Source organism: Citrus clementina, unplaced genomic scaffold (assembly GCF_000493195.1).
Source record: "Citrus clementina cultivar Clemenules unplaced genomic scaffold, Citrus_clementina_v1.0 scaffold_8, whole genome shotgun sequence".
Lineage (NCBI taxonomy): Eukaryota > Viridiplantae > Streptophyta > Magnoliopsida > Sapindales > Rutaceae > Citrus > Citrus x clementina.
Window position 1 is genome coordinate 17,138,617 of NW_006262022.1, and position 71,392 is coordinate 17,210,008.

The window sequence follows — 71,392 nt, forward strand, 5'->3', positions numbered from 1 at the left end:
ATTCTTGTTGTTGTTAATAATAATAATAATCATCTTCATCCATTTTAAAAATATAATTATATTTATAATTATAATAAATTAATAATAATTATTATTATTATAATTATAATCCATTTAATAATTTTTATATTTTTAATTAAATCAAGGTTAGTTTGAGAATTTAAAATTATAGAGGGTAAATTGGTACTTTAAGGGTTTTAATAAAATAAAACAGAGGGTAAGGGATTAAATGAAATTTTATAATATAAAATTTATAAATAAATTGTAAATAAGTAGGAATATAAGGGGCTAAAAGATAGTTTACAGGGCAGCCCGTAGGTTACGTTAATTTTTTGTTTTAAATTATTTTGTTAATCTCGAGGTCAAGGTCCGTTGCGCGTGGGCCTTTATTTGCAGGTCCTTACCACTTTGTGACCCCACACAAGTTTGTCTCCCCCGTTAACTCCCTTATATGGCGCCGGCGTTTATAATATGGGCCCAGCTACGGTGCAATCGTGTCATTGTTGCATCACGCTGTCAGATTTATTTGAATGAATGAATCCATTGAGATTCATTGGCTGGGTGTGATACGGTACACCGTTGCACTATCATTTTCTCCTACATCGTAAATTACGCCTGTATAATGATGGGACCCGTTAGTGTCTGCAGTGTCCAGCATAAATTACGCTAAGCGTAACTTAGACGGCTTGCCCTTAAATAGGATGGTTCCTCAGTTCTCACCCCTTCAATTAATTTTCTTGATTCAAAACCTAAAATGTCTATGAAATCTGTGTTGTGGGAGGAGGATGGAAGTTTGGTTTACTTCAAGGGCCCTCTTGCATCAGGGGCGAAGCTAGAGGATGTGAAGGTTGGAACTGAAGGCGGCAAGTTGCTTATAACAAGCACGGTGGCAAGTTTACGTCCTCTCTCTTCATCTCCCTTGATCATATCAAAGGAAGGAGACGGCAAGATGATCTCGATGAAATTCAACTTGCCGGCAGGGGTGAACCCGAATGGCTTCGAGACTTCAATGGATGATGATGCCGGGGTTGTAACAGTCACTTTTAAGAAACTCGTGCCCGCTCTTTCATGTGCTGCGGAAAGGCCCTTCAACTTCGACAATTCTCCCATGGGCTGGGACGAGCCTGTTAATGAAGAAAGCAAGGGCGTCGTCCACTTCAAGGCCAATCTCGCGGGTGGGACGAAGAGGGAGGATCTGATCGTGGGAATTCTAGGCGGCAAGATGCTCATAATAGGCCAGCAGCTGCAGGAGAACGAGGGAGGAGGCGACTGCAGTCTTGGCAAGAACTGTAAGAGCTTCATATTGCCACCTGCTGTGAACCCGAATGGCTTCGAGACTTCGATGGATGATGCCGGGGTTCTGACTGTCACTTTTAAAGAACTGAAGCCAGAGAAAAAGAAGAAGAAGAAGAAGTTGGTGTCAAAATTAAAGTGGTTCGGATGTTTGGCTCAAGGTTGTCTCCTGGCAGGTTCCAAGCTCGCTTTTGATGAGGTGGTTGGCGACGACAACTGAGTAATAATTAAGCTGAGTGTTTTGTTTGTCTGTTTGAAAAGTGAGAATAAAATCTGGACTATTAGTGGAGAACTCCAGAGCAGATGTTCAGTTCTAATTTACTATGTTGTATTTCTTTTTCTTTTTCTTTTCTTTCTTTTAATAATAATTAAAAAAAAGAGCTCTGTTTACAGCTTTTTTTTTCCCTCTCTCTCTCTTTTTTTAACCAGTAATTTTAGTAGTTTTAAATTGAATTATCTATGTTAATTTTTTTTTTCAATGGATTTTTTATTCCTTATATAATGATATGATGTAATTTACATAATCACATAGTCACACCAAGCAAACAAAGTGTATTTTACCTAAAACAAAGTGTATTGTGGGGCTTAGCCCCACAAGGAAGATAAGAATCTATAATCACATGGTCACATGATTTCAATTGCATAGGCCACATGGGGGAACTTAGAATGAGATGGCGACGATGTTGTCCATAAGCAGATCCAACGGCTAGAAGCAACTGTAGTATAATAACATAATTACACCATAATTTTACCCTCATATTTATTATGCATACATAGAATTCCAAAAAATCGTATTTGTAAATGATTTGAGTACATGAACGATGATTCCCCAATTCTTTACATTCCAATTGAAGATTAGCAGCCAGTTCTATGTTTGCTGATAAGTGATTTTGGTGTTTTCGATGTTTAATTTAATTATCTTTTTTGACAAAATTTGCAATGAAACGCTCATGACTATTCACACACCCCACCTGCCAAAATATAGTGAAGCAGAACTCAAGACACAGTGACTTTGATTTAAAAGCACAGTTACAATAGTCACTAGCAATCTCGTAAGAACAAGGCAATTCATAAAATGCTGTTGGGTGAACAAAGGAATGTGAAGCAACAATGAACTAGAGTTTAACTAATAACCAAAATATTCGCCGGCTCAACTGTTAGCCTAATGACTGTTTAGGATAGTTTGATAGAGCAGCGTACAACATCAAACTCTTCTTAAACAGAGAACTTCAGTAATATACCAGCTACATTTTCTAGAAATTTAGGTCTCAATGATGAAAAATTAACTCAACATCCCCTGCTTAGTAACCATAGTTCGAGCCATAGACAGAGCCGTAGCCTCCAGCATGGCCTGCATGTCCTGGATTAGAAGGGGGTGATCCATACATTGATGCATATGGGTTATAACCTTGGTCTGCAGACGCACCCATTTGTGCCTGTGATGGAGCTGCAGCTTCAGCCATGAAATTCTGCCATAAGATAAAAAGAGTACTATCAGCTTAAAATCCAAAAAGCGTGAGCACAAGAACGCTATAAAGGCTACATGAAAAACAGCAGTCATAATATTCACACTGAAAAGAAGATAATATCTCTATATTGTTCATTTTGATATATCTTCATATCAGACCATAACGAAATGTCGTGAGAGTGTGGGAAAACACGCTGAATGTGTGTCCATTAAGAAATATAAATTTCACTCAGCCAACAACTAAAGGAAGAAAAAAAAAGGATTACAATAAGTGCTAAATTGTGCTTCAGTCCTAAGGATCAAATGTCATCAAACTGTCAGCCTCTGATAGGTTAAAAATAGACTGCAGCAATCCCAAAGGAAAACTAAAGAGCAGCTACCAGGCCGAACCAGATCTAAAGCACTCCCAAAACCTCTTGCAACACTTTTTAAGAGGTTGTACCAGTTAAACCAACTAGCACTCACAACGGGTAATTCCTATTTCTAGTATACGGAACTGTTATGTGTAATAGGTGTCCAATTACACTCCCATCAACGTACAACTCAAAGAATGTAAATATTCCCATACATTGAGCATTAACTTTTCCAAATCCTATTTCCAGACGTAGCAGAATTAGAACATATAGCTGGGTAAAAGACTTCTCGAGGATAATGAAAATTAGATTTAAGAAGGATATGTAGTGGACGCACTACAAACTGAAAATTCACACGCAATATGATACACAGGAAAAACAAAATAAGCCACTAACAGACATAAAAAGCAGAATATCCAGTTCAGAGTTTTTTTTGGAAAATAATTTAACAGAGAAACAGATATAGTAAAATCAGTTCAAATTCAAGACAAGGAACATTGCCTGAATTAGCTGCTGAGCAGTCTGGACTTGAGAAGCAGTTCCACTAATTTCAACTGTCATCTCCCCTGGAACGCCTCTGGTCTCTTGTATTGTCACAGTTGCTCCACTTGAACGTCGAATGTAGCTTATACTTGCACCAGCTGTCCCAATAACAGCATCAGCATAAGAAAGTGGAATTTGCATTTGCTGAGTGACCTGAATAATCACATGAAAACCACCATTCAGATGTCTGGAAAAATTAAAAGAAAAAGTTTATTGGGTTGGCCCAAGATTATGATTATATAAACCGCAAATGCAGCCAAAGATAAGTTTCATCTAGGCTGCAGTCAACTGGCAGCATAGTATTTAAATTATAATGCATAATGCATTGAAGAATTACAAATAAACCGCAAATGCAGCCAACGATAAGTTTTATCTAGGCTGCAGTGAACTTGCAGCGTAGTGTTTACATTATAATGCATAATGCATTGAAGAATTACAACCAAATGCATTTTTGATTAACAGAACCCTGAAAGAGAGTATACTAAAACAAATAAAATAAAATAAAATAAAGTAAGCAGTATACAGCAGATCACATCCTATAATTTCAATGTAAAAATCCAGCGATAATTAGCATGACATATTCATACCCAGGCGGTAATAACAAGCCAAGGCACCACATTTTGGAAATCAAAGGGGCCCTCGGTTCAACTATCGATCACCTCTTCGATTCATAAGCTTATATGTTCTCATTTGTTCTTAGGCTTGCCTGCTATATTTGGTTTGCAGGGACTCATTTATAAAATTGGGGAAAGAGTGCTATTCTCTTAACTAAAGAAGGAATCAATATTCTCCTTCAAAAAGATAAGACAGAGAGATTGCACAGAATTATTATTCAGTGTTTATACTAAATAAAAAGAAATATAACCTGTGTTATCATGGATGGTGTCGACTGGGCATTTGAGGATCCATGGACATTCACGGGGGCTTCTCTTCCATAGGCAGATATTCCCTGATGAGGCTGTTTCTCCATAGGAGGTGGCAAGTCAGCAGGAGGATAGTAACTCTCGGCTTGCCGTGGAGGTGGCATGTACTGAGGATTATGTCCATAACCCGGGCCTCCACTAGGGGGAAGACCCTGAGGTGGACCCCATGACTGAGGAGGTGGAATGTGATCCATTTGAGGATTCGGCATTTGCATCTGGTTGGAAAAAATAGCAATTTAGAATTTCACTATGTTATATGATAAAGTTGGTCTTGTTAGTTACTTCGGAGCAATTGTCACGGTATTACACTTACATGCATTTCAAATAATGGTATTATACTGCGGTCAACCAAAAACTTCCTAAGATGAGATCCAATTAGCTCCATAGCTTTGTGAACACCAGATGCATCTCCTACCACTTCAACAACCCTATCATCTTGAAGGGCAAAGACTGGGAGGTCTTCTGCAGCAATTCATTTTAACAAGTCTTAAAATATACACAGCATACCATCAGGAATACATAAAGCACATAGACGTATTAATGAATAATTATAAGAACTTTATCATATGAGGTTCTCAAGGAATGTCTTTGAGATAGCAAGCGATGGTCGATGAGAACTACAAAATCCTAGGATAAGGTGGTGGATTAATCAAAACCTTAAATTTGGATGTAATAGCAGTAGACAATTGATTAGATGTTAACAATGATTTAATGGGCTCCAAAAGGCAAAAGAACGGCAACCACATCTAAAAAACATGTATCTGATAATCAAACATAGAACCTTCTGGAACATCACAGCAGTAAGCTTATTCTGCTCAATTTTAGGAGAGATTTTCCCACCAGATTGATGAAATAAGATGAACATAATGAGAGAAGATGACAAAATAGAACCAACAGTAACTTCTAGTCAGAAGTAAGAATGAGGTTGAAGAATACCTGCTCCAAGGACTCTAACTATGCAATTAGATGCTTCTTGGATAGATTTGACTGTTCCTCCTTGTTTACCAATTAAACTTCCAGCTTGTGAAGCTGGGACTAACAGCTTTGTTGAGACCTTGCCTCCAGTTCCAGAAGGAGCATGAGACGAATCACTGTCCAAACCGTCAACAATGCGTTTGTGCACCCTCAAAAGGCCATCCATAGCAGGAGGAAGAGAAGACTCAGGTTCCTCCTTGGCTGATATCATCACCTATTCATAACCGGAAAACAGTAACATCAGCATAAACATTAAAGCACGAATTTCGTGTCTTAATTCCTAGAACCTTAAATAAAACAAGAACCCACCAAAACAAAAAAATAACTAAAGAAACGTCGGGTAATCAAACTCTTTGCTTACAGAAACAAAAAATAAACACTTAAAAGAAAATTACAAATCACCTAAGACTCCACTTTCTTGTCTGTGTAACAAATATAACAATTTGTTTGCCAAGAAATCATGCAGCAGTAAATTAACTCCTCACCAGCTTATTGTTGTAACAATGATCCAATGGAATTCCTAATCTATTGAATTTTATGTGTTACATCCCCTATAATTTCAAAAATTACTGGTAGCTAGGTTTTACCAACTCATGACATCTTCTTGCCATCACAGTCACTAAACAAAATATAAATTTGTTGCCACATTGTGAATAATTATTTTTTTTCATTTTTTCCTTAACCTGATATACTTTATCAACACATTAAGCCTAAGTTCATAGGTTTTCTTTTCGTTTTCTTTTTTAAATGAGCTGATAAATAAAGATTTGAGATTCTACTCAGTTAAAAAACACAAATGACACGTACAAAAGTTACTGTATGTCTTTCAATATAACTGCTTAATTGAGTTAGATGATTTTAGGGGTTCATAATTTAAACACAAGTAGGCCTCTTCAAAAGAAATTTTAAGATTAACAGTGATCTTATGTGCTCTTTTAAAGCTTATTTTTAATAGGTTCTCTTGTGATTTTTACAATCTGCGGCAAGACATCAATCATCCAGGTTCTGAAGTTACCAGAGACAGCGGAGGGCTTCTTGGTACGGTTGTAGATTTTTATTCAACTCAGCTTTTCAGCACTTTGTAATGCTCAATGCTGATCCCTGCAATCTGGATCTTTGGTCCTTCAAGTTTGGAATCTTATTTTGATTTGTTGCCTTAAAAAGAGGCGAATAGAACCTGCACAGACTAATGTTTGTTATTGCAGTAAAGGGAATTTTATTTTTCTTTTACGGATTGCTAGTTACTACAGAAGACACTCCCTTCTTGTCCTCTTTATTAGTTATATTTTGTTTCAAGAGTAATTGTCTGATACGGTTCTGTCTCAAAAAGTAACATTTTCCATTTTTCCTTATTTCAAGAGAAATTGCAAAATGTTACATAACAATGCGATTAATCTGCCGCATAACATCCTCCTCCATAACAGGACATTAACAAATTAACCAAGCTACCAGTTAATGTATAAATCATTCTAAAACTTTAGACAGAATGGAAGTTGTAGCTCACCTAACAACCAAACATCTGCTTGATTGCATGAAAGTCTTCCAATCACATCCAACTGATTAGAGGTACATTTTTTCCTCTCTTCATGAACTTCTCCATGAAGGATTACCTAATTTTCCTTTTGTTTTGTTCTTTAACTTGGATTAGAAATGAATTTCTGAAACCTTTTAGCTTTGACAAGGAGACAACCATTCAGTAGTTTTACTTTTATGTCTTTCCCATATTTCAAATAATGATAAACATTTCAAACTAAATCTACTGCATATAGGGAGTTTTCTCAATTATGAGAGACCATAAAACTTTCAACAATTTCCTTTCGCATTTCTCACGTATGTTCATTCAAGCCATTTCTACATCAATCTAGCACTAAACGACTGAAATTTTTTGAGCGTAATATGTTATTTTCACATTAAAGGTCAAACCAACAAACAACCTAACATGTCTTTTAAAAAATTCAAAAGACAAATATACATACACAATTAAAATCCATATGTTTAAGAGTGATGTTGAATTTTTTTTTTTAAAAAAAACTCCAATTGTGACCAGTAGGAAAACCAAAAAAGTAGTAGGAGCTAGCTCATAGAAAAGAGGGTATCAGCCAACAAAAAATTAGAGTAAGCAGGTCTAGCTTACTCGCATATCAGCTATTTCTACATAAACTGCATGAAGGAAATTAATTATGAAAACTTACAGCTCTTTCTGTCGTCCCTGGAGGACCGTCAAGTATCTTAATTCGAGCTCTTGTCTCCTCAACTATTTTCTTGATGAATTCTCCTTTGCGGCCAATTATACTACCAACTTTTTGTGCAGGAACCAACATCCGAAACACACTCTCTCCAGGCCATCCAGGCCACTTTTTTTCAGTGCTTCCAACTGCCAAATTCACCTCATTTTCTTGTTTTTCTTGAAGCTGTGAGTCCTCAGGTACTATATCCTCTGGTACTTGATCATCAGGTACATGATCCTCAGGTACATGATCCTCAGGTACATGATCCTCAGGGACTTGATCCTCAGTTAGTTGATCCTCAGTTACTTGTTCCTTGGTTACTTGACTCTCAGGTACTTGCTCCTGGGGCACTTGCTCCTGAGGTACTTCGGGTACTTCATATTCAGGCACTTCATACCCAGGAACTTGATTTTCAACTTCTTGATTCTCAGGTATTTGCTCCAAGTCATGGTTCCCGTCATGTTCAACAAATCCCTGATCAGCTTCAGCCATAATTTCCCCACTGTAACAAAACATAGATTCAAAAATTATTTCAAAAAGAAAATGCATTAACAATTAGTATATTTGAACTCCGGCCATCAAATATTCTTAGTCACCGGAAGCAACAATACATATGCCCAACAAACAGAACTCAGGATTCCAACTGGACAATATTCACTTCTCCTAACCTTCACTAACTTAAGAAAATAAACTACGCATAGCATCGCAGAAAAATAGAATCTACAAACAATTCAAAAAGTAATAATCCCAAAAAAAATTAACAGAAAGGAAAACAACAGAGCACCGCACTAACCTGGAATTAACATGTTTGAGCTGGAGTACCTTAGGGTTTGAAATAGTAACACAATAAACCAGCACATAAGCATATAAACCCTAAAACTACAAAGACATTATGACTATAAAATAATTTAAAAAATCACAAAATAGCAAGAACCCATTAATGGGTCAAACATAAAAACACCCAAATCACTTAAAAAGATATTCAATTTAAAACTACACACAATAATTACCGGACCCACATGTAATAAACCCTAAAATAAAACTATAGAAGAACACTTACATAAGTTAGCGAGGAGCTAATACTTGTACGATAAAATCTGTTGGCCTCAGAGATTCTGGAAGTGATCTTCTGAGGAACAAGTAATCGGTTTATTTATTATTATTATTATTATTTTCTCTTTTGGTTTTTGGAGGGTTTTTAGGTTTTTGAGCGAGAGATGAGAAGAGCGGAGGGGAAGTGAAATATACTTGCGTCGTGTGATATGAATTGAGGCGATTTGGATTTGATTTTGTGGTCCTGTGAAGTAATCTTATTTACAAGTTGACCCCTATTTAATGCTTAATTACTACAATGCCCTTTTAATTGGGTGGGCTTAACTTGGTTGTGTGGTCCAAGTAATGTGGGCTCCCTGAGACCACGAGTTAGGGATGGGGCTTTGATGGGTTTTTGGCATCTAACAACCCCAATTACCTTTTTTTTTCCCCCCCAAATTAGGATCCAATTACGGTACAACCGTGATACTGTATCACAGTTTTTGTCTATATCTGGATAAGCCGTTGGATTAAATGTGAGTCCATCTAACGGTTGAAAATAGAAATCGAATAAGTGAGGTAACGACCGACAACTGTTGAAGGCGGTAAACTTGCATTGGATAACAACGGTTGTATTTTAGAATTTCGAAAACAAATTAGGGTTCAATTGATTTGTGTTGATGTGGAAATCAATCGAAGGAGATAGGTACTTGTTGGGGAGAAAACATTTGATGAATCGTATATGAACATGGGTTGTGAAACATTGTAATCCAATCGTTCATTTGTTTTTGAATCGATCGCCTGTTGAGTTTATACCTAGTGTGCAGAGAACGAAATTGAAAGGTGAAAATCGCAATTTCAGTTGCAAAGGGAGGAGGGGAAGTCCTGGATGAATGTCACCGTTGCGAAATGGTGCCTGAGCGTTGCGAAATCGAGGGTGAATTTGTGATGGTAGCAGGAGCTGCGACGCATAGGGAGCGATAGTGAAAGCTTACGAAACAGGCATATCTGTAGACATAGTTAATATAAATTTATTGTTGTGCCATTCAAAGCAGACGTAGCAGGTAATTGGTGTAAATAAACTTGTAATTTGTTGTGAAAGAGTTGATAATGGAAATTGGCTTCCGAGAGCAAAAAGGTTTGCAGCAAATGATTGAGTGAATGCGAGATTTGTAATAACAAATTAATGTTTAATTTGATTACAGCAATGGAGGCAGAGGGGGATCGCAAGCGGAAAGGTTGCGATGGAAACAATTGCAATGGAGGTACAGAAGGCAATCCACTAATTGCTTGTAATAGTAATTATGGATTCATAAGCTATTTGTAAGTATTTATGCTGCATGAAAAAATAATGTTTGGAATATGAGGATGCAATTAAAGTAATATGAAATGACTTGAGTTATTTTTAGTGGTGAAACCGTCCGGCAAATGAAGGAAAAAAATGCAAGTGCGCGCATTACAAAAGAGGTGTGTGAAATTTTAATAAGATATTGTAAATGGTAGTAAGAGAGATGTGAGAATAAGGTTTATGTCGTTGTGTTACAATGAACTGCCTTGTAGGTTCGAAGGAAGATAGCGACAACATTTAAAAGTTTGCCTCCGGAGAGAAAATGGAAGTACAAAGTTCAAGTCGAACAACCAAGAAAAGGGGAAGCGAGGAACAATTTCTTCACACGATGTGCCCCAGATAGATTAGCTGCAGCTGTTTCGAATTTGTCTGACGAATAAAGAGCAGCAGTTTGTGAAATGGGTTTGGGGAGTCTGCTGAACTTGAACAGTGGTAGGCTGAAAAGGAAGCTATGCAGATGGTTAGTAGAGAGGATTGATATAGCTAGGTGTGTTCTAGTTTTGAATGGCATCGATGTAGAGCTTAGCGCTAATAGTTTTAGGCAGATAATGGGATTAAAGGATAGGGGGATGCCTATTGTATTAGAGGGTGAGAATACAAAAGTGGAATCAGATTTAAAATTGTTACGTGCATCATCCAGAGGAATTAACATCAAGGACTTGGAGGAAATATTGAGTAATTTAACGGCAGCCGACGATAGATTCAAAGTGATTTTTATGTTGTTTGCTCTGTGTACAGTCTTATGTCCCCTTGGTGGAGTACATATAAGTTCTGGTTTCTTGTTTTCGTTAAAGGACGCGAAGAGCATACAAAAGAGGAATTGGGCCACATTTTGTTTTCATAGATTTATTCAAGGCATTACTAGGTATAAAGAAGAGAATTTGGCATACATAGGAGGATGTCTTCTATATTTGGAGGTAATATTGCAGCATGGAATGATTGACTGTTAAAATTTACCGCAGGTAAAAACAATATTCGTTGTATTAAGAGAATATATGTAAATGACCAAAAATAACCGACATGTTCACGTCATGTAATTGGAAAACTGTAGTTGTTATTGTTTCATTGATAAGAATCTTTGGTAACAATGTCAAAGAATAACTGCATGATGAGTGGCACTGTTAATGCAGCTGTTCAGCAAAGGACATATTGGGTGGAGAAACATTATTGAATAATCTGAAGAATTTATGCGTACTTGGTTAACTTTGGAATTGAAAATATGTTTCGAAAACTGTATGCTTAAATAAACGAGTTTGTGGTTGAAATGTGTATTGGCAATAATGTGTTTTCCTTTTTTCAGATGTTGTACTTGAATTCAATATTGTATGCAAAAGTAAGGAGGGATAGGTCGATGTGTCCGCTGGCTGTGTGGATCACAGACGAGATAAAACGGTTAATGAAATGGATAGAGCATAAAGGAGGTTATGGCAGCACTGAGGTAAATTATTACAAAAGTTGAAGGATGATACGTAATAAGTGCGAATAAGTTAATGGAAAATTACTTTATTTAAAGGGACTACGTGGTACAATTAGCAGGAGCGATGGTCCATTTTATTAAACTTGATGGTTACATATAAAATTGTTTGTGCGGGCCGAAAATAGATTTGTACTTATTACTTTGTTTTAGCAGATACAGGTATCAACTGCAGCAATGAAATGTGATAATAGATGTGAGGATGGATCAAGTAAGGCTGCAGAAGAGGAAAATTGTGATGTGGAAAGTGGAGACACGGAAACTGTCTCAGGAATGAAAAAGGCGAATATGATTAGTTATTTAGAAATTCCGGCGTTAATGTCAAAATCGCATGGAGGATCATCTGATATGTCTATGAAGAAGCAGAGAGTGTACCGCAGTCCCCAGTGCAATAAGGAAATGGAGAAGGACTCCAGTGAGAGAATCGATTGCGAGAAAGCATGCAATTGCTGCCTCAATTATGAGCCCTCTTGCAGTGGAACTAGTGGCCGTGTAGATACACATAACGAAATCAATGGAAAAGAAGATAGTAAGAGTAAAGAAGATATGGATTGTGTACATCTGCGACATAGTGATATCGAGACCTGGATGCCTGCAGTATGTGTTGAGAAGTTACACCGTAATGAGCAAAATAAGGTGGTTTTTATGTAAGAAATGCAAAATTTTTGTAAATGAATCGATATGATTAGTTCGTTTATCATTAACGTGGTGTGTGTTTTGTTTGATTACTTGCGAATGATTTGCCGGACCAGTTATTGCAGGGGTGTGTTGGTAGGCTACAATCTGGTATGCGAAGTAAACGGCTGGCAGATGTGCATGTGTGTAATGGAAAGTGTGGCGGGAGAGTGCATGGTGAGTTGGAAGTGTTTAAGAATTATCCTGAAAGATCACATTATCGAGTCGGACCTTATCTTATGCCAAGGCCTTTTGATATGGATGCGGAGAGTTGATAACATTCTGCATGGATGAAAATCTTAACAAAGGGTGAGATAATTGGAAATTTTACCCAACCGCGACCGTGATGTAGGAAAAAAGTGTAAATCTTGGATTCTTTAGTAGCTTAAAATGTAGATAGGACAAAGTTGACGGATGATTCAGTTATAGCACTAATGCCTGTCGAGGTTGCTTTTAATGTGGCAGGGAGATGCTTTTCCAAACAAAGTTGAATGAGATAACTCGAAACGATATTATGTCTCTAACTCCCAGAAGTATGATAAATTTGAAGGTGGAGATATAACTCGTTCACAATGCTGCATTGATGTTGGTGTTAATAATTTATTGTTTTGAATATCAGTTGTCATAAAAAAGTGTACACTGAGGTTTTACTTAGTGGCCATGTAAAAGTCTAAGTTTGGTGAACATTTCATTTTCAGATTGTTTGCGCATTTTCGGAATGGCTTTCAGCACAGGGGAGGGAGAAGGTTGGCGACAGTACGTTCAGCCTTTTCCTGTCAGCTTTTAATGGCGTAAGTCGTTTCTGCGACTCTGTGATGTTGATAGTTTCTTTTAATAACAGCTGAACACATAACTGCGAGTGTAGCAAAATGTATTGTATGTGTCCAGGTGTAGAAGTTCGTGACAAAATATATGAAAATTTTTTTCCTAACTTCATATGAAACATTATTTTTCTAACTGTGTACTCATTGTATGTTATAGAAAGTTTAGTTCGTCCATTATAACATAGATGGAGGATAAATCAAACAGTTGCAGGATTGTGTTGATGGCCAGTGCACGCATCTTATGTTTCCATCTGCTCACTTTTTGAATGGTAAATTTGTTGTGGCGAATTTTGGTTGTTGTAAAAAGGTGGGCATAATACTTTTGTTACGTGTAGGCATGGGTACACTTAGTGGTTTGTTGTTCCGTAACTCGTATTCCTTGTTATTGTGCAAACCTGTGTAGATATTTGTCCCGGTCAGCAACAGGTTTGTGCATTGGTACGTCTTGGTTGTAATTATTGATGAAACGCGAGTCGAGGTGTGGGATCCACTCCCTAGTGCAACGACTTCAGATTTGGCCATTGAAGAATGTAAACACGTGGTGAGTTATGTTTTGTTAATTGCAAGGGTAGTTACGTATTACCGGGGAAAATTATTAAAGCAATTATTGTTCTTAGGGAATGACGACTTATGCCACATAGTTGTGCAAAAGTGCACACTGAAACCTTTGTAGTGATTCTTGTATTGCAGTTACGATCAATTGAGATATTGTTGCATCAAGGGGCGACAACCCGTATCTCCGCTGCATTAAACATCAGGGATTTCGCGATTGAGTTTTGTACAAGAGAGCCAAGTATAGTAAATGAACATGATGGTGCGCTATATGTTATGTTGATGATAGAGAGGCATCAAATGTGGTCATGCCTTATTGAGACAGAGGTAATGTTTTCCATTTGTTATTTTCGATAGTTATATGTGTCAATCTTTGATACTAGTACTGTGCACTTGTTATTATACATGTGCTATGCACTGAAAATAATGTGTGTATTGAACATGTTTAGATCAAGTTTCATTCCGATTGTGAGAGGGCACGCATTGTGGTCGACCTTATCACCTACAGCTTTAACAACTTAAAGGATAAAGTTCGCGCAAGCGCTCAGAAGCATCAACAGGATCTCGATGATGCAACGCATTGTGTGAATAAGGCTATTGCGGAAAGGCGGTTGTGGCAGCTTAGGAAGTCCAGCCGTATGAGCCACGGTCGGAGGCATTAGCTACCTATGCATAGTTACCTGTCTGTTTATTGCATTATCTGCTTACATGTATACGCTTTCTGACATTCAATTCCATTTGATGGGTGTGTTTACGACAGTACAACTTTTCTTGCACCCTCACAGATTTTGCATATCGATTATGTTTGGTTATATGTTGTAACGTTGAAATGATTTGTCGTTTAAACTGAAACTTTTTTCATGTATTGGTGGTTTATGTAATGCAATAATAGGTTTCATATCAATAATTGTAAATGGAAACATTCGAAAGGCCTGGGTCGTCGCTGTCGATTGCGCATATGTGCTGTCAGAAATTAGCTGTTTTGTTCCTTGATGGCCGTGCTTTCTTAAATCAATTGATCACGAATGCCATCCACAAACATACAGTGGACCTTCTTACGACTTCACATCCATCCCATTATGGTATTTATTGGGAAACAATGTTAAGCGCTATTGGTAGATTAAGTGGTAATTAATCAATATTTGATCGGAAATGGAACATATTACCATTCAATATGTGACAGTAGTCTGGTATTATGCAACCAAAATTAATGGATAGTGTATCTTTACACCTGAGCTTTGGCTGTATACAAGTAACTAGAGGTAGGGTCCTCTACCCAACTAATTTGTGTTACATGTACTGATAGTCACCAAAAGTGGTGGGCGCATATGATGAGGTTCCAATGTTGTTTAATTGACTTGGGAGGGTGCTTCTGTTCAGGCCTGGTTTGTTGAGTCACTGTCCCAGGTGGGTGGACGTTGGTTCTGCCATGCAGGTACATCAGGCATGAATGGTAGATTATGCTGACTGCTTTGTTGCGCCGTGACAACGTTCCTCGAGTCCGTTGGTTGTTGTAATATGGGGGATGTACTTGATCCACATACCCCATTTCTTGGTTGAACGTTGCTATCGCAACCCAAGTCCACGGTTTGTGCTGTTGAGTCATTGAACCGTTGTTCTGTCTCACCTTTTTACTTGCACTTTCGAACATTGTGGCCTCGTCCACCACATCTGCTGCACTTTCCCTTTTGCCCCTGTGTGTTCTTTTGTCTTTTAACCAAGCATTTTGTCAAAATAACCTCCGGGTTTCGCACCACTGTTTCTGTGCTATGGAAAGCTTCCCTTGTCGATTGCTCTCCCTGAGACATTGCCTCTAATCTTAACATCAAATTATGAATATCTGATATTGCTTCATTGTATGCGGCAACACTGGATGCAGCATATCGAAGAAAACTCCCGTATGATGCATAAATCATGCTTACGCGAGCTTCCTGTGTCATGTAATGCAAACACTGTAAACTTGTCTCCGATGGAGACTGAACTGCATACTTTGCAGTCATACTCCATCGAGACAAAATCATTGCAGGTGGAATTTCTGTGATATTTTCAGCTTTCATCACAATAAAACAGTGCGAACATGGAATTCCAAGTGTCTCCAAGCACTTGCAGCTGCAGGATAAAGTTTTTGTCGTTTCATTTACCACTACTTGGAAATGTTTTCCAGAAACACCAAATTGTCTAACTCTGTATGTAGTACAGCCTATATCTCGGTCACATAGTACTGCAGTAAGCATCCCTTCCTTCTCAATCTCTTCTCGAACCAAACGAAATATGGCACGCGTGTACTTCTCGGCTGCCTGCTGTTCATACACCTTCAGGTGGGTTATTAGTACCGGACAGCCCTCACAACTGTTAAAGTCATCCTTTCCCTCCCCCTCTCTGTGCCTATCCATAACTCGATCCATTTGTTTAACAAATTCAACCAATCAAAGCCTTCTATTCACAGAGTGGTTTAAATATGCATTCATTCCCTCTAATCTCTGAGTGCTCCTCATTCCACCGAAAAACTTACCTCGCAAATATGCATCAGCCCACATATGTCTGTCATCATACATCTTCTGAACCCAATCATTCATCCCTACGTGGTGTGTGTCTACTATGTGTTTCCATTTTTCATTAAATTCATCCTCCGTATATCCATTCAGCATACACCGCCGAAATTCTCTAGTGAAATCAGTGTTGTTTACATTGGTCTGTGCATTCCGAGCCAAATGCCAGCAGCATAATCGGTGGCACGCTTGTGGAAAAATCTTGCTAATTGCATTTCGCATTGCTCTGTCCCCATCTGTAATGACTGTCTTCGGCTGCTTGTTATTCATTGCCAATATAAATGATTCTAATAGCCATGTGTATGTGTGTTCAATTTCATCCGCTAATAAAGCAAATCCGAACACTATTGTCCGCCTATGATGATTGATCCCCAAAATAACGACAAAAGGTTTCTGATACGCATTTGTTTTGTACGTTGCGTCGAATGCTATTACATCCCCAAACAATGCATAATCAGCACAAGATCCCCCGTCGCACCAAAACAAGTCCCCTAGTCGATTTGAGCTTGTAACTGTAAAGTTATAAAAGAAAGACGGATCGGAGCTCTTCTTCCCATCTAGATATGATAGGCATGTAACTGCATCTGACTCTTTTAATTCCTGCCGTCTCTTCGAATAGAGCCTATTTTGCATATCCCTCCTATTATACCCAACTTTGTCGTAACCCCCAGATCTATGCACCATGAACTCGTGTATCTGATAGGGTTTTACACCCACTTGCTGAAGTGACGATGCCGCTACCAAGTCTAGTTTTGTTACTCTTCTATGGGACCGTATGTGATGCACAAGCTTTGGGGGGGTTAGTTCGTGATTGTGGTTGCCCTGGAAATAGCTGCATGTCCATCGCCTCGTTTGTTCGTTGAAATTTATGCGAAATTGTGCCCTACAACCTGTTCGTGTCATGGGCCTTGCTTCCCTTATCCTTCTTTTGTTTTCGAGGTGCTTTCGATGTCTGAACCCCTCTTGACTACACACCCATGCAATATGAGTGATTTTCCTTGAACGTTTCTTCGTTTATTGTGTTTTCGTATGCCAAATCCTTTTGTGCGCGCGTATTCCCGGAAACATATTTCAACTTCCTCTTCACTGCCGAATTCCTTTTCTAACATTGGCGGAATGGTTGTCCCGTTATTCGAACCTGCAGCTACGGATTGGGGGAATTGTCTGTCATTGTTGATGTTGATGCATTCTGCAGTGGTCACCTGGTCCACGGTAAGGTGGGGGTCGTCTTCCGAGGGTCCTTCACCTTCATCGTCAGTTCTGACCGGACTGGAATTCGCTGTATTAAAGTCGTCTTCGCCGTATATGTCTGCAGTAATCAGCGAACTGAAATAGTCCCCAGCTTCCGTTTCTTTGTATGATTCAGACATGGTATTCTGTCTCACTAAAACAAAACACTCATGACATATTTCTTTCAGCGCCCTCTGTACGTAACGACAGGAAGTCATCCCCGATTCAACATTCCAATAACGTTGCATCTTCTCGGAAGGTTCCTGTCACTTATTTTTCCCTCCAAGGTATAACGAGATCCCTGGTTCTCCCGCCCTTTTATGTATGTTTAAAAAGTTTAAATGCTACTGTTACAGTTACGCGATTTTGACTACTTCATTGGTGTATCGCGAGGTTATTTACTAATTGGTCGTAGTTGACCTGAAATTAAATTATCCATTCATATGAAAGGCTCATTATTGTCGTAACCTATATATCCAATGCAAACGGGCCCCGCATTGGCCCCGTTTGCAACATGTCGTTTGCAGAATGAACATGAATCTCTCTAAAATTTCAGTGTGCCAGTTACCAACTTCAACTTTTCACAACTCGAGTACCCAATGGTAATGTATCCAACCTTTTGGGAAGACTCACATTTCAATTGCAATTCAGGATTCCTTTTACACTCATGTTCATTATATCTTCAAATAAAATTATCCGTTGACATATTTGCATTTGCATATGGGGTAAACCAACCTTCACCAACGCTACTGCAATTGCTTCATTGATATTACACTGCTGGACACCCCCTTCATTAACAATCTTTATTTGTAATCGACTGAACGGATCAAAGTTTGTTTTCAATTAATGTGTAACATTTTACCTGCACCGATCAGTGTGATTTAACTTCCAACGTATTTTCAGCTTACTACGTCCTTCCAAATGCACATTACGTATTTCACTAACACAGTAGCTGCACGGACATGTTGACTGTTTTAATCAGAGATTCGCATATGGTTGCTTTCAGTAAGATGTGACGGTGTGCGTGGCGTGCACCATTTACGTGGAGAGGTAACCCTAAAAGGGTTCCACTTCGTCATATTTTGTTATCTTGTCTGACTCCAGTTTTGTTTAACCTTTTTACCTGATGCATCATACACCGAAAATAGAGAAAATTGTTAATTCGTTCTGTTGTAAAATACATAAACCCACTTGATATGTTTGGTTTTTTTGGTGATATATGTTGCCTTAGGGAGTCCATGGAGAGCAATATAGTTGCCAACCGACATATTACATGAGATGATATGCAACTTAGTATTAACCACACAAATGTGTATCAGTTCAAGAAAACAATTTACACAGACCATGACAAAAGCAGTGCAGGTACCACACAAAGGGACAACTTTATATTGTCTATATATAAATGGAGTGCTTCGGGTCCGGTCCTACGAACCTACTACACAAACAGAGTAACAACCAACGCAAAGATTGACTACATAATTACAACTGTATAGCCACTATCGGCCGAACTCCCACTGTCGTTATCCTCGTTCGTTGCGAAATCTTCGTCCTCGGTCGGATTACATAAATGTCGTTCCTATGTAAATGGACAGATAAGCATCACAAACATTATGAACTTCCCAAAAAATGTTGATAATAGTGATCATGCAGATATATGCTTAATTAACTATGACCAGTGCGTTGATGAAGGAAATTTTTAATACATTATAAAAATAAAGACCACAACCTGACTATTCGATGGGGCCACGGGTGGTAATGTTCTTACAACCTTGCAGGTCCGCTTCCCATGGCTGTCTCCACTGCATATGCTGCACCTGTAAATTCGCTTGGACCCACCACCGTCGCGCCTTTTTCCCGTCGGTTGTTGACCTTTCGTGGCGATACCTTCTTCTAGTTTGTGCTCCCGGCCGACACATACGCTGGGGACTTGGTCTCCTACCCCCAAAATTCTTGTGGGGGTATCAAATGTCGCCACTTGTGATTCCTCTCCATCAAACATTACAACAAGACGGACATTGTACTCGCCATTGGTGATGCACTGTCTAATAATATTCTTAAGTGATTCGTCTCCATTGACTTCCACGACATGACCACCCCACGGAAGGACTGCTTTGGGGTGGAATCTATGAATCTTTGGAGACTCCTTCTTCTGGAGCACCAGCGCTGCAATGTTGCACAGACGTTCAACAGTATATGTCGTTGGCCTAACTGTTTGAATCATCATGCCCGACCCCATGTACTCGAGGACGAAAGTAAAGAGAGGACCCTCTGCCGGTGTGGAATCGGTCATACTGTTGTTTCCGTAAATACTATAAAACCCGGTTGAGTACGATTTTTGTGGTTTGAAACGTTGCTATGCAGTAATCGAAACAAATGATGACTTTTTCTGGCAAACACAATATATTTTGCTTTCCACTAGTACCCCCCGGCCGGTTACACACACACTTCATAAATGACGGGCCCCTTTGTGCAATTACGGCTGCAGGGACAGTTTTCGTAAATACCATAAATGATTGGTCCAGTCCTCGAACTATTGACAATTTCGTTATTTTTCGTTTTACTCCATGTTTTTCATTTCCCCACAATTGATGTGGTTTTGGTATTTACTTAAACTTGAGAAAGCGTTATTAGAAGTTTATGTATTACTATTTATGTGTTCATTTTCTGTTAGAATGAACATCACATATAATAAATTTCTAACAACTTACTATAAAATGTAAAAATAATTTTACTCATAATTAATAATTTACTTTATAATTGTCAATAGTGATGTAATTACTGTTCACAATTTAATTATTAATTGTACATTATAAACAAGTTAATAAAAATCTTTAATTATTTATTAATAATACATTAATTAGTTATAATGCATTTAATTCTTGGAAATTATTAATAACAAATTAATTTTTACAAAAAAATTTAATTTTATATGAAAATATAATTATAATTATAATTATTAAAAAAGTTCAATAGTTTTAAATTTTTTAAACTGGAGGCTTTTTTCATTATTTATAAGTATGGGTGCCAATTGATACTATAGGATTTCAATAAAATATTATTCAGTATAAGTAGTTGAACGAAATATGACCATTCAAATTGTTTATAGTAGTGTGGAATAAAAAGAAATACATTAGATAACAGGGTCGTGCATGATATTTCATAGGCCGACCATTACCTACATTAAATGTAACTTTATTGGAAATATCTCTTCTTAATTATGATTCCCAGGGGAGGGGAAAGGTTGTAACGGTCGGGGTGTACGATGCTTCGCCCAGAAGTCTCCCACACAGTTACCGAGCACTGATAACACTTCAACCAAGATTGACCGATTTGGGGGTAATTGCTTGCATCGCGACTGCGACTGTCACATCGGCAATGACAAATAAATGACAGTAGTAGATCCTTCCGTCCTACTAAATCTTCGAAGTAATTAAAGCATGGATTGTGGATTTCGGGGAGGGCAACAGTTGAGGGATGATGTCGTTGTCATTGGCGTGTACAAACACTGACAACGAAGTACTTTCCAGTGATTTGCTGACCAATACAGTCATCGGGTTTCAATAAAATAATTGACAGTGCATTGGGTGTCGCACCTGTCAATCTCGGAGACATGTGATAGTATATTCAAATCTTGCAGCAGTTATTTAATGCTTTTGGGCAATGGAGAAGGTGCGTGGAAATTTCCCAGGGGTATACCAGCTGCACAAACGGCGCATACATTAAATCGTTGTTCGTCTTCGCCTATTTTGCATTTATTGTCATTAATATGGGTGCCACGTTGTAGCTATTGGTCAAATTAATTGACAGCAACTGCACGCCTATAAGGGATGAGTGGAATAATTTGTTGTGCATCCCCTCGGTTGACTTAAAGTTACCGTTTCTTTTATTACCGTTGGGGACCATATGATAACATTCCGTAAAGCACCTTCACCACTTATATATTGCTTTTCCTTCTTTATACGATCTTGCTTGAGATATCTTCATGGGAATTTCGATTTAAGAAGAATAAATGGCATCATGTGCGAGTATTTACACCAGCAATGGGAGTGGGAGCCGGGGTAAATGGATTCAACTAAAAAATTGATACTGCAACTGTCATGAGCGTCGACGAGCTGCAATACGCATCTCAGAGTCACCTAAGAACCCAAGGCGCCTTTTATTTTGCTGTGACACATGTAAGTTCTTTCAGTGGTGGACGCTGGATAATGAGGAGTGGGCCAGTGTGCGTGACTACGTTCATGATAGGACAACAGAGTTTCGTTTGCGTCCGTGGCACATTGCGTCGTGGTTTATTGGGATCATCGTGGCAAACCTTTTGGCAAGAGGAGTGGTTGTGATGTACTTTTGGTGGTATTTAAGGAGGACCTAGTAAGCTGATAAGTCCCCGCCAATGTGCAATTGTTTATGCTTTTAAATTTTGTTGTTTGAAATAGTAAAGTATGTGCTATTATACATTGCCACATGTAAAGTGCATTAACCGATATGTAATCGAACAGATTGTGAAACTGGGGATTAAATCATCTGCATAATTGTGTTTTGGTTATGGCGTTGTTACAGGTTGTTTTGTGTTTCATTTAGCATTGTTTGTAACCATTAGGATTCCGACAAAGGGAATGTCATTCAAAAGTGGGGTCAGCTAACTTAAGTCAATTGTTATCGCACAAAGGTATAAAACAAGGCGCGTGAACTATAAAAAGTAAAACATAGATGCTACCCCTTATCCATAATAGCCAAAGAACATCTGAGATATAAAAAAGCCCCCACCAGAGTTGAACAGCAGCAAAACAGCATTAGAACACTGAGAGACGTTGATAAGAGGTAGCATCTACTATCAATGCCTTCAAGACGGAGATTTGCTAGTGTAGCCGATTGTAAATTGCCCGGGCTAAAACGAACATAATCGACGCCTCATTTAGCTCGACATTAAAATTAAAATTTGATAGAACCCCCTCCCACGTGATGAACACATCAAGAAATGAGGACGTGAACATAATCTGGTACGTTCGAGAAGTTGCATTAATGGCAATGTGCAAATGCATGATGTTGCGCTTATCTGCTTCGTACCTGCAGATAATTCGAAATTTATTATTTAGGATTGACAGAACATGTCCCCAGACCTAAGAAATACCAAGATTGTCGTCTCATATTCCAGGACTGAGGCAGGCATTTACAAGTTTTCATGGCAGTCGTTGGATAAACAAACCGAATAAAGCGTTTGTGTATGTAAGGTTAAGGGTAATTACACCGTAATATTAGGACCATGCGAGTCGCTGATGGATTTTAAGAATATTATCGACGATTGTAAATAACAAACATTTATATGAAAGAAAATAACCATGGAAATATAGTAAAAACACAGCACACACTTCCATCGCAACGTTAAATCGGAAACTTATATATCAATCAGTAGTCTGCCGAACCTGATATCATTGTTTTCTTCTGGAGAACGAACGAGCGAGGTGACGTCCCTCCGCGGGGGAAAAAGTGGTGATAATGTATTGAGCACCACGGATGAAAACCTGAGGGGAAGTTGTTTACTTTAACGACCATGCTGTAACGGCTTTTTATATTAATGTTACGGTCCACATGGGTCAATTAAAATCGTACATGTGGCACAGTGGCCCAAGACGAACAAAGGAGTAGAGTTTCAATTGAAGTAATAAGTCCCGGGGAAAAAAATTTTTGGTTACGCAACAATAAGAAGTGCAATAACAAATGTGATTAAACCACCGATGTTCCTTTCGCATAGGGTTTGAAAACAGATGAAACAAATATTGTTAATATTCCATAGGTATTGCAAAGGAGACTTAGCTGTTATCATCCCCACGCGACCACATAGTTGGATTTACGGTATTTATTGGGAGATATGCACACTGCTTTTGTCAATAATATATAATGAGCGGAGAACGAAGTCCATTCGATATTGAGTTATCGCATAGGTTTATAACTATGTATACACACATATATATAAAGAGTCGGGTTCGGGATGTATGTCTGTGTTTGGTACATGACATGATGCACAGCCTTTAAATTAGACATTTTTACGGATAAAGGTACGGTCCAACTGCGGTACCGCGCTACTGTTGCATTCAGACGTTCGATGCACATTCATTGCTGGGATCCACTAACAGGCAACAGCTGAATGCAACTGTGACCAGGGGTGACTTTAAGTATACGCGAGCAAGGCGATTGTCTCTGGCCCTATATTTTTTGAAGGCCTCATTTTTTTTTTGTATTTCTTAATTGTTCTTTAATTAATAAATATCTTTTTTTTTATTAAAAATTATGTATTGTAGAAAACCCTATTAGACATCTTTATAATTAACAGTTATACCATAACTAAGAATTATTTTTTATTTATTTATAGAAAATCAATATTTGGTAACCTTAATGTTCCATAGAGATAATAGGGAAAATTGTTTAGTCATTAATTCATGCATTATTAGTTTTTCTATAAAAAAATTTACATTTTTTACCTTTTAACTTTCCTAAGAAAAGGCCAAAAATATGACTTTTAATATTCATTTTAATTCCTTGTAGTATAAAAAATCAATAGATAAATAGATTTCTTACTCTTTTTTTTTTTAACAAAGAGAATTATAACATTCATTGATTCATTTTAAAAAGAAAAATTTTTTTTTCTTAAAATACAAAGTGCATATCTAATATTTAATAATCAATTTATCATCTCAATTTTCTGCTATTCTAAATACAAAAATATTCTATTTGACAAAATATTGTTTTAATTATTTGTTTGTTTACTTTTGTAATAATGTTAATGAAAGTAAAAAAGATATCTTCTTGCTTTTTCTTTAAGTTTGGTTTTTGAAAATTTTTAAGATCGTTTTTATTACTATTAAAATTCAAGAGTTAAAAGTCGAATAAATTTTTTAATATTTTATATTTCTTTGAGTATTGAAATGACAAAATAAAAAAGGCCCTACAAAAACTTTTTGCCTAAGGCCCCATATACTCAAAAGCCGGCCCTGATTGTGACACGGTACCACACTTCGCCCACATATTTATCCCATTTTGAAAATAAAAACATCTTAAACTTTTATGTCGTCTTTCCTTCATCCGATGATTGGAACCACAAGTGAACTAAAGCTGCCCCCATGGAATTTGTATAACAAACATTGAAGGTACAACACCATCAACCAATAACTTAGTGCATAACCGGAACTCATTTATTTGGTAAAGTCGATGCGGTCTTGAGCTTCAACTTTAAATAACAGGTTTCATACGGTCGAAGGGGTACACGGTACCCCTTCTTATTGGGAAACTACTATGCTGTGACTCTTGCTTGCAGAAGAGTCATCCATTATTTATATTTGAATGATAAACCTTACGTCAGTATTATGAAATTTTTAAAACATTGTCATTTGCTGGGAGACATCTACGGTGCAACGGTAAAATTTGTTATTAATATTGAAAAATAAAATTTTGTTAAATAATTAATTTAGTTTATTATTCATAAAAAAAATTTTACTGTTTCTACAAATTGTGTAATATGGTTGGTTAATTTATATATTGTTACAAACAGTATAAATTCTATAATATCACATATGCTTCATTAAAATTTTAAATAACAATAATCTTTTTATTTTATATTACATTGCTATTTATGTATTTCAAAGAATAAAAAACATTGTATGTATTACAATGTGTTTTAAGTTATTGCCATAATCCTGTCACAGAAAATAATAGTACAGTTACTCAATTGACATAGGAAACAAATGAAGAAAAAACCAAATTTTTGTATGAAGCCGTTCATTATTTAGTTCTTTTGAAATCATTAATGATGTGAGTGTTACAAACCAAAGAGAATAAATCCGAGGCGTTGAAACAAGTTTTCAGTTACATATAATGGGCAACTCATATATAGACAAAATGACGGGTACCATGGAGCAGGTGCAAGGTACAAGACCCGTTATGGTTTACTTGAATTGTAATGATTTCATATTAATATGGATTAAATTATTAAGCGTCGATCAATTAAATAAGGTATGAAATATTAACTTTAGTAGTCATAAATTATACATTGTCGAATATTATACAAAGCGTGGATCATGAAAACTTTGTTATTGAACGTAACATTGTCAAAGAACGATTTCAAATCGGGTCAATCCATACTGGTTCATCACAACAAACACATGTAACCTCCGCCATGGATGGATCCGTCAAAACTTATATTATACTGAAGGCCAATTTAACGGCCGCACAATCTAACGTTACCAATGCCATTTATAGCAGCCACTGTTGTTACTTACAATAATATGTTCAGAAAATGTGGGGTACATCAAGAGGCAATCGGAGAGGGTTAATATGGTCAACGTCATTTGGACGTTCACAAATGCACTTGCTAGTGTCCCCCCAGGCGGAGTACAACCCATAGGGATGCTTTATATAGGCCCTTTGAAAATAACATCTTTCGGATTGCGACCCAAAAGAAAAATGACTCCTAAACTTGAGCCCAATTTTACACACAGTGAAGTCATTTCCTTGATTATGTTGTTATTACTAATCCGAACGACAGACTGCACACGGAAAGGTCGATATGGGAGCACTACACGAAGCTTCGTTAGCGATGAATGGATGTGGCAAGTATGCAGTCAGATGATGGTGCTGACAACCAAAAGAACCAATAAATGTCAAAGTGGCGGCAACATCAACCGACTTCGCGCCACTCCCAGAGTTCAGGTGTAATTAATTGCTTTGATATCATTCAACTTTTTTACGTGATTCGGACATACGTGCCACCAACGAAATTTCCACCTTAAGTCTGCTGCCTTAAATTCATTCATTAAGTAGGAGTGCTACAAATCTTCAAATGCAGATGACATGAGGCATACCAAATAGGCGTGGAAGATAAACCATGTCGCTTCGAGCGCATAAACCAGGTAAAAAGCATAGCACAATATCTGTTTCATGTAATTTACAACTTGTGAAAATGAATGAATTTGTTTATGCTTCAACAGAATTATTTAACAATCTCACCTTAGCTTGTATTCCACCCAAATGTACAAACAATTTGCGACACCGAAGCATCTCGCCATGTCGCAATGCTTTTGGTCATGTAGTAGTTATAACATGATTCATAAATTGAATGTTAATGCATGCCATCCACGGGTGGTAATGTGCAGGAGAGTTGAGAATGACCGGCCAAATTTACGACGATCCACTAAAGTTATGGAAGACGAATGGCGAGCCGAAGTGAAGGATACAAAAAAGAAAAAGAAATTGACATTCACGGGATCTACCAACGAACGTCTATCCTCCAACTGGTCCCCTGAATATATTCGCAGTCGCAAAAGAACTCATACACGGGGGACGATATTGGATGACAAGGGTGTAGCAATCACAAGAAAAGTGTCCAAACAACTATTTCCTACCAACAACACCGAAACAGCACATGTTAGAGATGATAAACCAATGGATATATTACTAAATAAACGCTGGCCAATAGGGTGCTACTCCGATGACGAATGCGACAGGTTGGCAGACATCAATGACGACCGACACCTATTAGAAGGTTACACATCCGAAAATGAAAAGGAGACTTTCTATACATTCACAGCTAACCAACCGGACTGCCAAGATGTCGGGGACACATTCGTAATTGACCACAGTGAACATCATAAACTCATTTTCTATATTGGACAGAAATTTAAACATGTCACAGCGTTTAGACAGGCACTTCAGGTGTCCGCAATTCGTGAAGGGTTTAACTTGTGCGTTATAGAAAATCGAACTGATGTTGTTAGTTGTGAGTGTTCTCATCTGTGCTGTGACTGGCAAATAAAGGCAGCGAGAGTTGTAAATGGAAATACCTTTGTCGTAACAGATTTCTCACCCTAACACAAATGTCCCTGACGTGGCCCAATATTCCAACCTCGATCGAAATGGATTTCGACCATGTTTCTTCATCGGTGGAAACAAGAACCAACTATCAGTACAATTGCACCGACGCATGAGATTGAAGCTACCTTCGACTGTAAATGCCCAGAATGGAAGGTGCTCTGTGCAGCAAATAGAGCCAAACAACTTCTAGGGATTGATCACGAAGACGGTTATGCAATGGTAAACCAGTTCAAACAAGAAATGGAAACAATCGATAGGAACAACATCGTGCTTGTCGACACCGAAATACTGCCATCGGATGGCGGAGAGAGATTCAAGCGGATGTTTGTGTGCTATGAACGAGCCTCTTATGCCTTCAAGGTGCATTGTCGACGTCTGCTGGCCGTCGATGGATGGAAAATGAACAATCCATATAATAATGTCATGCTAGTCGCAGCTGCACTTGATGGAAATAATGGGATATTGCCTGTAGCATTCTGCGAAGTTGAAATTGAAGACCTGGATTCTTGGGTTTATTTTTTGAAGAACATTAACAATGCTTTGCGTTTAGAATCTGGTACGGGTCTATGCATACTGGCCGATGGAGATAACGATGTTGAATATGCTGTTGAAGAATACCTCGCTCATGCCACGTACAGACAATGCTGCCACCGGATCTTCACCGAAATGGTCAATAAATTCCCCAAGGCAGTTGTTCACCACTTATTCTGGGCTGCTTGCCGCAGCACGAGTGCATTAGCTTTCTTTAAATACATGGAGTTGATATGTGTTCAAAGCAAAGAATGCCATGATTGGTTAGAGAAATCAAATTGGAAAAGGTGGGCGCTTTTTTGCGTGCCTGAATGGGTAAAGTGCACTTGTATTACACTAACAATTACCGAAAAACTTCGCAATTACTGTCAGCCATATTTGGAAATGAACATTGCAAGAAAATTCGAGGCAATTGCACGGTTAACATCAGAACTATTTGAACAAAGACGAATGGTCGTATGGAACTGGAACCGGGAGAAAGTACCACCAAAAGTTCGAGATGTAATTAACGATCGTTGTATTGATGGTAAGCGGCTCAGCGTCGTTCAGGACCATGGCACACTGCTGAAAGTTACTGATAGTCTTTCCTCCTCTTATGACCTAAACATGGAAGCAATGACATGCACTTGTGGATTATGGCAAATCTCAGGTATTCCCTGTCCTCATGCTTGCATCGGAATACATTACATCAATGGAAACGTTGAAGATTATGTCGACGAGTTATTGTCTGTTCAAAATTTTCTGTCCACTTATGCGCCGGGCATGATGCAACTACCCAAAGAAAATGCTTGGAAGTGGCATTCAGGTCACAATTTGCATCCACCCATGACTGTCGCTCTTCAACCTCTCACACTTCAGCCGCCCAATGACATCACGTCAAACAAAGATTTACAACACACGCTTCATCACTACTACTCTACTACGGACAACCTACAGGTTAATGTTTTTCTTACACTAATTGTATGTTGCTTTCCATAACTCATCATCGAGACAATTACATATGCACTTTCAATTCACTTTATTTAACTGCTAACACTGGACACAGGAAACTACCTTTACCAACTCTAGTCAAGAGGATGGCATGTGTATTATGATATCCACCAGCAGCGATGATAGTATAAGTAAGCATTTAAAATCTTTCCTTATGCCCTATGATAAACGAATTTAACATTTGTATTTCTTAATTAACTATGACCCTAAATATTACAGTTTTTTGTTTTCATCCACATGTTCAGTTAAAATTTCGCTCTCTGCACATAACCCATTTGGCTTATAAACTCCTTCCACCAATTTCTCTGCATTTCTTCTAATTGTGTGTAATAACAAACTTTTAATACCAAATAGACTATTGATGTATTTGCCTGTTTTATTCCGATATGTTGTTCATTACCCACACTTTAACCTGTCTCTACCCCTAATTTTTATATCAATAATGTTTGTTTCTTTCTCTGCGGTCGCTCTTCTACATGGGATGCAAGGTTGTGACATTCTGATAAATAATTGTCATTGTCAATGGATTTTGTCGCTATCCATTAGTTACTGTTACTGCATAATCTTGGCTTAATTCTGATTTCAGTTTATCTATTTTCATTGGTTACAGTTCTAACACACCACTTTCTCTTTATCCTTTATGTTATCCACTAGTCTCGTAAGTAGTTTCCAATTTACTAATTAGTCGTAACTTTGGCAATTGCATTTCTCTGCAGGCCTCTGATGTCGCCACTTTATCGGGTACAAGACCTCAACATCAAATATTGCCCATTAGGCCTCACCCACATTGCACTATAGTATTATCTTTTTGATAGTTTCTCATCCGATACTTCTGACTCACAGTGTGCCGTTGGGGAAGACTGTTATTCTACCAATTCCGCAGTATTAATCAACTTTTGATATCCACTACCATTGATGTTTTTGAGACTACGTCTTTCGCCTGTGTGATTGTCCCATAATAGTTTGTTTCTTTTGTGGTGCCTTGGTTTGTAAAATAATGTCAAACAACGTCCCCTGATGGGAAACATCGCCATTACTCACTAATGCCCCTTATCTGTTCTTACTACTAGAACCTTTTAATTCATTGTCGTTTTTGCAATGTTTTTCCATCGTAATCTCATATGTAGTTGGCAAATGCACTGATACCCATTATTTCGCCAGTCTATATTCTCTCTCATTTATCTTACAACCACCATTAACATAAACACGTCTCTCCTATGGGTTTGACAACCATGTATCAGCTCTCTTCAGCTGTCGCAAATACTTATTACATCAGAAATTTCTGGATATGTATTACAAGATAACGTAATTTATCTGCTCTACACCTTCCACTCAACACTCGCTTTATTCTTCCGCAAATACTGCCTATGGGTTATACCAGAACAATAACATGATATCCATTTCTTGCAACAGATTATCATCCCCTCCAAATGCCAAACAGTTCACCACAAATTTGTCAATAGCCCTTACATCACCTTCCTTCTATTCCGCACACCCATCCCATTCCGCAAGCACTTTTACTGCCACTACTTCCGCCGTGTACCCCAGGATCATTTGATTGACCAACAACTCCCATGTAAGCCCAATAATGTTTTTGTTTCACTTTCAAAACAATCATAAATTTACACGGTCAAACAACATCACTATACAGGCCCAATATTAGTTCGACTCGTAGGTTCTTCATCTGCAATCTTCTGAATTGCTCTACAACTACGAGCCACAACTAATAATTCCTGCAAATATAAATCACAACTCACTATCAAATCCCCTGACAGTTCTTCCGGGAAATCTCTTTCTCTAGGCATGCTCCCTTATCTGACAGTGGTTCCATAGATTCTAGGACAAGCCAGGGACATACTGATTGATTGGAGCGAATCCTATCTGCTTCCATTCATTATCCCGTTCATCCAACCATCCGCTTAAATTTTAGCAGAAGGAATCTATCTCTTATCCCTAGGTAGACATAGCAACAGTAAAACAATATTAATATATAACTTACCATGTCAACCATATACATCCACAAACACCATGTATTCATTCTACAACTTTCCTCACACATCAAAGCCTCGAAAGTGCTTCCACGATATTACTGATCTTCATTACAGTTCTTCTTGTAACTGAATATTAACCCTGTTTGTAATTAATAAGCAGATCCACCAAACAATAAACAATTCTTACACCAATTTGTACCAACTCACAGATGCTCCATTGCATGAAGGCACACATACGAACCCTCACTAAATTAATACTCATTACCATTATTGCCATACACTCATCTCACCTACAAACACTTCTAAGCTAACCAATACTGCCGAACTTTTTCATTCACTACTTCCCTGTCATTTCAGCATTCACACAATCGATCAACTGACAAAAAATTTACATAATTCAGCATTCTTGCATTCTAACAAATTAAAATTGCTCAAATTTCATTAAAGAACTACACCAAATCAAAACATCCAAGCCCTATCCAACTACTGAACTAATGGACTACACCCGAACTTAATCAATTCCCTGCATGCACTTTGTCCCTGCATTGCATTTGCCCTGGGGCCAAATTGTGTTCGGATCAATTTCTTTCCTTTCCCCAGTCATAAATATATCACTCTCGTCTTTCCTCTGTTTCTGTACATTCAGTAACACCACAATACATAGCATTCCACCTATATAGTTCCTCCCTTTTCCAAATAACAACTCCAATATTAACCGTTCAATGAAACATTTTTTCAATTTTTTGCATCTCTAGTAACTATAAAATTGATAATTGTATAATACATCTACACACCGAACAGATTACACACACACGTCCCAAATTTTTTTTTAAATACTACGAAATTACATGCCTCATTCAAACCTCATTAAATGTTCAAACTTACAGATTTTGCCATTTTTCCCATCTCTGATGCATTCATCACATAACAAGCCACCAAATGTATATAATTACACATCTGCAACATGCACAGCCTGTCAATTTTCACTCTTTCAGATAAAAAAACTCAAACCACTGCAGATCACTGGACTATCAACATATGTTCCTATGTTTAACCTCTATATACATCTTTTAATTACTTCCAATATCATACTAATTAACATTATGGCTTACCATGTGCTTATCCCATTGCTCAAACCCCTTTGATTATTTCAAATCCAACTTTTCTTCGCCACCATTTTCCCCCTCCCAACCAAATCTTTTTTACCAATAATCCATGACGCAATATCCAATTTACACTCAATCATAAATCTATAACCTACATCACCAGACCAACCAAATACTTTTCTCAGATTTCGTCCACATTTACAAACTTCCCATAAAATGACAATATCGCTGCAACGCCTACAAACAAAACCTACTTCAGTGATCCACACTTATATGAAATAACAATAATCCTTCCACTCACACAAACCCCAATTTCATATTATTCCGTCAATCGTCAAAATAAAACAAATTACCTCGTCTTCACCCAAAAATCCTTATATCTCCTCTACACTTTACGCAATCTATATTCCACCTTTTCCCAGAACACAAATCTTCATTTTTCATTATCTTTTGTTTCATGTACGATCGATAACTGGAACCCCTTTAATCCAAATAATATTATTTCCTATTTTTTCACGGAATTTTGTTCTTTCCCTCACGTCCATTACTTAACGATTATTTTACCTTTTCCTTACCGCCTTCCCCGGTTTCACTGAACACAAATATTGGTTAATTTTAACCGTTAGATGCACTAACTTTTCATCCAACGGCTTCTCCGAATACAGACAAAAACCGTTATACGGTATCACGGTTGCACGATAGGCGACTCCCCCAAATTATTTTCGAAAACCAAAAGCATTTCCATTGCTGAGGACGGTAAAAAACACACATTTCTTAGACAAACTACTATAAAAAATTCTAATCAAACTCTGACAATAGAAAAAAATGTTTATGTAAAATGCATTCAATAATGCATTTAATAGACATCTAAAATGGATGAGAATATGAATGAGCGAATTTACGTTGTAATGCTCGTAATTTTTTTTTAATTTTAGACAACGCCATTTTTTATTAATATATAAAAACTTATGGCTTATCATAGGATGTGCTTATACAACATTAATTATTATAATGAAAAATGTTATTAAGACTCTTTACAAGTAACACCAATTGCAGCGTAGATAGACTTGAGTGATGAAGCGCTTTAGGCCATGGCACTTAAGTTTTGATAGTTGCAAGTTGCTACTAGATTTAGTAGCAATATGGAGCTGTGGAATTATCCTCAATATCTTGAGGGCAATGAAAAGACACGGTGAGGAGTTCCAACTTCTACTTATCTAGAGCTTGGGCAAGGGCTTCTTGCTCACAAACGACAGATGGAATCTCTGTATGCAAGTAATGGTCCATTTGCAAATGAGCGAAATACTAAGGAAACCAAAATATCCAAGCAAGAAAATCAGCAGAATTTCTTTCTAATTAGCCATTCAAATATAATCAGCACCGTGCAGTAAGCTGAAAGCATACAGATTTCAATGATAGACAATATGATAACAGAGACGATATGATCTCTATAGCTCTGGGAAAGGATGTAATTAGAGAGAAGCAGACAAATGCCACTACCCCATGTTGCCATATCATTTCAGAGGACTTCCTCTTTACTCTTTCGCTCCAATGTCCAATGTAGCAGAACTTATGAAAGAAAAATACCTATCAACCTCCTAGTTATCACTACTTTTGCATACTGTAAGAGAAGATTTTGAACAAAACTACAACAAGGAAACATCAACATTGCTCCCATCTTTCTGGTCAATCATTGTCTTTGGTGGCAGCCTCTGAAGCTGGAGCTGGAGCTGGAGCTGGAGCAGAAGCAGTCATCAGAGAATCGAATTTTTCGGATTTCCCCAACACTATTTCAATCTGCAAGTCATTACCCATTATAAGAAAAGTTATGAGAAATTTTTACGTCGTTAATACGTTTGCTAGCATATTGACCAACAGTATACTCAAACCTACCTTGGCCTTCTGAATAAATCGTCCTTTGTTCTCATCTTTCATGCCCACGGTAGATGTTAAGACTTCTGTTTTATGTATATCAAGAAGAGTTAACGAATTAGCCACCCTTAGATAAATTAAAGACAATGCTGAGCATTAAGCGGGGAGGATTCTTACTCTTCTCAGTAGCCAGTCCATTGTTCTTCAAAATCTCGGCAATGGTGACAACAGTAGTAATTGCTGTAAAAAGACATTAAAGTGTCAATTAATTACTTGGTTTCGAGGTGTAAACTCATGAACTAAAACTCAAACTGGCATGATAATTTTATCAAGCATTGGAAGTTTCAACTATTAATTAACAATCACAGGAATGTTTTACGTCTAAGTTTTCAGCCTAGAGAATCATCTCCTGTATTTCCTTCTTTGGTCCTGACACAAATCCCCTTTCAAATCTTTGGAATTATACAAGGGCATGGACCTAGTATCTAATGCCTTCAAAACTTTCCAGTTTATCTTAAATCCATAACTGACTGTGACTAAACTTTAAACTAAAAAGTTTAGTCACAGTCAATTAAGTTGAATGAAGTGTCAATCGATCTCTAAGTCGCAACATCATCAATCACCATATTGAGAGACTGAAAGTTTAGGCAGCAAAAATATGAAGATCACTATACATTAGATATTTTGGATTCCTAGCTTCTGCTTGGCTTGTCAACTAGAGGCATACGTTAATGAATCTCTTCACAGGGCATAACTTCATCCACTTCGCGGCAACATCAAACATAACTCCTAGTTTCAGCATGTCCAAACAATAACAATAAACGCCTACAGTTATAGCCCTTTAAATTAATCCCCATCAGATCTCCAGTCCACTGTAACTATTTCAAGTACAAGGTAACTTCAGTAATGTGCTTTCTTGTTATACAGGGAACTAAATTATGCAAATAGAATTCAGATATAAATCTATTTTGTCGCTGATGCAGAGAAACTAAACACCTCGAATGTGATGTGAATAATGAAAGAAAGATGAATTTGAAGAAACATACCCATACCCAATGCAGAAAGCTCGACCTCATCGTGCTGTTGTATGTACCTCTACATCAAAAGGACAACACGAGAAAACATTGCAACAATCAGGCCATGTACAAATGATATACGATTTTCCTAAAACAAATCAAAGTTTATGCACAATGCCTCGTAGAAACAGATCAAATGAAATGAAGCAATGCAAATTCCTTTTCTTAACAACAGAATGATGGCAGTAAATCAAAATCTTTTATGATTTTAGGAGATCTACAATATCTCTTAAAGAAGAAAGGAAAAAAACTACACGTTACAAAGAAAAAAGATCAAATGTCGCACATCAACGCACAGAACACATAAAAGAAAATCAACTGGAGAACAAAAATGACTTAAACACAAACATTACTACTTATTATATAGATCCAACGACACTAAACTTTATACATCAAAATGATAGAACCCAGATCACCAATAGGTTTTGCAACACAAAATAATTCATAAAAAAACAAAAAAATAGATCAAATCATTCTACAATGAAAAGAATCATAAAGAAGAAAAACCCAGATGAGAGACGTTATATATACCTTAGCAAGATTAACATAGAAGAAGAGGGGCTTCTTGGTGTTAGAGACTTGGATTCTGTTCTTCTTGTGAGACTCAATGCTTCCAGTTGTTGTGGTTTTTGTTGTTGTTGTTGCTGCTACTGCCGCTGCTGCCGCCACTGGTGCTTCTCCTGCCATTCTTGTTCACTTTTCTTTTCAATTCTTGTTGTGTTGCGTTTGTACAGAGAGAGCAGGAAAATGGTGGGATGGAGCCTCAAGGCAAAAGGCCAAAAGGATATGTAGAGGAAATCGTTATGCAAGGTTGGTTATGTACAGAGCGCGAGTGTGGGTTCTTAGACCAATGGGGTTTTTACACGTGGCTTGTTTTCGTTGATTGTTGAAACGGTAAGAGCAAATGACGGGTCGATCTTTCGATTTTAGTCTTTCTTTTAGATGGATTGACGGTTGCGCCCCTTGAGAATTAAGATTTATTCATCCTAGTCCTCCGAGTGAGGATCTTTATTTTTTCCTTTTCTTCTCTTTTCTTTTCTTTTATTTTCAGACGTTTTGATAACACTTTCACATTTTGTAACACTCATAAAAAATTAGAATAAGATTTTGTCCTTAAATTGCAAAAACTTTAGGTTTATGTTTATGCTTTAGAATTCAAACGAGTTGACATTGGATTTGAAATTAATCATTCAATAAATAAATATTACGATTAATGTTTATGATCAAACTATAAGATTGTATTTGTATGTTTATGATCAAACTATAGGATTGTATTTGTGGATGTCAATTAATTTAGTTGGTAAAAATTTGTTGTTTGGAAATAAGAGGTCTAGAGTTCGTAGGTTATAACTAAAAAAAAAAAAAAGAGTATTATGATATTAGTCTTAAAATAGAAATGAAAAAAAGGTGCCCTTGATTTTATTTTGCACCAATTATTTTCATTTTACGAGAATATAAAATAATAAAATATATTTGGTGGCACTTTTTTTTGGTTTGCACGAAAATGAATTATATTCAATTTACACTTTTTCTTCACAAAATTATTGCTTTCAAATATTTGAGTTTGGAAAGGTTTCACATCTTATTGTAATTATTATAGAAAAAGGTGTAGTCCCTTATCAAAAGAATAATAGTTGTTTGTTTTTCTCTATTTGAACGATCGCATTTAAAAAAATATTATACGTATTTATAATTTTATAACATAATTTCAAAATAAGTTATTTTATTAAAATGATCCCACAAGCATTAGATTTTTCAAACAAATAACCAAATACTTTTATAATTTTCATTTATAGATATTAATTTTAAAATAAACTATCAAACGAGGTATCAATTTTACTAAACACTAATTATTCTTATATTATAAAATAACAATAATGTTATGTTCATTTAATTGGATACTTAGTTTTATATATTAACTAATGTGATGAATAAAGTGTCACTATTTGATTCGCTCAGTGATAGATAATTATTAACCCTCATTATTTTTAATTTAAAATTATGAAATTCTTCTAATCACGTATCAGCTAGCATATAAAACCAAGTATTTTAAAAAAGTATAGCATCACTCAAATAAAAAAATGCGCCCTCCCGTACCAAGGGTATTTTTGTCAACCAAATTTAAAATCAAACAGATTGAAATGCATGTGATACCTCTCTAGATTTAAACAACAGCACCGATATTCAGCCCACAATAAGCACCACAATAAGCACCGAACGGTGCGTTTTGTGTGCAATATAAAAGGCTACTGTTTGAACAAACACATTACACGCGCATCTCAGGCATGCATCACTCTCACTCTCATTCACATCAAATCCACTCCTCATTCAAGCTAGAAATCTGAACAGCTAATTCTCCCAAGGCATTTTTTGTTTTACTCATGGACTCTTCCTCACGGTGTGAAATCCGTCGGCTCTCTCTCACGGTATATCATTCTCTTAGTTGTGTGAGGAATTGAGTTGCATCTTGGCGACTGACTTCACTCATTGTCGATTGCGGCAATCAATTTCTGCAGGTATACATTGGATGCGAGCAACTATGGTCAGTGCCATATGAAGGACTTATTGAGAAGCTAGGCCCTTTCCTCACTCTCTTCTTAAGGCTAGATCTGCCTTATTGCATTAACAGCTTCAAGAATTGTAACGGCAACGTTGAGAACCCCGTGGAACCTACCAGAAGGTTGGCGGACTTTGAGCGTATGCTATTTCTTCGTTAGTGACAGTCTAATTGTCTTCTTCATTTATTTTATATGAAACTATAAATTATGGATAATGCAGCTTCTTCTCTTTCAGCAGCCTCTAATCGTAGGCCAGCTGAAGACCTTCATTAACTGGAATTTTTTTGTGCTAATAATTAATTTGTGACATCTTAATTGCTATTATGTTAATTTATATTGACTAGCTGTTAAAACTTGGGGTTAGGAGTTATAGAATGTTGTTTAATTGTCTAGTAATTACGGATGATTATGCAACAAAACATGATCTAGAGCATGTTCAACAGGCATAGAATTTTATAAGTTTGATTTGCAAGTCTAGCCTCAGGCAGGATGCAGCAAACATTCATGTGTATTACAAAGTTAATAGTAAGCACGAAATAAATAAATATATGCTGCAGATTCAGCTGGTATATATTAAATTTGTGTTCACAATTTCTATCATTAGTTAGTTTAGTTTTGTAAGGTTGTGCTGAATTATTTGTATTTTGTTACTTTCATTTTGTCAATGTGAATTATTTCAATTTTGTAGAAATAAAGAATATGGAAAAGGACATCGAAGTTGAAGAGTTGGAGAAAATTGAGGAGGACGATGAGCCAATAATTGGGATGTCATTCGATAGTGATGCTGATTTGTTTATTTACTTCAAAGAGTACGGTAAAAGAAAAGGGTTTCCGGTTTTGAGGAGAACTAGTAGAAAGGATAGTGATGGGATTCTTAGAAATGTGACTTTTGCTTGTGGGAGAAGTGGTGAGACAAGAAGCAAATCTGTGAATATTTTAAAGCCCCAACCTAATGCAAAAACAAGCTGCAATGCTAGATTGGGAGCTGGTTTAGGGGATGATGGAAAGTGGACAATTCGAAACTTAAATCTTGAACGCAACCATGTGCTGTTCACTCCAACCAAATCCAAGTATTTTCGGTGCAATCGTAGCCTCAATACATATGTAAAAAAAAAGCTTGATGTAAATGATCGAGCATGAATCAGATTGTGTAAAAATTATCAATCACTTGTTATTGAGGCTGGCGGTCATGAAAATGTGACATTCATAGAAAGAGATTGTAGAAATCATCTTCAGAAATAAAGAAGATTACGTCTTGGAAATGGAGATGCTGCTGCTCTTCAAAACTATTTTATGAAAGTGCAAGCAGAAGATAATATGTTTTACTTTAGTATGCAAGTAGATGATGAGGGACGATTAAAAAATATTTTTTGGGCCGAGCTAAGGAATAGGGAAGCGTACAAGGAGTTTGGAGACGTTGTTACATTTGACAACACGTATCTTACAAATAAGTATGACATGCCGTTCGCTCCATTTGTAGGAGTTAATCATCATGGGCATTCTATTTTGTTTGGGTGTGGATTGATTTCACACGAAGATATTGAGACATTCACGTGGTTATTTCGAACATGGCTATCCTGCATGTCTAATTCAGCTCCCATTGGAATTATTACAGATCAAGACAGGGTAATGAAAGTTGCAATTCAGAATGTCTTCCCCAATACTCGACATCGGTGGTGTTTATGGCATATAATGAAGAAAATTCCAGAGAAGCTAGGGGGTCATAAAGAATATCGTGACATAAGTAATGTGTTGCATTGTGCTGTTTATGATTCTCAGAGTGCTGCGAAATTTGAGGAAACTTGGCACCACATGATTGTAGAATATGATTTGGGGGATAACGAATGGTTACGAGGCTTATATGATGAGAGGCATCATTGGGTACCTTGTTATCTAAACAATACTTTTTGGGCAGGAATGTCATCTACTCAATGCAGTGAGAGCATGAATGCATTTTTTGATGGTTATGTTAACTCAAAGACTACTTTGAAGCAGTTTGTAGAGCAATACAATTGTGCGTTGAAGAATAAAGTTCAGAAGGAAGTTGAAGAAGATGTCAGGTGTCTTTCCCAACAAATGCCATGTGTAACATCTTATGCAATGGAGAGGCAAGTCCGAGATGTGTACACTATTTCAAAATTTCAAGAATTTCAGCAAGAATTGATTGGGAAAATGTATTGCGAATTTGTCAATTCTATGGGTTGTGAATATATAGTTAGAGAGGATGTCAAAGTTGGAGAAGGTAAAAAGAGAACCTTTTTTTAAGTATATTTAGAAAAAGAAAATGGTGAAATACGTTGCAGCTGCTCAAGGTTCCAGTTTAGAGGTATTCTTTGTAGGCATGTCGTTACAATCATGATCCGCAATGACATAAAAGTACTTCCAGAAAAGTATATTTTACGAAGATGGAGAAAAGATGTGTGGAGATGCCATAGTAGAGTGAAAACGAGTTATGAGCTGCATAGCTGCACAGATGAGCAAAAATGATATGAGAAAATGTGTTCTACTTTCGCGGAGGTTGCAAATATGGCTGCACATGATATTGAAAGCTCTAATCTTGTTTTCAATTGGATTGAGAATGTATGGGACGATTTATCAAAGGCAATTCCTTGCGGAGATAACGAAGTAACTATTGTTACAGGCCAAGGAAGTTGTAGTGTGGAAGTAGAAACAGTTAGAGATCCAATAGCTCGGCGTCATAAAGGTCGGCCATCTGGTCAAAGAAAAAAATCTAATAAATTTTCAAAATCTAAAATGAATTCCTCACGTTCCAATGCAAAGGTACTTTTAAAATGTATTTTCAATTTAATTAAAGTTAAATAATTTATGAGATAAATGATGTTCAAATGTACGTTTTGTGGACTTTGCAGGATGGACAAGTGAACGAGCAAGTGCCGACTGTGATCCCAACACACGAGAACAATGTTGTTACGGTAGGTTTTATGGAATTCATATGCATGCCGTTGATTTTTATTACTTAATTATAGACATTTTTCTAATATATTGTTGATCCTCTGTAGGCATTTCAAAATCCTAAAGGAAGTTGTGTTGATATGAATATGTACCCACATGGAGTTATGGACTATTGTAATGTAAGTTTTTCACAGTATATGTTATGATTTTTTTTTTATTATCGCTTCATTTAATTTATGTTTGTTTTAGGGTCTTATGAGCTTACATCATATGGTTGGGAATAATGTTTATCCAACACCTACACAAAATTCTTGCAAGGTAAGTGGTGATAAATTTAGTATTTATTCATCTTATCTACTTTATTTTCTTTTATTATAGCAAAATATTTAATGTTTCGTTTAATAGGAACCACAATTCTAGCCGCATGGACATTTTCAGCAGCTACTCTTTCAGCAAGATAGTGAATATGAAGTTGATAAGGAGTTTCGAAGTGATTTCGTAGAATAGCATTGTTATTGTTTTATTCTCATTAATATTCGGATACAAGCCCTTGGCTATGATATGTGAGATTGTGGATTTCATACATGAATTTATTTTTGTAATAGTACATTTTTCCTTGAATGACATATCAGTGGTTTTTAACTATGTGATATTGGAATATTGGTGTACACTAGTTGGTTCTATGCATGATCCTTTATTAGATTTATATGCTGCAGCTGTGTTATTATTTGGCCGCATGCTATTGGAATGGTGAAGGGATATGCTGCATGTGTTATTTTTTAATTATATGCTAGTGGAATGGTGGAGGGATATGCTGCATGTGTTATTCTTTAATTGTGTGATACTGGAATAGTGGAGGGATATATGATATTCTGTTATTTTTTAATTGTATGCTACTGGAATTGAGGGAGATGATGCAGATCTGTTATTCTTTAATTGTGTGCTACTGGAATGGTGGAGAGATATATGATATTCTGATATTTTTTAATTGTATGCTACTGGAATGGTGGAGGGATAAATGAATGTGTTTTTAATGTGCAGCAATTATCATAACTTACTGAACTCTAGTTATGGGGATCAAATGACAGAAAGATGCAAATGATAAGGCAAATTAAAATGACAGCGAGAATCATAAGCATAATCTTCTCTGCCCTTTACAGAAACAGTAACTTCCTTTGTAGATGCACATGGATGAACTCAGAAATATTAATTGCAAAGTTTATGTTACATTAGTTTTTGTTTACATCCATTGAAGCATTCATGATACAATTCGCAAAAAAAAAAAGGAAGATAATAATACATTAATTAATTACATAACTATATATAATACATATTAAAAGAGTTATCTTTATTTGTGGGATGTATGTTACAAGAACACTTGGTTGTCGTCTTCGTTGAAGTTCTTGCTCAAGCAATTGAAATTTAAAAGATAAGCATTCGATTTGATGGCCCAACTTGCGGACTTCTGCTAACAATATGTCAATTTTATTCTGATTTATAATCCAATCTTCCATCCCTCTAAAACCATTACATTCACTGCTCTTCCAATCATCATCCCATTCAAAAGCCCCACATCCTTTGCACTTCCAAAACTTACGATTCGGATTTTCTTTTGTACGTGAAGTTCGCAAGACCTTATTGTTGTTGCAGCATTTATCACAAGCTTTCAGTTGTGTTTGAATTTCGTTTGTGCTTGAAGACATAATGACTGAACAAATTCTGTTCAATATACAAAATAACCCACAATTATTGTCAAGGTCACAACACATAATGCATATAAACAGCATATACAACACAACCATGCACATTATATAAGTTTCCAGTATACAAGTTTCTTTTTAGGATTATCATCAGAACACAACCATGCACACTATAGAACACACTGCAAATATAAATTTCTCAAATAATGAAAAGTCATAGGAGCAGTTGCTATATCATTTTGGATTATGTCAAAATATAGCAACAATTTAATCTGAACTAGTATTTTAAAAACAATGCCATCTCCTAAGACTATCGAAATGCCATCTCCAGCACAAGGCTATCTCCTAAGACTATCAAAATGCCATCTCCAGCACAAGACCATCTCCTAAGGCTATCAAAATCCCATCTCCAGCACAAGGCCATCTCTTAAGACTGTCGAAAATAATTGTCTCATTTGCTCACAATATCAACTGGATTTTCAAAAATTCATAATCAACTCACGAAAATTTACCATTACCTATACAATTCGACTACAACATCAATCCAAGTGCAATTAAAACTGTCTCATTTGCTCACAATATCAACTGGATTTTCAAAAATTCATAATCAACTCACAGATATTTGGCATTACCTCTACAATTTGACTACGGCAGCTAACAACCACTGAAGCTGAGGGAGTAAAGTTGAAGCCAGCCGAGAGATGCAATCGACGATGAGAATGGAGGGGGATTCAACATCGAGAGAACAGAGACGACAGAGAAGAGAGAGAGCAGACCCACGGTGAGAGACCAACGTCGAGAGACCCATGGCTAGAGACCCACGACCAGAGACCAACGCCGAGCAGCACTGCCTGAGAAAGTTTGAGAATAGAGACGACAGAGAAGAGAGAGAGCAGACCCACGGTGAGAGACCAACGGCGAGAGACCCACAACCAGAGACCAACGTCGAGCACCACTACCTGAGAAAGTTTGAGAACGGAGATCAAAGAGAGACACGGCAAGAGAAACAATGAGATTTCTGTGAGAGCAAATGGAGAAAAGGTGTGTGTCGCGTGAGATCTATTGCGCGTGTGTTGTGGTGGCTATGAGTGTATCACGTGAGTTGGCTCATTTTATACCATGCACAAAAAGCACCGTTCGGTGCTTATTGTGGTGCTTAATGTGGGAAGAGTCTCATTTTCCTTTAAACAAACAATAATTTACTTTGAAGTACATGTGGTTTACTTAAAAAGCAAAAATATAACTAATTTATACAATCAATCAATCAATTAAGTCCTTACAAATTTTCCTTTTTCTTCACTTAGGTCCTTACGTCGCGAGGGTATAATTGTCGTAATTCACAGTTCAAAATTTAAAATGGACAATATAACACGAGACGTGGCCTTGGCCTTGGATCGATTGATTAAACTAAGGTTAAGAACAAACCCTAGTTAAAACTAACTAGAGTTAAATATCTACTGTAAGTCCCGGTCCCGGGTTCCAAAATTTGAATTTTTTGAGAACAAAGCAGAGAGCCACCAGAGAGCTTCATCACCTCCAGCCATTTTCAGACATTACAGATCTGAAAAACCATCAAGTTCGTTCATTTGCCCTAAGGTACGCTACCTTGTGAACCGCGTTTTTTTTTTTATTGCTTCCGGTTGGTTATTTTGAAGTTTAATTAGTTTCGTTTTTGATAATGCATGTTAGTTAGGGATTTTGTTTCCGTAAAAGGGTAATGGGTATCGTTGAACTGAAGCTAAGATTTGGAAATTTATGGATTTTTAAGGAAAATTTGGATTGTGAAATTTTGGGTTGATTGTTTAATGGTGAAATTTCGTTTGTAATTCATCATTAAGTGATACTAAAATGGTTAATTTTCATTTGTTTTATTTTAGCATGTTGATACTTTTCGGTGAGTGGTATTATATTGCTGTAGCAGTGTTAATTTGCTTGTTCAAAGTCTTGACCTTTGTTACTTTCCATAGTCAGAGATTCAGGCATTTTGCAGTTTTATGTTTGTGTATTTGGCCTTCCTTTGGGACATATGATCAACCCTAGCTTAATCCAGTGAAAATTCCTCATATGTTTTGCCACCCCTGATATTGAAGGGTGAGGGAAAGTGGCATTTGATAATCCATTTTGTCTTTGAGCTATTTTCTTCTTTCAATACCAGCACCGCCCTGATAGTGATATCCATGAATTGTGTATCCTATTTGGATGTTTATCGGTTCTGGAAACACATACGATTGAAATGTGTTTAAAAAGAAACTTTAATCTTTAAAAGATGGAATAAGAAAAGGAATGTGTTCAGTGCCCTCATCAAGGATCATAACTTACAGCTTAGGAAGAAAATTGTTTCAATGGGTTGAAAAGAAATTCCTTTTCTTTTGGTGATTGCGCTTTTCTACATCATCTTCCTTTCATATTGAATAAGATGCATATGATTGCTAATTTGCTATTTTTTAGTAGTTTCTAGGTTTTTAGTTTTTTCTTGTTCAAAGGCGTTACAATCGTTAGTTTTCATATTGCACCATTGGTTTAATTTGATTTCACATAATATTATTAGGTGACAGATTGATGTCTCTTCATAGGCAACATGACACTCCTGTCTCTGTGAGATTTTCGTGGAGTTGACTATAATTTAATATCAAAATTCATCTTCAAGTGGAGTTGGCTATAAATTACCTTTTTGAAAAATAGAAGACATAGAGATGGAGAAGATTTGCGTGGCAGTGAGAGTGAGACCGCCTGTCTCACTCGAAACCTCAGGTGGAGTCTTTTGGAAGGTTGAAGACAATCGCGTCTCTCTTCATAGGCAACATGACACTCCTGTGTCTGGCACTTCTTATGCTTTTGGTAACAATTGCCTTCATCTTTCTCGACTTGTCGTTTGACCTGATCTAGTTTTTACATTTAAGTCTGTATCTGAGTGTGCATGTGTGTGCAGATCATGTGTTTGATGAAACTTGCTCAAATGCCAGAGTTTATGAGCTTCTTACCAAGGACATCATTCATGCTGCAGTTGAGGGTTTCAATGGTAGTTTTTCCTGCTTTTTTTTTCTGTTTATGTTTGAAATTTGAATTTTGAATTTTGAGCTCATTTTTCAGCTTTGTTGGCTATACTGTTGATTAGAGAACAATTTGAAAAAATTAGTGTATTACTAGGATTTCGAGTACAACATTTTAAAGAAAGCATTTCAAGCACATTTAGGGTCGATGAGTATGTTTGGAATTGAGATACTGTAATTCACAACTTGGAAGATAATGCAATCACTAGTTGTTATTTAAGTGGGTGTTTTGTCTGTAGACATTAACTGTTGCGTTTAGTTAGTAGACATTAACCACCAAGTAAAAGTGGGTTATCAAACACTTTTGTTATTGTTCTCTCAAAGTTAATTAGGAAACAAAGTGAAAACCACAATCTTACTGAAGAATGTGTTATGTGGCTTAAGGTTTTGAAAGTTAGAATCAAAGGAGAGAAGTGAGTTATTCTAGTGTTTTTTAATAATCACTACATAAATAGAAGCACATAATTTTGATTTGGAAGCTGATTGTTTAGATGTTTATTTCACAGGAACTGTATTTGCATATGGACAGACCAGCAGTGGCAAGACTTTCACCATGAATGGTTCCGCTGATAACCCAGGAGTCATTAGTTTGGGTGTTAAAGATATTTTTGACGCAATACAGATGGTAAGAACCAATTGTACTGTTATGAAGTTTGCTGTGTGCTTACAGGTAACGATGATTATGATATTTGGTATTTCATGTTGGCAGATGTCCAACAGAGAGTTTCTGGTTCGAGTTTCCTACATGGAAATTTACAACGAGGAAATCAATGATCTCCTTGCGGTGGAGAACCAGAAGTTGCAGATACATGAGAGTTTGGAGGTTTGATACTGATGAAGCTGTGAAAATTTTGATAGTTGTTGAATTTGTATAACCACTGATTTTTATTTTTATATTTTTTTTCCTAGCATGGGGTATTTGTTGCAGGTCTGAGGGAGGAAATTGTCAATAGTGCTGAGCAAGTGCTTAAGCTCATTGAGTCGGGAGAAGGTTGAATACTATGTGAATGATAGTTTAATGCTTTTAATGCTTCTCGTTTATGCTCCTTTCGTATATTAAATATCAATTTGTTCTTATCTTTATTAGTTATTTTCTTTTTCAGTTAATAGGCACTTTGGAGAGACAAACATGAATGTACGAAGTAGTAGATCTCACACGATATTTAGAATGGTATATTTTTAATGTTTTACTGGAAATAAAGCTCCACCTGGTCATTATTATTTAAAACTCATTTTTCATTGTTTAATCTGTATAAAAGGTAATCGAAAGCAAGGGGAAGGACAACGATTCTTCAAGTGATTCTTCTAGTACTGATGCTATTCGAGTTTCAGTCTTGGTTCGTAAAACCATTTCTAACTACCTATTGACTATTTTCCTCAAATATATGCATATGCTTGTTGCCTCTTATTTTTTGGATTTGGCAAGTCATTTAATATTCTACAACTCTTTTTATCTGCCCTTTTTTTTATTTTGCATGTAATGTAGAATTTAGTTGATTTAGCGGGCTCCGAGCGCATAGCTAAAACTGGAGCTGATGGAGTACGTTTAAAGGAAGGAAAGCACATTAACAAGAGCTTAATGGCTCTTGGCAATGTGATTAACAAACTAAGTGATGGAGTAAAGCAGAGGTACTTGATTTTCCTTCTGTGTGTGATTGTAGATGACAGTAATGTTGAACAACAGTTTTTAATGATAGAATTCAAACTAATTCAGGGGACATATTCCTTACCGTGATAGTAAGTTAACTCGCATACTCCAGCCTGCTTTGGGTGGAAATGCAAAAACTTCAATTATTTGCACTATAGCACCAGAAGAGGTAACACGTTATTTATGTTTTATATTTTCTGTTATCTTGGTTCTAACTTTTTTTGTTTTGAGAAGATGTGCAAAAGGATTGGCATCTTTTTTTTATTTGTTTAATTCTGGTTTAATTAATTGACATCATGGTACATTTAGGATCATATTGAAGAAACAAAGGGAACATTACAGTTTGCCAGTAGAGCCAAGCGTATCACCAATTGCGTTCAAGTTAACGAGGTCTGTTTATTATCTTGTTTGTATTTCAATCACTCGCTTTTAGTTGGCTCGGATAATTTACATATAATGTTTTGATATAATAAGACATAGGCAGGACTTCAACTTAAACTAGTAGAATTTAGCAATAGATGAAATCCTTTGAGAATCAAAATACTGACACTTGCCTATGGCTATTTATGCCTATTTTGAAGCTGCATTTCACTATCCTTTTGGTGGAAATTTGAAGAGTAGCTAATAGTGGTTCAATTTGTCACAGATTTTGACAGATGCTGCCTTACTGAAGCGGCAGAAATTAGAGATTGAGGAACTGCGAAGGAAACTTCAGGTTGTGACAGTATGATATTAATTGTCCTCATACAAGAGTTTCAAACAATTAATGTAGTTCATCTCTTTTATAGGGATCTCATGCCGGGGTACTAGAGCAAGAGATTTTAAAATTGAGGAATGATATGCTCAAGGTAATTTTTTTTCTCCTTGTGAATGAATTTACAATTTATTTCTGAGCGCCAAGGCTAAGTTACGTGTATATAAATTATATTTGTTCATTTTGCAATTATAGTATGAACTAGAGCGTGAGAAGCTTCAACTGGAACTAGAAGAGGAGAGGAGATCACGCAAAGAGCGTGACCAATGCGTCAGGGAGCAACAGATGAGATTACAAAATCACAACAGTCTTGTTACTTCTTCAGGTGGTGATGGAAGCCATAGTGAGGTATGACATACTTATGCAAAGCACAACATAGAAATTAATTTAAGTCACAATAAAGATTGTTGTAATTCAATGTTATATGTATTCTAATCAATGGAAACCTGATCATGTTGAGAAAACATTACTTTGTGAATTAATTTGTGTTTAGCTAGTCATCACGTAAATGAATCTATTATTTCACTATTTTTATTATTAATCATACTAATATTCCGTATTTACTGGTAGGAGCAAAATTCTAAGAGACAAAGCTTCTGTGAAGAATGCAGTGATAGCAATGGTATATGCCAAGGAGGTGCTTTTAGAACTCCTTGCTCTAAGGCAGCTCCTAATGCCTTTGTTGTAAAGCGATCAAATTATTCAAGGCTACCTGAATATAGCCCACTTCCAGATACTTTTAGCAATGTGGCTGATGAAGATACTTGGTTAAAAATGAACAAAGGTTACATAGCTGACCTTGATTCACTTCAGATGACTCCTGCGACAAAAGTTCAATCCTTTCCCCTAAATGATGGAACTCCTGTGAGTTGTTATTACTGAAGTTCTTGATGCAATTATTATGTTATTGTAATGGTTATAATCAATTCTGTTTTGAATAATACATCTATTATTTCTTTTTCTCCTTTAGTTTCAAGTTCTTGGGCTCTATAACATTGACAAACACTGTTCAGATTGCTTTTTAACTTGCTATGTTTGTTTTTCCATTTTTATACCCTACCTTGGTGCTGGAGAAGAAATATGCTAAATTGGAAAATGTTTTGGTTTATAGTTTGTCACCCATCTATTGGAGGCTTATCTTTTTAAAATCATGCCAGCTAAATATAACCTAAAATCAATTATAATTAATTTTCCATGACAGTTAATCCTATTAGTCACTCATTAGGAGGTTTTTGTTAGTAATTTTAGCAATTGCATAATTTCACACTGTTATTTTAATTGGGCTCTTGTCAGGGTTGTTCAAATGAGAACTACAGAGATGTTCAAAAGCTCAAAAGACAATTAGAAAATGTCACTGAAGAGAAGAATGAATTTCAGGTTGGTACATAGTCTTGTTTATGTTATAATCTGAATTTTCAGATCCTGCGTATGTGCTTGAACCTGCACTTGTAAAATATTTTTCATTTGTTTATTCTATTTTCTCAAAGATGAAGAATACAATTTTATTGTTGTGAATTGCACTTCTGCGTCTAGCTAATCTGCTATACATTGTAAGTGCTACTAATGGGTATATAAGTGCAAATTGCAAGTTCGAGTTTATAAAATAATCCTTCATAGCAAACATAACATAAGAGAAATAGTTTTAAGCCCTAGTTTCTCAATAATATTGCTTTTGAGCTCTTTTCTTTTTCCATTCTAAGTAAATTCTCTTACAGCCTTGAACCAATCAGTTTCTCTTTTATTTACATTTTGACATGCCTTTCTATGTTCATGCTTTAATGTTTTTACAGAGAAAGTACAGCGAGGAAAAAATATTGAATGCTCGATTAACTGGGGAGATATCAGAACTTAGACAAGAAGTACTTGTAATTCGAGAAATCCCTCGAAGACTATATGAATCTGTTGTGAGTTGCAAGGACTTTTATGAGGATCTTCTGTGTAGCATGAAGGTGAAACTTGTGCATTATGCCAGCAACGTTCAAATTTTTTCTTCAGATATTCAAAGAACTGATATTTACTTTCTGTCCTTTTGTATGTGAATTAGAGCTTTGCAGCTGATGGGGAATCTTCCACTGCCAAAAAGCTTGTTAGCATCAGTGAAATTGGCTCCAGCCTTTTCTCAACTCTGGAAACCAATTTCTTGATGGCAATGGATGGTGACAAGTCTTTCTCCAAGAATGATTCTCTAGTCCGAGAACAATGCAAGGTATTTCGTGAGAAGTTGAAAAGCACAATTTCAGCACTGATACTGTCAGAAAAAGCACCTATTGACAATAAGCAAGGAAAGAATTCACCATGTAGTTGCAACAATAAGGTAGCTGCCTGGTCACAATTATCAAGATATCATATCTCAATTATGCTTTTATTCTTTATGATGTTTGTGCTGTTTGTTTTGTCCATATTATTACCTCCGTTGACTGAGTGGTAATAAAAAATAAATTATATGAAAGTTTTGTCTTTATTGTTTATTTTGGCCATAAACCTCTGTTGACTGAGTGGAAAAAAAAAATTAAAATTATTAGAAAGTTTTGTCCTTTTTTTCCCAATAAATTGGGATTCATTGTAAGACCTTTTTGATTGGCCATGTTCTTCTTCTTAAAATCATAGAACAGATTAAACTTAAACTATTTATAGTATGACTTCTAGAAAATGGCATGTTTTCTCTACTGTAGATCCATCTTCCCTAAATTTCACAACTGTGGTATCTTGTTGATCTAACATGGCATAAAGCTACTTTCTCGAGGAATAAATTAAGGATAAACCTTGCTTTTAATTTGTTTGGAATTATGATCCTTAACAATTAACAGTTAACACTCTGTAAATCTGAGTTCAAGAGCTAGAAAAGCTTAGTAATTTTTTTTTTCCGGGAACAGAATGATACCTATCAAGGTTATCAAAATAGAGTGATCTCATCAACTATGTACTGTGTACCATGTGCTAGTTATGGTGTGACAGAAGTTCAACTTCTGAACTAGACCAAAAAGTTCAATATATTAGTTGAAAATCATATCCTGAGGTTGCTCATGGACTGCTATGACAATTATTTTTCTATCTTAATTAGGTTGTTTGTGCATCCAGTCTGTGGCTTTTCTTGACATATAATATTAGTTTTAGAAATGAAGCCTTGACTCGTATGTTGCAATGCACCAGATGTTAAAGGTTCTGGTACGAATAATTGATGTCTGCTAGTTGGAAGACTTCAAATTCATTCCTGCATATGTGCATACTATGTTTTTGCCCAAAACCAGAACATTGTATCCAGTCTTTTGCTTTTCTTGACATATGATTTTAGCTTTAGAAATGAAGTCTTGACTCGCATGTTGCAATGCACCAGATGTTAAAGTTTCTGGTACTAGTAATTGATGTCTGCCAGTTGAAAGACTTCAAATTCATGCCTGCATATGTGCATACTATGTTTTGCTCAAAAATAAAACATTGTAGGCTGCTTTCTATTTTTCTATTTTCTTTAAGATTTAGTTTTGATTGCGGTTAAGGGCTGTGCTCAGGAAGAAGAATCTACTTGTTGGAAGGAGAAATTGAGCAGTGAACTCAATACCATCAAGGAAAAGTACCACGGCTTGGAGAAAGATTTAGATCTCAACAACAAGTTTCTGGAAACTTCCAAAGAAATGTATGATAGCTTGGAAAGAGAGTTTCGGCTGTTGCAAGAAGAGCGAGATTCTTTGCTCAACAAAGTATCCGAATCATCTCAAACACTTACAATGGTTACCGACCAAAAGGAAAATGTCTTGAAGGATTATAACACTGAAGTAGAGAAAAAGAAAAATCTCGAAGAAGAGATTAAACAATTCAGCGTGGCTTTTGCATGCCGGCAGAAATCGCTTGTTTCTTTCCACAGTGATCTGAAATCAAAAATCGAGAAACTGAGAGCCCAAAATCCAGTTTCTGTACCCAAATCTCGAGGGTAATACTCAACATGAACTTTTGTTATGCTACTATGCTTTGTAGTGTATTGAGAGAGATCATTTCTATCTAATCCACATTATTTATTCAAGTTTTCATATTCTTGAATTGGAGCTTGTTTATGCAGTTGCAAGGGAATGTATTAGGTACTTCTTGATATCAGCTTGGTGTCATTAAACAGTTTCTGAGCTTTTGAAACAGAGATCTAAAAGTTACGTCTATAAATTCATATATTTTAAAATTTTACACAAAACTTCAGAATCCTAAATAAGATTATCAATCAAAATGTTAAATAGTTAAACTCTTTTGTGTTTTGGTAAGATCTCAAAGAAACTGGTTTGCGAGTTTCGGAAAAGGCTGTTGTTGCATGTGACGAACTATTTAAATTTCTTTTTTCACAAGCTCCAAAATTAGGATTACTTGAGTGAGGACCATTTTTAGCTCTTGTTCCGAATCTTGATTCTTTTGAACACAATCTTTTTTTCTTTTTTTTTTTTAAAGTTTAAAAGACAATGTACTCTTATCATAACAAATATTTCCCTTTCAATATTTCGCTAGATATTGTACAAAATTATTATGCTCAAGTCTCTGTCTTGCACTCTATCATACAAGCAAGTTGCCGTCTAACACATTTTTAACGCACGCAAGTCTTCTTCATACATGCAAGACTTATCTTGTACTTAGCATGTATTGACAGATCCTGGTGCGGTGTGATTACAGGATAACGTCTTACAAAAACGTGCAACTAAAAATTTAGAAATGGATTTCATTATTTCAACTTTCACAAAATTATAATTTTTCAATAAAACTACAAATTTTCATATAGCAATTTCAAAAGACTTTGTAGTAACTTAGTTGAGTATTGTTCTTACGCTAGAGATTTGGTAAGGAAGAAATAGAAAAGAATTTTGAAATTTTCGAGTCATACCCAAATCTCCGAATCAAAAGAAAAATTTGTTATTTGTTTGGGGAAGAAATGGAAGGTCAATAATAGAGCGCCACGTGTCAATGAAAAATTACATGGCTGACCAGAAGGTACCCGACCTACACAAGATACTGCTAATAGTCAAGCTGATACGCGGGGTGCCCCATGTCAGAAGTGAAATGGATAAAGAAATTGTCCGGAATATTCGCTGCATAAAATATCTCCATCGCCCAGAAAATAATATTTGATTTGGAATAATCAAATAAGGAATATCTTGTTGGAAAAGAAGGGACAGCTGGCTGCCATACTTGTCAAAAAGTAAAGGACAACACACTAAAGACAATAATCATCCAGACAGCCTCTACTGAGATATCCAAGACTACCATGCAGAATGCACCATGTGTAAAAAAGAATAAACCTAGCAAATAACGCCCTACTCGTTCTCCAAGCATGCTCTCATTGCTCTAAATGAATATACAAGCCAAAGGAATGGCATATTCTTAAGGGCTGATCAATAAAATTTCTCTTGGTGGCAGGCGACCAGGGCACCCAGGGCACTCTATATGAAAGCACTTGGGTTCTATTTTTCTCACTCATGAATACTCACAGCAATACACACAAAAAAATAGGCTGAGACTTTCTTCAATCTCCAGCCACCATTGTTAAGGGCTTGTAAGCTCTTAACATCTAAAATATTGCCAGTAAATTGACTTGAGCGTCGGAGTGTGATCGTCGGTCACTGCCAGCTCCACCTCTAATCTCTCTTCTCTATTTTGCAAGTTAAAAACAACTCATAAGCCAACTATCATTCTAGACTTAGGTCTTCCAAAGCTCACTCACTTCTTCCCTTCACTTTCAACCTCTGTTCTAAACCATCTCAAATAACGCACCCTGGGTTACGCGAGGCACCCCTATTATCCCTAATACAAATTTTATTGTTTTTAACTAAATTTTTGTTTCTTTTTCCTTCATACCAAAATTTAGTTAAAAACATTATTTATTTATGAATTTGGGACAAATAATTAAAGTTCCAAAGAAAATTGGAGATTTTTCTATATCGATTTGGATCAAAGTCGTTTATGAATTGAGTTTTAAATTAATAACTTACGATTCATTATTTTATTTGCTTCTTGTTTATGGGGATCAAACACCTTCTCAAGCATCAAAAAGTTCGGAGCATGTACTGGTAGTTAATAACATATTTAAGGTGGAGAAAATCTCGAATCAATTTTTTATTCTCCTAACGGCCAGTTATAAAAAGTTACTTAAAGACTACTCTAATCGAGTCCTCAAAAAATTACTTGATACCTTACTACTACAATAAATTCAGTTATAGTGCAGTCCGATAAAAAATATATAGTAGATTACAAAATTATAGGATTTTTGAGAATTTAATCTGATCAAACATTCAGGCTTTAATAGCTTTGATGTGAATCTAAACTAAGTTAAATTGTATTCGTTAATAGCTTTGATGTGAATTTCCAAAATAATAATAATAATAAATTTTAATGCATAAATCAATTCAATTTATCCAAATCATTGATGCGTGACTCAATAAATATTTATGAATCTAGGTTGAAAAGTAAATAAGCTTAAAAGCAATAATAACGACGTGGATCAACAACTGAAATTCGTATAAACAGGAACAAAATAGTGAACAAAACCACAAAATCAAAAAAGGAATATGAAAGGGTCCATAGACTAATAAGTACAGCCAAAGGGGAAAGTCGAGTGATCTCAATCATAATGTATGTTATTATCTTTCAATTTTTCGATAGGAACATATACCAATTTACATAATATCAGTAATGGTGCGGTCCCATACAAAAAACCACTAATATGAATCAAAGGAATTTGGCTCAAAATTGCTTATCTTTTTAACGAATTAAATTGAGTTGAATTGAATTGAATGGTTCCCACACGTGCAAAAGGAATTAGTCGGTGAATGAAATTGACAAGCAATTACCCGAAACCAAACAAGAACATCAGGGACAACTAAAATCTAATGTGTGGTCATTTTCTATTTGATTCTTAGAAACAAGTAAATGAGCAGGGAAATATTAATAATTCATGAATTATTGTTTCTTGCTTCAATGGAATTTTCTTTTTAATCAATTTTTTTTTTTATAAATTTTCATTGAGGGTTTATTTTAGTTCATTTGGTAGCATGTTGTTATTAACAAATAAAAAGTGCTTTTCCAAGAAATGGTATTAGATTTATGGGGAAAGTGTTTTGCTATTAGTACTTTCAATTGTTTCTTTTTTTTCTTTTTTGGGGGGGTTATTCAAAACATTTTATCTAATCTTTTTGGTTCAACAAAGTAAGACTATGTATACTTTTTGTAAACGCAATTAGAATTGAATTTAGTATATGGGAATTTTAAATCGTTCAAGATTATGGTCAAGGTTTGTTCACTTCCGTGCCGCAGTAGCTTAGAACAAATCAATCTTAATTAATTCGAGACTTTTGAGTCAACAAAGGGAATTATATCATGATAATGGAAGAACTTTGACTATGAGCACCTGAGGGTAATACAATTGAATTGCCTCAAATCGTCTTTATTCATGTACTTTTTCAAAAAAATAATATATTACAATAAAAAATATACTTATATTTACAATTAAATAATTATTAAGACAAACGTAAATAAATTTTATTACAGAATATATCTGTAATCACTAATATCTAAGAGATGTATCTGCCCTACTTACAATTTTCTCTAATGTTATGTTAATTATTGTCCTAAGAGCAAAATTAATTAAAAGATATTTGTGAAATAAAAAATCTATCATAAAGGGGAAGAAAAGAAAAGATATGACTACCAAAAAATTACACACCGATGTACTTTTAAAACATTTAATTCAATGGTGATAATTAATTTCTTTAAGAGGAAAAGTTTGTGTAATTTACAAATGTCCCTATTGTACATAAGTTGGGCTCACTCCATGATTGAAAATTTGGAGTTGGCATTTACAATCTAGCCACCATACGCGATGTATATTTTTCATCATAGACAAGATCTATTGAAGCTTTCGTTAGCATTTGATTTGTAGAGTTTGTATCCTTCTACACGATCAAAACAAAAATTAGGCAAATTAGGCATCACAAGTAATCCTATATATGTATAGTCGCCATTTTGAACTCTGATGAAACTTGCTTACCCACCACTTGATTTTGACGAATCATCCAAATACAAAGAAAGATCATGACTGCCGGTGATGGAATTACGGGTGGATCTTAATTGATGATGATGATTTGACATAGCAAATATGGCCCATGTGTCAACTTTTATGTGGCTTAAGTTGTTGACTTCTTTTTAGAATCTTAGATGATTACGGAGTGTTTTCTTAAATTACATTTATTGTAAGTTGTAAATTTTTGACTAAATTTTTTTAATGTAAAAATCAGTCATAGAATAATAGAATTAAGTGGGGTTAATGGGTGAATTTTACTTAATTATAAATTATATTAAACATAACTTAAGGGAAACCAGATTATAAAGGTATGTAACTAACAATATCACTGCTCCCTTTCTTTAAATATTTTATTCGTACATTTCATCTCAATTGATTTAAGACATTAATATTATTAAATTAATGTAAAGTTGTAGGTGAACAAATTTTTCCTTCTTTATTCCTATTTTTAGGTAGTTGTGTGTTAACTAATAAAACGTTTCAATATGAATCGATGTGTTTATTAAAGAGATGACAGAATTCTGTAGCATTACTTGTTTAATATGCAAAGTGATGCTTAATGAAGTCATATTCTAAGTGACGCTGTCTTGACATGAACGGATAACTAGAATTATTAATCATACTAATTAATTAAAACAATCCATTGTGAAATCAACACAAAAATAAATTGGGGTCTACAACAAAAATTAAAAATTCATTTTGGGATATGATTAGTGTTAATTAGTCATATGGCATGTGTTAGGTGCCATGATTAATTTCACCATTAACCTCCATAAAAGAAATTTCATGAACAAGTTTGTCTTCGAATTTGACCCAACACATTTTTCTTCAACACATGTCGCTCATCTTTGATAAAATTAAAAATAATAATCATGAATGATATCAACATAATAAAACAAGTCCATCTATTCATATATCTAATAACTTTTTATTTGATTTATTGATATCAGAAGTCTGTTAGGATGTATTTCAGTGTACCCAAAATCGAATTTAAATTTAAAATTTATTTTTATAGAAGGCAAAAATTTACTCTTACGCATGTACAAAGTACTCAAACCATCGACCTCTATATTAACAAGAATATTTTTATGGAGTGACTTTGAATTAGGAAGTTAGCATGCATAAATTATGATTATTATTATTATTATTATTTTGATTACATGAGATTATTTCTCAAGATACAATATATTACATGCTACTATAACTGATATTTACAATCACATAATTATTGAGATTACTTTACATAAACTCTTATATAGCACGACCTGAATTTTAACCCTCTTTAATAATCGAAAGACTTCAACCCTCACTCAAGAGATAATGTTTTTGTAGGGGTTCAAACCACTTCCCTCACACTTGTGAGGGAGTGCCTTAACCACTGGGTTTAAGGTCCAATGGTTAGCACGCATAGATTATTATTAATGATTGAAAATAGGATACTTACGCTACATAGGAAATGAACAAAAATTCTCTAAATTTTCGCAATCTTCGGCTTTTCTGAATATGCACGCATGTATACAGTCCAAACTAAGTTATCACATTTATTATCGTAATTAATTTCATCTTTATTTATCAAACAATATTGTCAAAGGATTTGAAATAATGTTTCTTGAATTTTCAATTTCATTTTCATTGACAGTAAATATCTAAAGAGTGTCATTAATAATAAATGAGGGCTAATCTAGTACGCGAAGCCATTCATGTTATGGTGCACGACGTTGTGCGTGGCAAATCATGAATGGGCAGTTGTGGTGCCCACAGAATAAAGCCTCCAGTCATTTTTTGCCACGAGTGACATGACACACCATAACGTGTACAACATCGTGCACTATATCAGAGTTCAATGAATAATAATACAAAGTTTTAAAAGTTAATCACTAAAAATTACGCCAAAAGTCAATACATATACCCTAATATTCCAGCAAGCATTACGTAAAGTCAAGTTTTTGCCACATTTTTCTATAAAATTATTGCTTTTTTTAACGAAAACAAATATACGTACATATAAAAGTCAATTCTTTGTGACTCCGGATAAGTTTTTGAGCAAGTCGCTTCATTGAAAGATTGAGAAGATTATTAACTAAAACTTGCATCCGAAAATACTTTTATCCATGTCTATCGAGCCACCCATCATTAAAGTAATAATAATAATAATAATTAAAGAAACAATGTAATCCACTTTTTTTATTTTGGTCTGAACAACGTTTTGAGTAGGCCATAAATGTGAAAGGTACTTTTAAGACTGTACTATAATTCAGATTAATTTCTGCTCACACTGAGTCGGCTCGTAAGGGTAAAGTGCTGGCCAAAATGGTAACTCCATACGAAAGCGAGGTTTAAACCCTTGACCTCTCTTAAAGAGTGAGACTGTCGAACCACTCACACCAATCAACTTTGGTTACACTGTAATCCACTTTAATCACAGGAAAGGATTTATTAGGTTTCTGTTAAACCCCGTGGACTAAAAAGCAAAAGCAACCCCAAAAAGTTGATTTGCATTGCTGTATTTCCTATGGAATATATATACATAAAGCCAAACGTACATGAGTTAACTAATTAAAACAAAGAGTGCAAGAAAAGCAAAATAAAGTAGAGTATACGTAGAAGATTATCATTATTTTTTTTTCGGGGTCATGACACTGGTGATTAAAATATCAAAATTGGGTTAATTTTCATAATTAATTATAGGCACATACGCTAATTAATCTGGTTTTTGAAAACGAAATTGGTCAATTTAAGAATGTTTGCATATATATACATGAGAAGCACTTTCACTTCCTTCAAGTTAGGGCACCAGAGTGAATAAAGAAAATGCATTATGGCCCTACTTTGTCTTCCCAACAAGCAGCATCATTTTCTCCTTTTCTTAATTTAACCAAAAAATTTTGCCGCCAATTGCTCCTTCACGTCCTCTCCATAGTCCATATATATATATATATATATATATATATATGATGAACCAACCCTAGGTTACTTGAAAATTGCTCCGATCTGGACGTTTGCATTTTTGCACTTTATATATCCGTGTAAATATATAAATCAGTGTAAATGATTTTTACAGTATAGAAAGGGACATTTACATATATGAATGTAAAAGATAAGTTAAGATTTTTTTTTAATCTATGTAAAGGATAAATCTATATTTTATAAAATATAGACGTGACAAGATAACTCTTAAATTATATTTTACGTAATCTTTATAACGTGGAAAGTTTGGCATCGGAGGCAGGCTCGTACTTTGACAAGATGTACATTTTTTGGACGTAATTTGAATAACTGAAAGTGACATATATATGTGTGTGATGCCTAAAGAAAAATTAATGAAATATATATAGTCAGCTGATGGCTGGACTCCATTAAAGAAGATGTTAAAAATTCAAAAGAAGGTGGGAGGCAACATTTTTCTAAAGGGGACTATTGAAATTGAATCTTTTTGACCTTTTTGAAGCTTTGGAAGATGAGAATGTTCAAAGGAAATGACCAAAAGTTGCATTTATTTTGAATATGGGGACCAGATGCATGGAAAGACCTCCATTCATATTCAAAAATATTTTCTAATTAATTCATTAGTTAACCACCCACACAATTATAATAAACAATTAAATTAATGCCTTGAGTAATATATATATATTAAGCAGTGCATGCAAGTCCCTACGTGCGAACCACCCAAAAAAAAAAAAAAAGGAATACACTCATAGTGATTATTAAAATTAAAACATTTGGACATTAATTAGTTTCTATTTACTCAACAACTTAGAGAGAGCTGGCTCTCTCATAAAGTGCGTCACGATTTTTGTTAGTATTGTACTGTATATTTGAAAGTTTTTGATGTACAAGAAAATTGTAAATATGGTCACGGGAAATTATATTGAATCATCGAATGTTCATGAAACTCATAAATTCTTCATAAACTAATTGTACTAGCTAAAAGCTAAAGAACCAAGCTGGTTTCAATATCAGATGGTAGCTATGGCTTCATTTATTAATTAGTCGGTTCAGTTCTTTTTAGGACACGTATAATTCTTGCTTCCCAAACAGAACCTACAGAAGCAGATCGCAGAAGCACTTGTGGAAACGTGCTTTTGGCAGAAGCTGTTTATTACTTTGATGAGTGAATGAGGGCTTTCCACTCTCTTATGCAGCTAATGCATATATAAGCTGAAACATCACCGAGATTCTGTAAACAGCAAAGCCTTGACTGAGATGAATTTTGATCATTGTTTCAAATTTGTCTGTCTTGGTCAAAGTTTCCATTGTTCAAATAAAAAGTTTGTTGATTTTACAGGAATAATTTTTATTTTCTTATAAACTGAAATCATAAAACTTGTAACACTTGTGATCATGTAAAATACATTTTTGAGGAGTGAATTAAATCCCTAATCTATTTTTACTTTCACTGCAAGAGGCCAAAATACACAAGTTATTTATTTATTTTTTTCTCTAGGAAATAGATACAAATCTTGAGTTATTTTCATGATAAGTGATGATGTCTATTTTATCTAATTGATATTTGATATATTGACATTATAATCATAAATCTATGAATAATTTACTTCAAACAATCATAAATATACAATTAAGGTTTAATTCACTTAAGAATGACTCTGAAAAATTTACTCTCACAATTTATTACAATTCTAACTTGATCTATTCAATTTGAAGAACCCTCCAACATGAAAACACACACCTTCCCACATTTATTATACACCATACTTAATTACTTGCATTTACCATCTCAATTTGAATTCAAACTTTACCACTCCCCATTTCAAAATTTATAACCAACAAAGTAGTTTTTGTTTTTTTTTTTAATTTTTTTGGGCATAATGTAAGTGTGTCATGGCTCATGGGTACCACCACCTCTAAATTAATATAATACATGAATGAAGAATATGTTTGTTAAGGCAAATTTCTAGTACTAATTAAAAGTACTATGTAAATGTGCCCTACATGTTCAAACCCTAATTGATTCTCTTGATTTTAAAACAAAGTATCATCATCATTATTAGTAGCCCTTAAATCGTGGATCCCAAATTTAAAAACATTAATTCGATACCCTCTGAGTCTTCTATTAAGTGAAAAATTAAAATGTAATAATCCAAATTGGGAAACACACGATGAGAAAGCAAGCAAGGGCGATAAGGTCATTTGACCAAAAGTTATATCCTTTATTTTTTCTGAGGAATCTCCGACAAGTCGTCCTTTAAAGAGATGGAGAGGCCCAGTGTAAAACTGAACACGGAGAATCAAAGATTGGAAAAAGAAGAAGAAGAATCTATTGACAAGATTCGAATAGATTTTTGGCTACGAATGACAACCACCACCGACATGTCGGCTCTTTGAATTTTGGACACATTTTGGCTTTGCTTGGCGCCGTCATTTGACGTCGCCTGAACTTCCACAAGTGAACAAACTCGTAAAAAATATTTATTTATTTAATTATGTAAAATATTTATAATAATTACGGAAAATAATTTATTTAAAAAATACTTATAATATTTAAGGGGTCCAATTACACTATCTTACGATGTACAAGATGTTTAGAAAGTCAATAAAATTAGACTAATACTTTACATCATATATATATATATAAGATGATTAGAAAATCAATAAAATCTTATTATCGGAGAATAATTAGACCATATGATATAATATCCTAAAATACCATAATTGTGGTCAAAATTAAATACATAAAAACATAATTTCTTATGAGAAATGGCCAGTCAGCATAATTGATGAACAAATTTTTCTTCTTCTTCTTCTTCTATGTGTCAATTTTGTCACAATTGAATATAATTAATTTATTCAAGAGCGAAAATGATTGCTCTTGAATAATTGGACATACTTGATACGTGTGCAAGTATCACCATTTGCACGTAAATAAATGAGAATCATCTCTTATTATATTATATTTGCCACATTATTCATGGGATATTATCATATTAAGAAAAAAATTAATAAAATCATGGACATCCTATGCACAAATGGCATTAACATAATAGAGTTTATCCTCTAGTATAGAAATATATTTATTGATTAAAAAAAATAAAGAATCCAACTCAATGAGTACATATACACATTCACCACATAAAGCTTCTGATTAATAATGACCATAAGAAAATCATCTTACTCCCAAAGAATTTAAACTAAATTATTGTTAATTAATAAATTTTAATTGTCATTTTTTAACGGATAAAAATTGGTCAAATTTTAGTTATTTTTTATAAATAATAAAAATTTAATAGACTGAATCAGTCTACAACACAACGATTAAAATGTTATAACGGATAAATTTTTAGTTATTTTTACTAAATTTCTTTTCACATGTTTAAAATGTTGCCTTTTTTAAATTTTAATTTAAAATCTTTTTAAGGAATTTTAGAAAATAACCCAAATTTTCACAGATTTAGGAGAGAAAAAATAAAAGAAAATGAAAGTAAAAGAAATCGATAATGGAAAGGATAATTAATTTAAGAATAAAATAATAGAAAATAAACGCCGTTAAAACAGAAAAAACTGCCACTATAAATAAGAAACAAGGCAACATGAGAATAAACAGTTTGGTCTGAGGTAATAAGAAAAGTCTAATTAGCTAAAAGCCTAAAGAGAAGGCAAATCCATTCAAAAAACATAATTTTTTGTTTTGTTTGAAGAGAGAGAGGGAGAAAGAGAGATAAAAGAGAAACACAGAGAGAGAGAGAGGGAGATTCAACTTCAAGATCTTGTCAGATCGGGACACCAACTGTAAGATAATCTTTCTTCTTCTTCCTCTTCTTCTCGTTGTAAGAACTTGAAAAAGAATTTTTTTTTTCTTTTTAAAAATTTCATTTCATTTTTATAATGTGTTTTGATCTAATGTTTTTAATGTCTCTTTATCTCTTCATTCCATATCTTCATCTGGGTAATTCTGAAACGAGATTTTGAGAAATGGGTATTTTTTGTTTTTATGTGGGGGCATTGTGGAATTTGCATGCATTTCTTGTTGCTTGTGATATTTTTTTCCGATTTTTTTTTTCAATTCTCATTGTGTGCTCTTTGCGTATGCTGCGGTTCTTTTTCTTTTTCCTCTTGTTCTTGTTCTTTTTTATTTTTTAATTGTAGTTATGGTAATGCTTATATGTGAAGATGTTCCCATATGTAGTTTTTTGCTTAATAAATGAAGATATTTTTTTCCTTACAGTGTTTTAGTTAATGTAATTATGTGTACATGAAGCATTTATGTACAAGTGCCAGTTTTTTTCTCCTTTTTAAATTCTTGCCATGTTTAATCTTTATACTTCCATTCTTATCTTCGTGAAGAATTTTTTTTCTCCTTAAAGATCTCTTATTTATTTTTTTTCTAAATACTTTTTAGATTTTTGTTTTTCAATGCTAAAGACAGCGAAAATCTCAGGAGTAATATAAGAAAATATATGGTTGGGATTTGAGATTTAAATCATAAGAGCGAAAATCATTTTATGTTGTTGAAAAGCTTCCCTATTAAGTTGGCATGAATTTATGAAATTAGATTAAAAAATATAGTTATTTTAAAATTTAAATAAACTTCTTCAAATAATGGAAAGTCTCAATTCTCCAGATCCATGGAGTTGTGGGACCATTTTTTGCTTTCTGTCCAGGTCTTTTAAGCTACTAAGTTTAGGATAATGGTATCTGTTTTCTTGGTTTTGAAATAAGACCTTCAGCTTTCTATACGATTAGGAGATCATCACCTGTTAGCTTCATACTCTTGTGATCTTACGTAGTTGTCTGGATTGGAGATTTTGAAAATGGAAACATTTCAACGGAGATTTGTAATTTGTGTGAGTGGGAGCTTTCTGAATATTTGAAAATTTGGAGTTGTAAGGGGAACAAGAGGTGAGAAAGACAAAATCTCCCCTTTCTCACGTCCATCATCGTGTCTTTTGTAGATTGTATCTCAAAAGTACACGTTTCTGCTAGGTATTTATAATCCAGTAACCAACTCATTGGTTGGAACAATTGACATGATGATTTTATATCCCATAGATTAATTAAAGCAATTTTATGGTAAGGATCAAACTTAAAATATCATATTCTTTGAACTCGTAAAAAGCAGCCATAAATCTTCTAATTAGTAGTATGATTCCCCTTTTCCATGTTGAATTATTTACATTCGTTTGTGGTGCTTTAGAGCATCTTCTTATTTCTGAAATATTTACTAACTTCTTTTTTTGTTTTGTTTTTTTGAAGTGTCAATAGATCTAAATACATGTATCTGAAAAATATGTTTGTTTTTATTTATTCTTTTTTATGTCTGAAGAATATGTTTGTACTAATTTCTTAGTTTTTTTTTTTTTTTTGTAAATGAATTTGAGAGTTTAAATTTGAAATGTTGACTTTAGACTTAAGGTATAAGTAAAAAATTTTAGCCTTTTCTTTTAAAATGAAAAATCATACAATCAGTGATAAATTTTAAAACGGACAATCTAAAAAGTCTAATTGTCTTAAAATACGTTACATTCAAAATTTTTTTTTTTTTAAAGTTTTAGTCGAATTAGACATGACATCTTCTCGAGCGCGGAGAGTTGTGTCATAGATTCTGACATGGATAAGAAAACCTTTCATAAGTGTTCTTGGTGTCTTGTTACACTAGATGTCTGCATCTGTAGTGAGTATATATAATTTGGTTGAGCAATGTCACTTCTATGAAGCATGGTGATACTTAGTGTTTCACTTACCATGCAGGGTGATGGGGAGGGAACTCGCAGGTGTACACATGGATAAGAATTCAAATGGAGTTGTGCCGAATTCAAATGGTGCGTCTTGTGATAAAGTTCATGTAGCTCCCAAAATCCCAGAAGATGACGCTGATGCAAAGGACTATGAGGTGAAAGAATGCACTGAAGAGAACTCGGTTGAAAATTTTCGTGAGAAACAAGATGAACTTGGTATGAAAAGTAAAAATTTTGATGTTGACCTAACTGATGATAGAAATGACAAGCTGGCAGTGCAAAAGTCAAACTCTCTGCCATCTAAATCTCATGGTCCTGCTAATGTGCGTACAAGTCGTACTGTTCCACAGCCCTTTGCTCTGGCAACTGAAAAACGTGCTTCAGGCACAACTAGACATGGTGGGGCTGAAATTGCAGCAGATAGCAACAATGCACAATCTCCTATGGCTAAGAAGACTTCACAGGTAAGTTAAATCCTCAATTGGATAAATAGTGAATGCCACTATTCTTTATTATTATGTTAGGGCAATGAGTTTAATGAGAAACTTGACATGACATTGTTTATAGCCAATATAACTGGAGGTCTGAAGAGGCAAAGAATTCCAACTATTTGTAAGGAGTTTGGAACTGAGAAGTTACCTGACAAATAGATAACGAATTCATCCACTGGAGTTTGTACCTCATAAAATTGCCTAAAAATATTTTTTCTTGCATAAAAGTGTAGGATTCGTTAGATTTGTTGAAGAAAAAAGTTATAAAATTTCTTAAGAATAGTATTGAGAATCTTTACCCACTATATGCCTTCTTGATTCAGTCTGTATGCTTGATTCAATTGGAATTGCTGTACGTCATAACCATTGTTTTGTTTGGCTTCCCTGGTGCACCTTGGGGAAATCTGTTGTTCACAGATTTGTAGTCTTGTCATCCTATTTGCATGACCGTCAAAAGGAATATATTGCTCTTTGAAAAAGCAATCTGTATGGTGAAAATTCTGAAGGGAATTCAAAAGCATTGTGATGTTGTTCGCAATGATCAATGTTGTACAAATTATGGATTTCAAGTTGTTGCTAGTCTTTGATATTCTGCAATTTCTTTCAGCCAAACTCACCCCTGACATCAAGGAAGCTGTCACAACTTGATAACAAGAAGCTCCTTGATGAAGAAGATAGTTGGTCCGTTGCTTCTTCGTATCCTTTGTGTCATATTACATACTTCTTATTTAAGTGTGCTTTTAACTATATTGTTTCGTATAAGTTGGCTTTGATTATCCTGAGCTATACATAGAACGGCGGCATCTGTACGGAAGGTAACTGTTGGAACGGCTCCAAAATTTAGATGCTCTGAACGTGCTGAGAAACGGAAGGAGGTATTTTCTTTGTTATCAAATAATTAAATGTGAAATTTATTTGCAAACGAGTTATCTAAATAATGTTTTTTTATCTTTGTTGTCATTTCCATCTTGCAGTTTTACACGAAATTAGAGCAAAAACACAAAGCTTTGGAGGAAGAGAGGAGCCACTGTGAAGCAAGACTGAAGGTGCATTTTATTAAGTATCTCTGATCTACTGTGTCAGCAAGTGTCGGATGTTATCTTACTACAGAATCTGACGATGTTATGAGTGAAGAAATCAATCTTGATTTATTTATTTTTGGCATTCTATTTCCAGGAAGAGCAAGAAGCTGCAATTAAGCAACTTAGAAAGTCCCTGGTGATTAAAGCAAAACCAGTTCCCAGTTTTTACTACGAGGGGCCCCCGCCCAAGGCTGAACTTAAAAAGGTTTTTTTTTTTTTTCCATATTTTCTTTCAGTTCTGGAAAGTCCATAATCCTTTATGATAAATTTCAGATTTAAGTTGAACAAAATTGCGTGTAAGGCTAGGATTTAGCTAAATTTGTGTTTTTCTCCAGAATAGCTGCAACGGAGGAGACTTCTTAAGTATGTAGTTCTTAATAATGTTCTAATGAGGAGGGAGAGGATGTAATAATATTAAATTATTAATGTCAATCTTGGAAAAGATATTCAGGAAAATTTTACTATTAATGGAAATTAAAATTGCCTTTTATTTTACACTCAGATTTTGTTGGACCACAAAATATTAATTCTTTACTTTCTATCTAATACCAGCTGCCATTGACAAGACCGAAATCTCCAAAACTAAACAATGGTAGTCGGCGAAAGAGTTGCAATGATGCAATTATCTCTGCTGGGGAGGACAAGGGAAGAGTTTCAGCTCGGGCACAGCGCCATAGCATTGGTAATTGCAAAGAATCCCCTGCTACCAAGACTCCTAAAAGCAGGATCCGTGAACAGAATGGTAATGGAACTTACAAGGTCAACGATGAACTGAAGCAGATGGAGACAACAAAAACCTCCCCTCAGATTATCACGGAGCAGGCAATTACAGATATCACTGTCGAATCCTGAACTGTTGGTTTCACTAACTCTAAATTGGGGAAATGGACTTAGATTTCCATCGCTCCCATATGGATGTTCCTAAAGAAATAGCCTGTTTCTTTTAAGCTGCAGTGACTCAGTTTTAAGTGGTTTGTGTTGATCTGAATTGTAAATTATTTTTTTTTCCTGCCAGCTGGGTACATATTATGTTATATATAAAGAGTCATCCACTTTAACATGGACAAAAATGTTGTTTTGTCCGACATATTGATAGCTTAAGCAATAGTATGAACTTGAGGTGGCAGTTTTTGAAATGTTTTATATATATAAGTTGTATTGAGTCTCTCTCGACATTCTTTCTTCTAATTTTGATCATTGCATCATAATCCTGACATCTGTGTTCATAATATAACTTTGTGCATCACTTCATTTCTGGGCACCTTTGGATTCCTTGTATCTTGAATCAAAACTTAATTGCAGGCTCAATTCTGGACTGCTTTTAATAGTTTGCAAACCAAACCGTAGTTTTGGCATCAAACTTAAATGCAGGTTCTGTTCTTTACTTGTTTCTGTTGAGAGGGCAATCACTTGCAACTTCTCATAGTTTGGTAAATAAATGTGGTTTTGGAAGTTCATAAACTTGCTGTGTAATCTGTCTAGTATGTTTGGATGATACAAATTTCAAAGACAAAAAACAAAAGTAAAATTTGTTACAATTTATACATACAATTACAATCTAAAATTTATTGAGATTCTGGATTTAGTAGTACAATTTAGAATTCTGACGAACGTGCTAAGCAGTAGCTCGGCAAATTAGTCTGATTAATATTCGTGGAGATATCTACCCCTAATTATGTAGTTAGAATGAATTAAAAAAATCAAACGGATCATATGAATTATTTAGTTAGAATGATTTAAAAAAATCAAACGGATCATATGAAAGATAATCCTCAACACAAGTTTATGGGCCAAGTCAAGAACAATATATCAGTAAAAGAGTGCAGGCAGCATCAAGTATAAAACAAAGGATAAAACAAACAAAACTACCAGTAAAAGATGACCACTTTCATGTCCTATGCATCTTCATCTTCTCTGATTCTTCAACCCCTTAAACCCTCAAAATTCTCAAGATTGTCAAAGGCAAAGACAGTAACTTCAACCATTATTAAAGTACCTTCTTCTCAACTGAAACCCAGCAGCACAAAACGCTTAAAAACCCACTTCAAGAAACCGCCGCAGAAGATCATCATATGGCAGTCCAAGAAGGTCAGCTCTCAAGAAAGCAGTCACTAGAGTGTAAGTCACCTTCACTGCACCCGTTGATGTGGGTTATGTTTTTATTTGATGAGAGTATATGCTTGTTTAATGGTAATTGAAAAAATATGCTATCAACAGTCTAGCATGTGTTCTTGTACACTGAATACTGTTCTCGAGAAAAGGGTTTTTGTATATCATTCGTTGGCAGTAGCTATTGTGATAGACAATGTGTATAAACCTTTGGCAAACTCAGTTCTTTTTGGGATGCATTATTGATTTGATTATAAGCATGTTTAGAATTGGGTTGTTGTGACTTTTAATCTGAAGTTGTTGAGGAATGAAATTAAAACATTGGCTGCTAAATAAAAGTGGGGATTTATCAAATATTTTAGTCAACCACATTTATGTATTATTTATGTATTCTTAACAGTGTACTTTGCTATATCAGGGAATTGTGGCTTGGCAGAATGATTGGTTCTCAACCATTGATATTTGATCATGCTGCTCAATTCTTTGTGCCGAATGATTTTCGGTTTCGTAAGTTGGTTGATTGTTGGTTGGAGAGAGGTCTGGTGTGACCATGGGAAGGTGTGATTGGAGAGGTTGAAGTGGGTGGCCAATTCACTGCATCCTCTTCACCTCCAATAAATTGGCCCTGGTAACAAATCTTTGTTTTGCTTTTGTGTTTCTTTCTTGTTGATTCTATAATGCTTCTTTGCATTAAAATGGGAAAGTAGTCTAATTAAATCACATCAGTAAGAAACTGAATTATTGCTTTTGATGTTTGCTGGAAGTTAGCTGCTTGCATATTGAAAGTCCCAAAATCATTATATTTTTGAGGTTTGGCTGGAGAAGGAAGATAAGAGTATATGAAACTAAAAGCTACAATTACATGGTCACGAGATTTCAATTACTTAGGCTGCATGGCTAGACTTAATGAAACAGTGCTGATAATGATCATAATTGAGGAAAAGAATAAGCAGTATGACATTTTGCACCATAGTATTATGACTGCAATTCCTGCAAAGTAACAGGCTTTATATATGGATTATTAATATTGAGTTGGAGTTAGTTATATACAACATCTTACATGGTATACCATTATTTTTAAATTATGTAAATTAGTCGCTTTGTCCTTCGTGCCATGGCTTAATACATTTTGATGCATGTTGAAAACCTCTATAATTACTGTAGTGAGACCTTGCTGGATAAGTAATCTTGAGCCATTTAATGGGATGTAGCACTTGAGCAAGAATGGAAACCTCGTGGGCAGTTTGATGTGGTCATTATTGCTCATAATGGTGATTCAGTGCGGCTAGCCTTTCTCCTTTTCTCTCTCTGTGAATGTTATAGTCTTACAGTCGTTTGTATTACAAAAATGCAGGTTATTGTTTTCTGTAGTCGCATGAATGTTACAATGGGCATTGCTATTGGAAAAGGAAAAAAAAAATTAAAAAAAGAAAAGAAAAAAAATCTGATTTTACATTCTATCATTACAATGGATTAGGAATGGTGAATAATCTCGTTTGGTACAGGGAAACCCTCCCCAAATACAAAATCCTATGTAGTTTGTTGATCTTTTATTTATTAAAATTTTTTGTTGTGTGTGTTTGGGGGGGGGGGGGGGGGGAGGGGAATCTGGGCCGTCCAAAAAATATTGGGAAAGCTTTCATAAAATTTCATACAATTTTTCACTCAAAATTTTGAAAAAATGATAGCTAGATTACAACTAAGATTAGTAGCAACTCGTAGCTATAAGCAACTAGAAGTGAAATAGAACATGGAACTGTAAGCTTCCAAGTAGTGGGAGGAGCCTGGGGCTCTGACCACATGCCTTTTGAAGAATGAGCCGGCGACTCATATGCAGTAGCTTGGTTAGGGGAAGCCACAGGAGCAGCAGCTAAGCAAGTCTTCATAGAGCAGTTGTCACTGCTTATGGACTCAAACATGGGTGATCTATCCTTGACCAGGATGAAGCTTGGGTGAAACTAAGTAGGCTAGAATAATATGAGCTGACTTTCACTCTTTGCCATTGATGTCAGTGACTGTAGATATGTCCACAACTCATCATGGTGATAATGTCCTATCAGTGTCTTGTAAATTTCTCTTATGAGCATTAAATAGGTTGTTACGAAAGAATTGAAAACATCTTTATAAATTTAACGACCAGATATGTTTGTTTCCTTTCTGTTTCTTGTTGATTGTAAGACTGTTTATTGCTTGTGATTTTCTGTTTACATTTTGGCTTTGTTTTGTAATAGTAGTTCCTTGATGGAATAATAGGAAAATGTGCAGATTGGTTGCTCGGTTCATCTGGCTTACCTCTAATAGCTAGATGAACAAAGGTATATGTACTTTGAAATATTCAGTTTTTTTTTAAAATTATTCTTAATATCCAGCCTATGTTTTATTTAGTATCGACCCGTTCTAAATTATTTCAAAGATATCTGTGCCATTCATTCAATGACTTTAGATATGTCCACAACTCATCATGTTGATAATTTCCTATCCACGACTTGTAAATTTCTCTTATGAGTATTACATAAGCTGTTATGAAAGAATTGGAAGCATCATTATAAATTTAAGGACCAGATAGGGTTCTAGATATAGAAGACAAGGTTATGTTTGTTTCCTTTCTGTTTCTTATTGATTGTAGTCTATTTGTTGCTTGTGTTTTTCTGTTAACATTATGGCTTTGTTTTTTAGTAATAGTTCCTTGATGTAATGGTAGGAAAATGAGCAAATTAGTTGCTTGGTTCATCTGGCTTACCTCTAATTGCTAGACAAATGAAGCTATATAATACTTTGAAATATTATAAGTTGAAATATTATATATTATTCACTTGGAAATCATCCTAAAATTTGAGAGTTTAAGAGAAATTGCAAGTGAAATAATTCTAGAGTTCTGAGAGTGTGAGCAATTGGAGAGTATGTGTAAAAGTACTGAGTGCATTTGGGTTCTAGGAGAGTGAGATTTCTCTGCTCAAATTTGTACTCTAATAATTGTTAATAATACAATTATTTTTCTCTTACTCTCGTGGACGTAGGTATATTGTCGAACCACGTAAAATTCTGTGTCTTTTATTTTTCTGTGATTATTTAGTGCGCTTGATTCCGCATTCCGCGTATAATAAGTTTTTAAGAATAATATTGAGATCGATTTGAATAAGGGTATCCATAACTTCGCGCCTCCATATGTCGAAGTTGATTTTTCCATCAAACTTTTGAACATCGATCTTTTGGCCTCCTATAACAAGTGCTGAATAGTGATTTGACAAATCTCGCCTCCTACCTAAAGTGTCTTCTGAAATAGTCTTGGTAGATCTCTCCCTAATTTTGGAAGTTTCACCTTCTACCATTTTTTCAACGAACTATTTCCACTTGAAAAACAATCTTTATGATGTTAATTTCGCATGAATAAATACACTAGGAAAGTTTTCAGGAGAATGGAGGGCTCACAACGGTCTCATTTAAAACTCAGACTTTTTA

The 71,392-nt window shown here is 35.3% G+C and overlaps 8 protein-coding genes across 10 annotated transcripts; 4 read left to right on the plus strand and 4 right to left on the minus strand.

Moving 5' to 3' along the window:
• Window positions 1-2,340: 2,340 nt before the first annotated feature.
• Window positions 2,341-9,046, minus strand: LOC18034579 (flowering locus K homology domain). 2 transcript variants are annotated; one of them, XM_024179666.1, is made up of 7 exons: window positions 8,844-9,046; window positions 7,748-8,285; window positions 5,517-5,769; window positions 4,894-5,039; window positions 4,523-4,795; window positions 3,616-3,810; window positions 2,341-2,762 (listed from the first exon to the last, which is right to left on the minus strand). In XM_024179666.1, exons 2-7 carry the CDS (start codon window positions 8,273-8,275, stop codon window positions 2,595-2,597), a joined length of 1,563 nt encoding a protein of 520 aa, XP_024035434.1. In that variant the 5' UTR covers window positions 8,276-8,285; window positions 8,844-9,046; the 3' UTR covers window positions 2,341-2,594. The 2 variants fall into 2 exon arrangements, with proteins under 2 accessions (XP_024035434.1, XP_006423978.1); XM_006423915.2 differs by having other exon boundaries at window positions 4,894-5,042.
• A 6,273-nt stretch (window positions 9,047-15,319) lies between these two features.
• LOC112096426 (protein FAR1-RELATED SEQUENCE 9-like) lies at window positions 15,320-16,093 on the minus strand. Its single transcript, XM_024179851.1, has one exon. The coding sequence runs from the start codon at window positions 16,091-16,093 to the stop codon at window positions 15,320-15,322; it is 774 nt and encodes a 257-aa protein (XP_024035619.1).
• Window positions 16,094-16,114: 21 nt separating this feature from the next.
• On the minus strand, window positions 16,115-16,921 carry LOC112096427 (protein FAR1-RELATED SEQUENCE 5-like). The gene has a single exon (XM_024179852.1). The coding sequence runs from the start codon at window positions 16,919-16,921 to the stop codon at window positions 16,115-16,117; it is 807 nt and encodes a 268-aa protein (XP_024035620.1).
• A 10,461-nt stretch (window positions 16,922-27,382) lies between these two features.
• Window positions 27,383-28,837, plus strand: LOC18034630. Its single transcript, XM_024179853.1, has one exon. The coding sequence runs from the start codon at window positions 27,383-27,385 to the stop codon at window positions 28,835-28,837; it is 1,455 nt and encodes a 484-aa protein (XP_024035621.1).
• Window positions 28,838-33,311: 4,474 nt separating this feature from the next.
• On the minus strand, window positions 33,312-35,656 carry LOC18035683 (uncharacterized protein At2g34160). Its single transcript, XM_006423918.2, has 5 exons — window positions 35,426-35,656; window positions 34,865-34,913; window positions 33,996-34,058; window positions 33,840-33,904; window positions 33,312-33,743 (listed from the first exon to the last, which is right to left on the minus strand). The coding sequence occupies exons 1-5, from the start codon at window positions 35,579-35,581 to the stop codon at window positions 33,633-33,635; spliced, it is 444 nt and encodes a 147-aa protein (XP_006423981.2). The 5' UTR covers window positions 35,582-35,656; the 3' UTR covers window positions 33,312-33,632.
• Window positions 35,657-38,784: 3,128 nt separating this feature from the next.
• Window positions 38,785-39,717, plus strand: LOC112096428 (protein FAR1-RELATED SEQUENCE 5-like). The gene has a single exon (XM_024179854.1). It carries the CDS (start codon window positions 38,785-38,787, stop codon window positions 39,715-39,717), a length of 933 nt encoding a protein of 310 aa, XP_024035622.1.
• Window positions 39,718-43,483: 3,766 nt separating this feature from the next.
• Window positions 43,484-51,641, plus strand: LOC18034779 (kinesin-like protein KIN-7N). Of its 2 annotated transcripts, none has more exons than XM_006423920.2 (19): window positions 43,484-43,661; window positions 44,614-44,903; window positions 44,995-45,084; window positions 45,622-45,740; window positions 45,825-45,938; window positions 46,025-46,106; window positions 46,219-46,286; window positions 46,375-46,452; window positions 46,602-46,744; window positions 46,830-46,932; window positions 47,073-47,153; window positions 47,410-47,478; window positions 47,552-47,611; window positions 47,713-47,865; window positions 48,088-48,381; window positions 48,811-48,894; window positions 49,308-49,466; window positions 49,562-49,831; window positions 51,012-51,641. In XM_006423920.2, the coding sequence occupies exons 2-19, from the start codon at window positions 44,759-44,761 to the stop codon at window positions 51,444-51,446; spliced, it is 2,547 nt and encodes an 848-aa protein (XP_006423983.1). In that variant the 5' UTR covers window positions 43,484-43,661; window positions 44,614-44,758; the 3' UTR covers window positions 51,447-51,641. The 2 variants fall into 2 exon arrangements, with proteins under 2 accessions (XP_006423983.1, XP_024035433.1); XM_024179665.1 differs by having other exon boundaries at window positions 51,024-51,641.
• A 10,484-nt stretch (window positions 51,642-62,125) lies between these two features.
• Window positions 62,126-66,986, plus strand: LOC18035493 (protein WVD2-like 2). Its single transcript, XM_006423921.2, has 7 exons — window positions 62,126-62,305; window positions 64,265-64,715; window positions 65,350-65,438; window positions 65,536-65,617; window positions 65,717-65,788; window positions 65,919-66,029; window positions 66,377-66,986. The coding sequence occupies exons 2-7, from the start codon at window positions 64,269-64,271 to the stop codon at window positions 66,674-66,676; spliced, it is 1,101 nt and encodes a 366-aa protein (XP_006423984.1). The 5' UTR covers window positions 62,126-62,305; window positions 64,265-64,268; the 3' UTR covers window positions 66,677-66,986.
• Window positions 66,987-71,392: the final 4,406 nt, after the last annotated feature.

Bases quoted from the DNA above. Each gene is read 5' to 3' on its own strand.
- LOC18034579 (XM_006423915.2), bottom strand. From the start codon at position 8,275: ATGGCTGAAGCTGATCAGGGATTTGTTGAACATGACGGGAACCATGAC. The intron at 4,796-4,893 runs GTAAGTGTAATA...TTTTCCAACCAG, and splicing joins TACCATTATTTGAAATGCAT to ATGCAAATGCCGAATCCTCA. The intron at 3,811-4,522 runs GTTATATTTCTT...GTGATTATTCAG, and splicing joins CACCATCCATGATAACACAG to GTCACTCAGCAAATGCAAAT.
- LOC112096426 (XM_024179851.1), bottom strand. From the start codon at position 16,093: ATGGATCGAGTTATGGATAGGCACAGAGAGGGGGAGGGAAAGGATGAC.
- LOC112096427 (XM_024179852.1), bottom strand. From the start codon at position 16,921: ATGGTGCATAGATCTGGGGGTTACGACAAAGTTGGGTATAATAGGAGG.
- LOC18034630 (XM_024179853.1), top strand. From the start codon at position 27,383: ATGTTTCTTCATCGGTGGAAACAAGAACCAACTATCAGTACAATTGCA.
- LOC18035683 (XM_006423918.2), bottom strand. From the start codon at position 35,581: ATGGCAGGAGAAGCACCAGTGGCGGCAGCAGCGGCAGTAGCAGCAACA. The intron at 33,905-33,995 runs GTAAGAATCCTC...TACATAAAACAG, and splicing joins TGGACTGGCTACTGAGAAGA to AAGTCTTAACATCTACCGTG. The intron at 33,744-33,839 runs GTAGGTTTGAGT...AATGACTTGCAG, and splicing joins GATTTATTCAGAAGGCCAAG to ATTGAAATAGTGTTGGGGAA.
- LOC112096428 (XM_024179854.1), top strand. From the start codon at position 38,785: ATGCAAGTAGATGATGAGGGACGATTAAAAAATATTTTTTGGGCCGAG.
- LOC18034779 (XM_006423920.2), top strand. From the start codon at position 44,759: ATGGAGAAGATTTGCGTGGCAGTGAGAGTGAGACCGCCTGTCTCACTC. The intron at 46,453-46,601 runs GTTCGTAAAACC...CATGTAATGTAG, and splicing joins CTATTCGAGTTTCAGTCTTG to AATTTAGTTGATTTAGCGGG. The intron at 48,382-48,810 runs GTGAGTTGTTAT...GGCTCTTGTCAG, and splicing joins CCCTAAATGATGGAACTCCT to GGTTGTTCAAATGAGAACTA.
- LOC18035493 (XM_006423921.2), top strand. From the start codon at position 64,269: ATGGGGAGGGAACTCGCAGGTGTACACATGGATAAGAATTCAAATGGA. The intron at 65,439-65,535 runs GTATCCTTTGTG...AGCTATACATAG, and splicing joins AGTTGGTCCGTTGCTTCTTC to AACGGCGGCATCTGTACGGA. The intron at 65,789-65,918 runs GTGCATTTTATT...TTCTATTTCCAG, and splicing joins ACTGTGAAGCAAGACTGAAG to GAAGAGCAAGAAGCTGCAAT.